The sequence below is a fragment of the Gossypium raimondii genome, chromosome 10, assembly GCF_025698545.1.
Source record: "Gossypium raimondii isolate GPD5lz chromosome 10, ASM2569854v1, whole genome shotgun sequence".
NCBI classification, from domain to species: domain Eukaryota; kingdom Viridiplantae; phylum Streptophyta; class Magnoliopsida; order Malvales; family Malvaceae; genus Gossypium; species Gossypium raimondii.
Genome location: NC_068574.1, coordinates 47,671,417 through 47,743,505, shown reverse-complemented (window position 1 = coordinate 47,743,505; position 72,089 = coordinate 47,671,417). Strand labels below are relative to the sequence as shown.

General features: G+C 32.6%; 4 protein-coding genes, 1 long non-coding RNA gene and 1 other non-coding gene across 11 annotated transcripts; all 6 read right to left on the bottom strand.

Moving 5' to 3' along the window:
• Nucleotides 1-10,511: 10,511 nt before the first annotated feature.
• LOC105777069 (ubiquitin-conjugating enzyme E2 32) lies at nucleotides 10,512-13,125 on the bottom strand. Its single transcript, XM_012600127.2, has 5 exons — nucleotides 12,861-13,125; nucleotides 12,556-12,687; nucleotides 12,388-12,472; nucleotides 11,251-11,414; nucleotides 10,512-11,179 (listed from the first exon to the last, which is right to left on the bottom strand). The coding sequence occupies exons 1-5, from the start codon at nucleotides 12,969-12,971 to the stop codon at nucleotides 10,751-10,753; spliced, it is 921 nt and encodes a 306-aa protein (XP_012455581.1). The 5' UTR covers nucleotides 12,972-13,125; the 3' UTR covers nucleotides 10,512-10,750.
• Nucleotides 13,126-15,775: 2,650 nt separating this feature from the next.
• On the bottom strand, nucleotides 15,776-16,517 carry LOC105777070 (uncharacterized). Its single transcript, XR_001128180.2, has 2 exons — nucleotides 16,370-16,517; nucleotides 15,776-16,073 (listed from the first exon to the last, which is right to left on the bottom strand). It is a non-coding gene; the product is annotated as an uncharacterized LOC105777070 (long non-coding RNA).
• A 5,938-nt stretch (nucleotides 16,518-22,455) lies between these two features.
• LOC105775541 (uncharacterized) lies at nucleotides 22,456-24,027 on the bottom strand. The gene is made up of 5 exons (XR_008190028.1): nucleotides 23,829-24,027; nucleotides 23,569-23,694; nucleotides 23,061-23,224; nucleotides 22,832-22,925; nucleotides 22,456-22,630 (listed from the first exon to the last, which is right to left on the bottom strand). It is a non-coding gene; the product is annotated as an uncharacterized LOC105775541 (transcript).
• A 5,176-nt stretch (nucleotides 24,028-29,203) lies between these two features.
• On the bottom strand, nucleotides 29,204-30,862 carry LOC105777518 (uncharacterized). The gene is made up of 2 exons (XM_012600842.2): nucleotides 30,723-30,862; nucleotides 29,204-30,404 (listed from the first exon to the last, which is right to left on the bottom strand). Exon 2 carries the CDS (start codon nucleotides 30,306-30,308, stop codon nucleotides 29,529-29,531), a length of 780 nt encoding a protein of 259 aa, XP_012456296.1. The 5' UTR covers nucleotides 30,309-30,404; nucleotides 30,723-30,862; the 3' UTR covers nucleotides 29,204-29,528.
• An 873-nt stretch (nucleotides 30,863-31,735) lies between these two features.
• On the bottom strand, nucleotides 31,736-34,038 carry LOC105776527 (outer envelope pore protein 16-2, chloroplastic). Of its 2 annotated transcripts, XM_052622679.1 has the most exons (8): nucleotides 33,891-34,038; nucleotides 33,565-33,764; nucleotides 33,424-33,481; nucleotides 33,281-33,352; nucleotides 32,803-32,834; nucleotides 32,425-32,458; nucleotides 32,223-32,290; nucleotides 31,736-32,037 (listed from the first exon to the last, which is right to left on the bottom strand). In XM_052622679.1, exons 2-8 carry the CDS (start codon nucleotides 33,685-33,687, stop codon nucleotides 31,900-31,902), a joined length of 525 nt encoding a protein of 174 aa, XP_052478639.1. In that variant the 5' UTR covers nucleotides 33,688-33,764; nucleotides 33,891-34,038; the 3' UTR covers nucleotides 31,736-31,899. The 2 variants fall into 2 exon arrangements, with proteins under 2 accessions (XP_052478639.1, XP_012454676.1); XM_012599222.2 differs by lacking the exon at nucleotides 33,891-34,038 and having other exon boundaries at nucleotides 33,430-33,481; nucleotides 33,565-33,854.
• Nucleotides 34,039-34,074: 36 nt separating this feature from the next.
• On the bottom strand, nucleotides 34,075-45,795 carry LOC105776525 (uncharacterized). 5 transcript variants are annotated; one of them, XM_052622676.1, is made up of 24 exons: nucleotides 45,415-45,795; nucleotides 43,850-43,930; nucleotides 43,638-43,761; nucleotides 43,457-43,541; nucleotides 43,244-43,293; nucleotides 42,824-42,903; nucleotides 42,287-42,346; nucleotides 41,749-41,848; nucleotides 41,560-41,637; nucleotides 39,572-39,639; nucleotides 39,369-39,437; nucleotides 39,213-39,290; nucleotides 39,036-39,131; nucleotides 38,372-38,442; nucleotides 38,136-38,213; nucleotides 37,924-38,017; nucleotides 37,573-37,773; nucleotides 36,744-36,955; nucleotides 36,538-36,652; nucleotides 35,849-35,980; nucleotides 35,658-35,765; nucleotides 35,465-35,574; nucleotides 35,286-35,381; nucleotides 34,075-35,210 (listed from the first exon to the last, which is right to left on the bottom strand). In XM_052622676.1, exons 1-24 carry the CDS (start codon nucleotides 45,457-45,459, stop codon nucleotides 34,715-34,717), a joined length of 2,727 nt encoding a protein of 908 aa, XP_052478636.1. In that variant the 5' UTR covers nucleotides 45,460-45,795; the 3' UTR covers nucleotides 34,075-34,714. The 5 variants fall into 5 exon arrangements, with proteins under 5 accessions (XP_052478636.1, XP_012454669.1, XP_052478637.1 ...); XM_012599215.2 differs by having other exon boundaries at nucleotides 37,675-37,773; nucleotides 45,415-45,794; XM_052622677.1 differs by having other exon boundaries at nucleotides 43,638-43,737; nucleotides 45,415-45,794.
• Nucleotides 45,796-72,089: the final 26,294 nt, after the last annotated feature.

Below are 72,089 nucleotides of genomic sequence, written 5' to 3'. Positions count from 1 at the left end.
TAGTGGAGCAGATCGAAGGCGGCGAATCTTATCTTCCCTAGGAGTAGGGAAGTAGATTTAAGCCACCAGTCCTATCTCCCTGGTCTGCAGTGGGATAGGTTGAAGATTACAGATATTATCTCCCTAAGCAATAGTGGAGCAGATCGAAGACAGTGAATCTTATCTTCCCCAGGAGTAGGGAAACAGATTTAAGCCACCAGTCCTATCTCCCTAGTAAGCAGTGGGATAGGTTGAAGACTACGGATCTTATCTCCCTGAGCAATAATGGAGCAGATCGAAGGTGGAGAATCTTATCTTCCCCAAGAGTAAGGAAACAGATTTAAGCCACTAGCCCTATCTCCTTAGTCAGCAGTGGGATAGGTTGAAGATTACGAATCTTATCTTCCCCAAGAGTAGGGAAGCAGATTTAAGCCACCAATCCTATCTCCCTGGTCAGCAGTGGGTAGGTTGAAGATTACGGATCTTATCTCCCTAAGCAATAGTGCAGCAGATCGAAGACAGCGAATCTTATCTTCCCCAGGAGTAGGGAAGCAAATTTAAGCCACAAGTCCTATCTCTCTGGTCAGCAGTGGGATAGGTTGAAGATAACAAATCTTATCTCCCTAAGCAATAGTGGAGCAGATCGAAGACGACGAATCTTATCTTCCCCAGGAGTAGGGAAACAGATTTAAGCCACCAGTCCTATCTCTCTGGTCAGCAGTGTGATAGGTTGAATATTACAGATCTTATCTCCCTAAGCAATAATGGAGCAGATCGAAGACGGCGAATCTTATTTTCCCCAGGAGTAAGGAAGCAGATTTAAGCCACTAGTCCTATCTCCCTAGGCAGTGGGATAGGTTGAAGATTATAGATCTTATCTCCTTAAGCAAAAGACGGCGAATCTTATCTTCCCCAAGAGTAGGGAAATAGATTTAAGCCACCAGTCCTATCTCCCTGGTCAGCAGTGGGATAGGTTGAAGATTACAGATCTTATCTCCCTAAGCAATAGTGGAGCAGATCGAAGACGGTGAATCTTATCTTCCCCAAGAGTAGGGAAGCAGATTTAAGCCACCATTCCTATCTCCGTGGTCAGCAGTGGGATAGGTTGAAGATTACAGATCTTATCTCCCTAAGCAATAGTGGAGTAGATCGAAGACGGTGAATCTTATCTTCCCGGGAGTAGGGAAGCGATTTAAGCCACCATCCTATCTCCACAGTCGTGATGGGATAGGTTGAAGATTACAGATCTTATCTCCCTAAGCGATAGTGGAGCATATCAAAGACGGCGAATCTTATCTTCCCCAGTAGTAGGGAAGCAGATTTAAGCCACTAGTCCTATCTCCCTAGTCAGCAGTGGGATAGGTTGAAGATTACAGATCTTATCTCCCTAAGTAATAGTGGAGTAGATCGAAGATGGCGAATCTTATCTTCCCCAGGAGTAGGGAAACAGATTTAAGCCACTAGTCCTATCTCCCTGGTCAGTAGTGGGATCGGTTGAAGATTACGAATCTTACCTCCCAGGCGGTGCAGTGGAACAGATTAAAGCCACAACGGTGAATCTTGCCTCCCTGACATTGCGGTTAAAAAGATTAGAGCTACAGCCGCAAATTTTACCTCCCAGACGGTGCAATAGAACAGATTAAAGCCACAATGGTGAATCTTGCTTTCCCAACATTGTAGTTAAAAGGATTAAAGTCACAACGACAAATCTTACTCTCTCAGGCAGTGCAGTGGAACAGATTAAAGCCACAACGGCGAATCTTGCTTCCACGACATTACAGTTAAAAAGATTAAAGCTACATCAGCGAATCTTACCTCCCAGGGGTGCAGTGGAATAGATTAAAGCCACAACGGTGAATCTTGCTTTCCTGGCATTGCAGTTAAAAGGATTAAAGTCACAACGACGAATCTTACTTTCTTAGGCAGTGCAGTGGAACAGATTAAAGCCACAACGGCGAATCTTGCTTCCCTGGCATTGCAGTTAAAAATATTAAAGCCACCACAGCGAATCTTGCTTCCCCGACATTGCAGTTAAAAAGATTGAAGCCACAATGGCGAATCCTACTTTTAAAAAGTTAAGAGTTACGAATCCTATCTCCCCGACGCTATGGCGGAGTGGATCAAAGCAATTCCTATACCTCTGAAGATGCAGTAGGATAAAATGAGACAACTCGAAGAACAAGAGCACCAAGGTCCAGCACGACCGGGCAAAATTGGCCATTTTTAAAGTCTTTGCTCTATTCTCGTTACACGACAATGAGCAAAGAGGGGCAGCTGTAATTGGCCCAACTTGCCCAGCCCGCTAGTGGAATAAACCAAATGAAAAATCAAAATTAAATGGTCTACTAACAGTCCAATTACAAACCTAAAATCAGTACAGCCCCACTAGCCTAAACTCGAATGGCCTAATTACAGTGGCCCGATACCCCGGCCCAATTACATTGAAACCCAAAACAAAATTTTCAGAAACCCCTAGGGTTTCCAGAATCCAGGCGCCGCAATAACATGGACCCTCCCCCCGCGCGTGCTGAGCTTCTACGCGTGTGCGCCTCTAGCTGGCCTTCGTACACCTCCAGCAAACGCAACAAACGCAAGCAGCAGCAAAGAAAAAGAATAACAGAAAAAAGGCCAGAGGATAACAACAAAAAATAGAAGGATTTCTTTTGTATTTTTCATTTTTCTGGCTATATAAAAGCCAAATATGCATTGTAAGCGGGGTTTTTTCACGAAATCAATACAAAAAAAAAGATATTGAAGGTGATTCAAAAAAACCTTCTTCTTCTTTTGATTATTTTTCGTCTCTGTTTCTTTAGTCTTTTTTTATTTATTTTTTAATTTTTTATTTAGATCGTGTATGAAGAGAAAGAAATAAACTACTCGAAAAGAACTTTACCTGCATTTTGCGTCGTCAGAGACTCCATCCTTTCTGCTTCTAATCGGAATAGGGTGGGCAACGGCTGAGTTGAAAACGGCGCTGAGAGCATAGGGTTTAGTCCACTTAAGGAAGTGAAATGGTGGCTGATATTAGGGTTAATATTGGCTTTTATAAAATGAAAGAACCGTCGCCGCATCAACAAAAGCATGCCCGACCCGATGATCCGACCGAGCCGAATCAGATCCTCGTACTCTGGGTCTGTGAGGGATATTAGCACTATTGGTCCCTCGTTCTTTTCCATTGTTTTAATTTCATTTGCTTTTTTTTATTTATTTACCCTATCCATTTTGAACCCACTCATTTTGGTCCACACCGCAGCACAGCGTTTTGGGGCTGGGATATTTTCCTCTTTAGTCCCCATGTTATTCGCACACGCCTTTTTGGTCCTCAATTATGCTCTATTTTCATTGTTCTTTTTGTTTCGGATTTGATACAATTTTGTCCCTATTTATTTAATTTAACGTAATTAATTTTTTATTCTGTTTAAATTTCATTTTTCTGTTATTTTCGAATATATTTATTTTTTAATCTGACATTATTTTATATTTAAACTTAATATATTTTTAAACTTATCAGCAATATTACTTTAATTTATAATATGTTATTATTTGGATTTATCATAAACAAATTTTAAATTTATCATGTGTGTTATTTTTAAACTTATTACGTTTTGTAATTAAAATTTGTCATGTATTTTGTTTTTATGTAAATTGTATGCTCATTTATAAAATCCACTTGTATAGGTTTGTATGTGAAAGATGTTTTTAAAAATAATATTCTTTTACAATATTAGTACATGTATATATCATTATTTATTTTATTTTAGCATATAACTTCTCGATTATAATTTCTTTTCTCCCATACTATTTCTTTTTAATTATTTTAAAACTTTTGCATTTATTTGTGTTAATTTCTTTTCTTTTAATATTCTCAAAAGTTAGTGTTAGAATTTACACAATAGGTGATATATGATTCGTATTCTTATGTATGTTGTATTGTGTATTTGTATTTTATTGATTCATTGTTGCACATTAGCTTACATTTAGCTTACGAATTTTTCTTTCGCAATATATATTGTCATCTCATTCCGTTTTATTCGTCAAAAGATTATATTCTATTTAAGTATTAAAACTAATTTATTCAAAAAAAAAACTTTCAAGACAACGCAAAATTCGCTAACCCTTCCTTGTGCGTAACCGACTCCCGAGCCTATTTTCTCAAAATTCGCAGACCTAAAATTATTTTCGAGGTGATCCGATCACACCACAATAAAAGATCGGTGGCGACTCCCATTTTATTTTCAAAGTCGATCCCCGTTTTTCAAACTTAAAAATGGTTTCGACAGTGGTTGTCAAGGATATTCTTAAGTGTTCTGCCTAGAATAATGTCTTAAATCTTTATGCATTTGGCACCACTTTATTTTGTTGAGGCACAATGTTTCAATTTTATCAATGGGATTGTTGTTGCTTTTTAAATAATATGGAGACACAAGTACTTCAAATGCACTAATTGAATAATTCGGTTCATTTGGTTTATCTTTATTTAAATTTAAAATTAAATGTGAAGGTTATGGATTTAATTTTGTATTTATTTTAATTGTATTTATCAATTTTAAAATTTTGTTTTTATCAAATAATAAATTTATTTATTAAGTTGTTATTTTCAAAATTTTATGCAGTAAAATTATTATTATATGTAAGGTCATTATTTTTACATATTATTCATTAAATTCTTGTTAATGGATTAATTTGTGTAATGAATAAAATTCTAAAATTTTATAAGTATTGAAACTTAAAATGGATTAAATTTATAATTTGTGTATAATATTAGTGAATTAATTTAAACTAAACGGTGTTCTAATGAAAGGGTATCAAGTTTTGATGAATTTGTGTATAATATTATGGTTCATCACTTATTTGATGAATTTCTTGTTTCAACTCATACTTGGCATCTACGGTTGTCTGAAAAGAAAATTGTTCACAAGTTTTAACTAGTTTTTTAGCTTAAAATTACTTCATGTCAAGTTGAGTTAATCTTATTTTTATAATTTAATTTTATTAATTAGTAAACTTATTTGTTAAAGGGTTTTTATAGATGGTAAATGATTGTTTATATAATATGATCAAACTTTCATTTAAGATGAACCTCTCATTTAAGACAAAACTTGAATGTGAGAACAAAGATGAACCTCTCATTTAAGACGTCATCTAAATAGTTGTTTGAAAAAAGTTAATAAGGACATCACTCAATACACCATAGCCACTCAACCATCCTTAGGAGGTGGTCCATCTATAAAAAAACTACAAGTTTGATGCTGATGAGTGTCGTCGAGCTGTTTCTACTTTTCTTATGTGTGGCAAGTATTCATTTAGGACAGTTGAAGAAACAAGATTTAGATGCATGATAAGAATTGCTAGTCCTAATTTTAAGAATATAAGTAGACATACAGCTATTAGGGATGTCCTAATGTATTATGCAAAAGAGAGAGATCATATTAAAGAAGAGTTGGCTAAAGCACCTGGTTTAAATTGTCTAACTTCCTATAATTGGAACTCGGAGCATACTAATGAAGAATATATTTGCATTACTGCTCATTGGGTTGACAAAGATTGGAAGCTACAAAAGAGAATCACAAGGTTTAGAGCTTTATTTCCTCCGTATGATGGTTTGAACATAGCGGATGAGCTTGTTTTATGTTTATCTCAATGAGGTATAGACAAGAAAAATTTTAGCATTATTTTGGATAATGCTTCTTATAATGATGTTATGGTTTCTTGTCTTAAAAATCGTTTTCGTTTGAACCGAGCTATTTTGTGTGATAGTGCTTTTTTTCAAGTTAGATGTTGTGCACATATATTGAATCTTATAGTTAAAGCTGGTTTGGGACTTGCCGATGATATTGTTGGTGAGATTCGAAATGGAATTAAGTACATAAAAAAGTCAAAATCCGTAGGAAAAGATTTTATGATGTGACCGACAAAAGTTTTCATTTGAATGTGACCAAAAAGTTACGTCAAGATGTGTGTGTGAGATGGAATTCTACTTATTTGATGTTTGAATTTTCTCTTTACTATAAAGATGTACTAGATTATTAGGGCCAACGGGACAAAGATTTTCAAATATTTGCACTTTCTAATGAGGAGCGGGGAAATGTTGCTATTCTTTAAAAATTTTTGAAAGTCTTTAATGATGTGACTTGTGTTTTTTCTAATTCTAATTATCCAATGGCTAATCTTTATTTTAGAGGGGTTTGGAAGGTTCACAAGGTCTTGCTTGATATTGTCATGTGCTACAATTTTAAATCCTCATTACAAGTTAAATTATATGCAGTATTGCTTTATTACAATCCATGGTATTCATGCTTCAGATTTTGTTGAAACCATTCTTAGCAATCTTAGACTCTTGTTTGATGAGTATGTTAAGAAATCCAAATCCACATCTTCCTATTTGGCTGGGAGTTCTAATGTTTCGGATAATAATCCTGTTGATTCTAATTTGCATCAACACAATGTTAATAGTGCTGATTTTGGGGAAAATCTTAATGAGAGTGTTGATTATAAATGGTATTTAAATGAATCTAGCACTAAGAGTGAAAAGTCACAGTTGGACATTTATTTGGAAAAACCGGAGCTTGAGTTGAATACTCAAATAGATGTTTTGGATTATTGGAGTAAAAGTTCAGTTCAATATGATGAGCTTTCATTATTGGCTCGTGATCTTTTGGCAATTCCAATATTGACTGTAGCTTCCGAGTTGGCTTTTAGCATGAGTAAGGAAGTTATCACACCTTTAAGGAGTTCACTTAAGCCAAAAATGGTTCAAGTCATTGTTTGCTTTGATGATTGGAAGTGAGCTAAGAGATTTTCAATGGGTAATTATTATTCTCGTTTTGTTGTTGTAATTTTATAACATTTTTATCAATTTGATTATGTAATTATTTATTCTTATTTCATGTTATAAATTGGTTGCAAGAATGATGGTGATGATGAGGATGATTAGGGGTGAGCAAAACTCGATTCGAATCGAAAAAATCGAAAAAAGTTTTGAATTTCGAGTTAAACAAAACGAGTTATTCAAGTCTACTCGAAATTTTTTTCGAATTTCAAGTTCAAATTGAGTTTGGTTTTCAAATTCGAATAACTCAAATAAACCAAATATCAAACTATAGTAATTTACATTATTACCCCAAACTCTTAAAACTTTTCACTTTCCTCCCAAAACTTTTACTCCCTCCCACTTTCCCCCCATAACTTTTTCTCCCCTCCCATCCCATCCCCCTTCTACCCCAAGCCTATTCCCCCCCCCCAATTTTTTTTTTAATATTTCCCTCCCAAAATTTTACTCCTCCCATTTTTACCTCCCCCAAAAAATTACTCCCTCAACCTCCAAAACTTTTTATTTTCCCCCTAAACTTTTACTTCTCACCTTTACCCCAAAATAAAAATTAAAATCATCCAAAAAATCCAAAACCTAAATAATAATAATTTTATTTATATCTACTATTTATATTATTGAATTGTTTTATCATATTGAATCTTTATAATTTTTGCTAAAATTGAATTATTGATGATGCCATAAATATTCGTATTAAAATTTTATGTTGGTATCAATTTCACATTTTATCTTTAAGATAATTTTACTAAAAATCAATTTTTTACATTTAATATATTTTTAATTTCAAAATATATAGTGACAATAATCAAGATAATTGAAGCAACTAAGCAAGCAAAGAAGTTAACCCGTATATAAAAGATTAATAAATAAATTATAAAGGGATGGAAGTTAATAACAAATTTGATTACGGTGGGTGACAGTGATTACAATGACCTAAAATATTTTTTTAATTTAACTCGAACAAATATATTCGATTCAATTCGAATTTCATCTCACTCGACTCGATTCTAAAAAAATTCAAATCGAATTAGGATGATAAAATATGATTCGTCAACTCAATTAACTCGAAATTTTTTCATTTGATTCGATTCGATCGAACACTCGCCCCTAAGGATGATATTTCTTCAATTGCTTTTTAGGCTACCTTTCTAATTGTTGACAATTTAATTTAGCTTACAATTTATAGTTTGCTATAAAATTAAATATGTTGATTGGTTAATGTATAGATATCTTGGTTGGTTGATTATATTTTGCAAGTTTTTGGTGTTGTTGGTGGTGCTATTTTTTGTGTTGTTTTAGTGCTGTTTTTTGTGTTGTTTGGTGTTGTTTTGATGCTACTTTTTGTGGTGTTTTATTATTGTTTCGCAGCTATTTATTATGTTGTTCAGTTGTCGTTTTTAATATTATTTGGATATTGTAGAACTTCTGTTTTATTATTAATTTTGTTATTATTTTAGTTCTAACTTGTTACTATTTTAATATAACCACTTTTTATTGTATTTTCAATTTTTGTATTATTTTAAGAATTGTTTTAGTGTCCTTTTTTATTTGTTTATTGTTTTAATGTTTGTTTTAATGTTTTTAAATGTATTTAATTTATTATATTTTAAAAATTATTTATTTAATAAAATAATCTAAAAATAATAATATGGGCCGAGCTTGGGCTTAGCAATTATATTTCGGGCCAGATTTGAACAAATTTTTAGGCCCATATTTTGGACCGGGACAAGCTCGGGCCTAGAAAATAGGCCTAAAATTTTGTTCAAGTTTGGCCCGACCCATGATCACCTTTAGCGTTGAAATGCATGAATTGGTGTTTGAGAGCTGCTTATATTAACTGATCTTAGTGTGGGTGTGCATTATCCTTTGCTTGGAAAATTGCAAGTTGAATTGAATAGAATTTGTAGAAACAATATGTGACGCAGTGACATCGCCCGAACGTTGTCACGACGAGACCTGAATGCCATGGCATGGTGCGACGTTAGATTTTGGTCGTTGCGACGAGGCTTGATAGCATGTTGTGTCATGACAAGGAACCCCCTCACCTTGCGACGTCAACCCTGTAATTTGAATTCTTTACAATTTGGTCCTATTTCTATCTCGAGTTAGCTTTAGGGCTTTTGTAAGCTCGTGTAAGACCCGAAAATGATTGTATATCTTATTGAATGCATGTTTTTGTTGAATTTAATCATCTAATAATATAAATTGATTGTAACTTAGACTCGACAATCAGGTCGGGTAATGGGGTGTTACATGAATGGTCAAAAAAGTAACTTTTCAAAGTGGAATGGAAAGAGAGGGTATTAAATCCCAAGTAAAAATTAATTACCAAATTTCACAATGTTTCCTAATATTTTTGAAGTCTTAAAAGTCATTTTAGACCCTTTCCAAAATTCCATTACGAAATAAAAACGTGTGACATCATTCGAAAACATTTCGAAGCTTAAAAGCACATCTTAAAAGTGCGGCAAAAATGTGTTGAGACATTGGGTTCTTATAACAAAATTTCAGCATTGTGATGTTTATGTCTTGAGAAATTGGATCTTTGAAGCAGAATTTGAGTATTTTGACCAATGAATCTTGAGAGGTAAGTGCTATTTCTCAAAATCCAAAGATAGAGGATAAAAAACTCAAATTTAAAACACTTCTAATACATACCAAAACACCTCTTACCAAGCAACCTTCAAAAACACTGAAAAGGGACATTCAAATCATGCAACTCTTAACCCATACATATTATAGTGTAGCTCAAAAGAAAACATGTGAGACCTCACTAGGAACACCCAAAATATGCATAGCAATCACTCATTTGCTAGCCCAAAACCAAGAAAACACGGTGCATGCTTAGTCAAAAGTCCATACAACATCAAAGTTAGTTAAAATGAGCCTTCACTTCCATAACTCCATAATCAAATTTCAAAATACTCGATAACATATGAACCTACATGGCTGAAATAGAGTCGTTTTGAAATTTAAAATTTTTATAAAATAATATTTGACATGGAATTAGAAAATTTCTAAATTAGCAGAGTTAGGATTCTTTAAAATTGTTACTTGAAATTAGAGAAATGTTCATCCGTGCTTTAGAATTTTACTTTGAAATTAGGGAAATGTTCATCCGGGAGCGTTGTTCAACAATTGAAGGTTTTTGGCATTTAATTTCTTTTGAAAAACTAAAATGAAACATTGAGAGCAAAATTACTCCAAAAGAAAAAAATGAAATTACCCAAAAGAATAATAAACATTAAAGTCATTTAGATCATTTTCATCAATACGCCAAAAAGAAAAGGCATCTATTCAACCTCCATTCCTACATGTATTCACCATTAAAAGTTGAAAATTTGAACTATGAAACTAATTTCTTTTTAAAAAATAACATAATGAGAAGAAATCAATATTAATTTAAAAAATTCAGTTTTACCTCTTGGCTCTTTCTAGCCAAATTGCTTCCGTTTGGTTCCGATATTTCATTAGTTTCCGTTTGGTTCTCCAATCATACGATTCAACTTATATATTTAATTCACCAAACCAAACTAGCCATTATCGATTCAACCAGTCTGAGTTTTTCATCCATGGTTGCATTCTCCACTGCTTATTGCTTCATGCTTTTCTACATCAATCAAAGCAAAACTTCGCAAACTCTGCTGAAACCATCGTGTTTAGATAGTTGGAACAGAACATCTAAAAAGAGTTTCACCAGGAATTGAATAATCAAAACCTACATAAGTATTTTTATCATGCTTGCATATATATATATATATATGGTAATTGATTGCTGACACATACTGTTAATTACAGTAGCTGATACTTATCAAGCTGGTATAATATATTACAGATTGATTCATTATAGATGTAAATAAATGTCTTTGAAGGGTTTCTTACTACTTGTTGAACTAATACGGCAAAGCAAGTACAGGTCAACCGAGATCCTTGAGGCGAGAACTACGAACCATCCATAAAAACAGCACCATGTCCGCTGGATTTCATGAACTTCTTGAACAAAAGAACCAAAATTGCTATAGTAAGTCCAACGGCAGCCCATGTAAACAAGCGGTCATCGGCAGATCTTTGAACCCTCATCCCTGGCCTTTGCAGTGGCTGATTACTTGGTTCCCGGGCAGGAATCTCTCTTGCAGGCCTCACTCCCATTTCAGCAGTACCTGGATTAGCATTGGCCAGAACCAGAGGCTCTTCTTCGACAGCCCTGTCACCTACTACTGGGTTCGGTAGCCCATTCCCAGCAACCATGGTAGCGGAATCCTGTTGATTAGCCTGAGCTTCTCCGTCACTGTTAGTAGGGTGCTCTTCCAAGGCCTGTGAAGGGCTGAGTTGAGGGACAGGGGGTGTCTTGCTTAACATATATTCATGTATCTGTGCCATCAAAAGTTTCATTAAAAGGAAACCAAAATTACCTTATAGGCAATAATTTATGCAGAACATACCTCATCAATAAGTTTTTGGCGTTCAGGATTCCCATATTTGGGTGGAGATTCACGAGATTTGATGGCAAGAGCACGTCGTTCTTCCTTCTTATAATCTAGAGAACCTAAAGCACCATTTGGGTTGGTGGGCATGAAAGCTATCAGTGCCACTAGAGCGGTCCGCACTATCAACACCAACAGCCAGATTAGCCAGGTTTTATCTAGATTTTGTTTGAGCTAGAAGAGAATTTACACATATTCCTTCAATATTCAAAGTTGTAACTAGTTTCTTATCATTCAATGAGCATCTTGTATTTCATAAAAATTGGGGGATCGAACTTTCAGGCATTAAGATGCGTTTCAGTCATCTCATAAGAGATTCCCAACATGTCATTTCTCAAGTTTCACTAATTAAACCTTTTAACCAACAAAGTATCAGCTGTTCACACAAAATCTTTTGGTTCCAATCCAAAATACAGATAAAGAGGAAACTCAGATTAATGACATGCCAGAATGAAGGGACACGAAATAGTACTAAAGTAACTATATTGTTTAAAGATTTGGAAGGGTCAGAGAAATGGTTGCTTCTCAGCTAGGTCAGCCTATCACCTCATTCAACAAAGTACGAAGGAACTACAAAGAAAAGACCACAGATAGATTTGGTGAATTAAAAGTCCAAATGTATGTGTTTGTGTTTGGCTTTTATTTAGTGATAAGTAAATACAAATGAGATTCGGATCCAGAAGAAATTATATTGGAGGGCTCTTGTGGCATTGCCTAATGGAGTTGGAGATACCTTTGCCTGCAATTAGGGACTGTTCTTTTGTTCATGAAGTTTAGTATTGCTGATCAATGAATGGAACCATTAGAGCTGATCGTTTTGGTGGCAAAGAAAATTACTAAGAAGGCCATGGAGGTTATTAAAGGAAGATAAGGTGTTGTTATCCGGATTTTATGAACCAAAAAAAGAAAACCATATCAATTCACTAGTTGCAACTTGAACTTTTGTGAATGCTTTCAAAGAGCTTCATCAAATAGCAGTGGAATCAACATTACAACACAAAATACTACTTCATTATACACAATATCTGGATTTCATATGCAATTTATATCAAAATTCGCTATGCCTTTTCATTCAAGGTAAATGATAATACTCACCACTCCAAGATGGCTGCCAATGCTCCGGGTGGTGATTCGATATACTTAAGCAAATTTTCGTCTGGGTTTCAAAACGCCCATTTGGCTGAAACATGCGGACAGGCAAATTAGGACATCAAATTAGATAATTACCAACACAAAAAATATATGTATAAAGTGAGCGCTTACAGTCAGCAACATAAATGAAGGGGGCTTGAATGGATACTCAGCAGGCAATTGGATCCTTCCATGATAAATCCCTCCCTCAAATTCAGAATCCCTGGGACCCCTAATTGCAAATTGCCATTCAAATATATTCTCCTGAAAACCAAGAAAAGAAAACCCATTTTTTTTCATGAAAAACCACAATAATCTCATAAACCAACAAACAATTTGCCTATTAATGTACTACCCACGTTCCATCCAGAACCTTACTCATCAAATTGGAACTCAAAAAAGCCCTAAAATTTTAAGATTTGAGGGGAAAAACAGACCTCAAGAGGAAGGCTCGTGAAATCATCAGAAGGATTGGATTGCATCTCCTTGACCTCTTGTAATATCCTCTTCACCGCCGGATTCTTGAGGTTATACTTGTCCTCAGCCATTTGGATCACGATCAGATCAAATATCAAACCGCCGCCGCCGCTACCACCTCCGTTCCGATCTGCTGACTAACCCGTCCGTACGTATTTAAATACGTATTTTCGAGTGTTTGAAGAGAGAGAGAGAGAGAGAGAGAGAGAGAGAGTAGATTTTTTATTTATTTAATGGAGAGAGAGAAAAAAGAGTTCGAAGTTGAGTTGTTGACTGGACACGTCATGTGATGCATGTTAGAAGACGTGGCAGTATGTTATTGGAGTATAGGTATTAGTCTTTTTGTTTCTATTGGTTTCTGTAACTTCCTTCTTTAAAATTACAGTCAACTAGGTCACCCAACTGTTGCCCTTTTTCTTTTTTGTCACCAGACTATTTATTTTTTTAATTTAGTCATCTAAATATTTTTTATCACTCAACTATCAATTTTTTTTTTAAATTTAGTCACGCAACTAATCAAGATTATTTTTTTACTCTATTTCTGTTAGGTGTTATTAAATATATGAGAGAGTGACATGACAATTAAAAAGTAGGTATAATTAAATTTAGTTCTTAACTTTTATATATTATATTAATTTAATCATAATTTTAAAAAATTAACCTTCAAAATTTATAAATAATCTTAATTCGATCATCAGAATTTTCCTTCCTCTCCCACTTTTCTTCCCACCACTACCATCATTGTCTACACCTTCTCCTAAATATTTTGATTTATTTATATACTATCATATAGCATACCTTTTGTGTCGTGTGATCAAAACTATATGCCAAGTCTGCCAAGCAGTGAGGAAGATCGGAATCTCATAGTAAAACTGCTCTCCATTGCATGGCGTTGGTGAAAGAGTTAAAGCAACGGAGAGCCTCGGGTTCTTAAGTTTTCAATGGCATTGACAGAGTTAGGTTGGGTATAATGTCACTCCCTCTCCAATATTTACTGTTCAAATTTAGGGTATTCAAACAATCGGTTTGATTATTAACTAAATTAGATTAATATTAATTGAATTAATCAAATTATAAAATCTTTTAACCATTAATCGAATCGAAATTTTTTTAAAAAATTAATTGAATCAAAATATTTCGGTTAACCGAATTAACCAAAATTTATATGTTTTTATCTTTTGGTTAAAACAACCATAAAACATATCAAAAATACATTGAAATTAACTGAAATATATGTTTTTGTCTTGAAAGTTACTGGAATTAACCAAAATTTTATGTCTTGAAACATTACATAAGTCTTGAAATTAACACATAATTAACACATAATATTAATTATTAAGTTTGGTTAATTCGGTTAATTACCCGATTTTGAACTAAATTAATCGATAACCGAAATTTCAAAAAACCATTAATCAACCTCCGACCGAACTAAGTTTGACCACTGACCAATTAACCGAATTAGATCAATTCAGTCAGTTAATTCAGTTTTAACTGAAGTTTGAACACCCTGCTTAGACCATACATTTCTTACTCTTTTAAACTCTCTAGAGTTTTTTTTTTTTTGTTTTTATTTTAATAATTTTCTCATGTTCTTTTTATTATATCAACCGAATTTTTATTCAGTATCTCTGCTATTGTCACTTGATAGGAGGAGGTGGAGGCATCGATGGTTGGGGGTAGGGGAAGCGGAAGAGGAAGAAGAAGGTAAATTTTGATGATTAAATTGAGATCACTTATAAATTTTGAGGGTTAATTTTTTTAAAAATATGACTAAATTGATATAATATGTAAAAGTTGAGGGCTAAATTTTTTATTATACTAATTTTTAACTGCCACGTCACCTCTCATAAGAGATTTAACGACACCTAGCAAAAATGGACAACAAAAAACAATTTTGATTAGATGGGTGACCAAATTAAAAAAAAATTGATAGTTGGGTGACAAAAAAAGATCGAAGAGGCAATATTTGGTACATTAAAACAAATTGATAGTTGGATGATCAAAAAAGAAAATGCACAATAGTTAAGTGACCTAGGGTATAATTTACCCTTAAAATTCTAACATTTGCACGTAATTTTATGCATTTAATATTTAATTATATTTTTAAATATTGTGTATTTAATTATAGTAATTAAGGTAAAATAATATTTTATCTAAATTATTAAATATAATTAAAATTTATTAACTTATCAACTCAAAATGTTATGATAGACATTTCTCAAATAATAATTAACATTTTTAACATTTTAGCATAATTTTGTTTTACCTAATTAACACAACTCTAATATTAATTAAACCATAATTAATATGTTTAGAATTCTATTCTAATAATAATTCTATTTTATATCATAAAATTAACTCAACTTTTTTATATATTTTATGCTTAGAATTTTCTAATTACTTTTAAATATATGTCTTCTACTAAATTATAATTATTTATAAATTTATAATTATCATAACTTTTATTTTATTTTTAAATATAAAATTCATAATATAATAAAAATTAAAGATATTGCTTGAGTTCAAATTTTTTCTAGACTCATACTTTTTATATTATATTATAATATATATTATACATTTTTGAAATTTAATTTTATCCTTGAAACAGACAAACATGGCCGACTAAAATCATGAGTTGGGCTAACCTAGGGAAAGAACCTTGTCCGAAAAATAGATTGTATAAAAAATCAAAATAATACAAATTATTTACTAATAGTTAAAAGGGATAAATATTAAAATTATATATAAACTTTGATTTAATGTGCAATATCATATATACATTTTAATACATTTTAATTTTGTGTGATTTTATACATGAAATTTTTATTTGATTCAATTTACATAGATCACTAATAATATTTTTGAATTAGCACTATTTTATGTTGATATATTGCATATGCAAAAAAATTATATTAATCTTGTGATACCCAATTGTTGCCCGGGCCCAAAATCATTTGCATAGCCCAATAAACTAAATATATTCGGCCCAATATAGCCCAATTTCATTAATTCAAGCCCAAATTTAGCCTAACCCAATTAACCTAATCCTAAACTAATTCTAGGAACCCTAATTCTCCCTGCGCCGCACATGTTCTCTATTGCAGCAACTTCACCACGAGCGACGCAGTAACCGCCCCACGTCTTCGCTTGCACGTCCACCCACACACACGTACCTGCAACAAATCGACCACGAACAGATAATAGTAGAGAATACAAAGAGAAAATGGAAAAGGGGGGCGTTTGTTTATTATTTTTGGTTATATAAAGCCAAATACAATCTGTAAAAAGGAGAAAAATTCTGTATTGAAAAACATCAAAGAAAATACAAAAGAGAAAGAAACAGAAAAGCAAAAAAAATATTTTTGAAGGTATCTCGTTTTTTTTAGAATCTGTGGGATTGTTGTTCTTTTTCTTTTTTTATTTTCTGTTATAAAAATAACAAAGAAGAGAGGAAAGAAGAGAAACTTACCGTTGGGGGTGTCGTTGGAGTGCCATCACATCGCCGTCGAAGTCGGAGGGGCCTCAGATCTGCCGTGGAGGAGGCGGCGGCTTGGGGATGGCCTGGGTTAAGGAAAACCCTGGCAGAGCCCCTCTTCTTTTGTTTTAAAATGAAAAATGAAATTTTTTTTTAAAGAAAATTTTGTTTTATTGCATTTCAGAAACGGCGCCGTATTGATGGACCCAAATGCCCGCGCGTCGACCCGATCCGACCCAGGGAGGTTCCGCGCATTTCTTTAAAATGGGATATTTCCGAAATCGGTCCCTTTGCTTTTGAAGTTGATTTAGTCTCACATTGCGCAATGATTTTTGGGAAATTTATTTCTCCGACCCTTCCCTTGCTGCGCGTGTTTTAAATTACTTCTCTTGTTTTTTATTTTATTTTCAAATTCAGTTTTCAAATTCTGTTTTATTTTAAATTTAATCTTTAATTTATTATTTTAGGTTTTCTTTTAATTAAATTATTAATACTGTTTGTTTACATCATTGTTAGTTTATTATGATATTATATAGTATTATATAGTATTATTATTGTATTTATTTATATATGCGTATGCATATTAATATTCATTTTTTTAAAGAAACGTTTTGAATATATACTATATACATATATATATACATATATGTTATATTATTTATTATATCGTATATTATTATTATTCTTATATATACGTGCATATATATATGTTAATATATAAAGGTATATTTTAAACGTTTTAAATTCATAGACATAGTATGTATATATGTTATATTTTCTTTTCTTTTCATAGTTTTTTATATACATTTATATTTTTATAATGTTTATATTTTCATATTTTATAATCTATATATGTTTATACATTCTTTATAATATATATATATATATATGTACTTTCTAGAATTATTATAGGTTTTGCTTGACTGGTTGTTGCTTTGTTTGGTGTATTTTATTTTCTTATATATGTATTATATATACCTGTTCTAATATATGAATACACATGTTTTAGAATCTATTTATGTATCATACTTATATTTTGAGGATGCATATATACGTATAATTTAAATTAAAATATTTTCTTCAGTATTGTGTTAACATTTTTAACATATTTTCAAAATATATTTTGATTTTGTCAAAATATTAAAATTATTTTTTATGATTCAAAGGTTTTCAAAATAAAAGTGATATTCGATATTCGGGATTTTCGAGGAAATCAAGCCCTAACGTATTGGGTTCCTAAATAATCGAGAATTTTCTTTTTCAAAACGCATAAATAAAAATTATTTTCGGGAATTCAACATGTTATGTCCTAACGCATTGGGTATGACGTATTTTTTCTCGAGATGAAGATTTTCCCTAAAGTAAAAGTGATATTCAAAATTCGGGAATTTTGAGAAATTGTATCCTAACGTATTGGGTCTCAATTTCTTCGTATGACTTGAACAATTGATTATTCTTTTCAGATTTCATCATTTAGAGTTTTTTTTTAAATCTTTTTAAATTTTCGACACCAAGACATTAACTAATCAAATTGGTACTGATTTTGGGCGTTACGTGGGTGCTATCCCTTCCTCGTGCGTAACTGACTCCCGAACCCGTTTTCAAATTTCGTAGACCAAAATCGTTTTAAGGTGAGCCGATCACACCTAAATCACGGATCGGTGGCGACTCCAATTTTTTATTTTAAAGTCGACAACTAAATTTTTGTTTTCAAAAAAATGGTTTCGACAAATCTGATATGAAAATAAATATATATTCATTTTTTTAAATGTATACAATTAAATCAAAATCAAAGTTTCATATGTACACATAAACTCCAATTCAAGTCTCATGTGTATAATTGCACCAAATTAAAATTTATGTATAAAATTACTTGGTCAAACTTTGATGTTTTGGGTGATTTCAAGAATCAAGAAAATCAAGGTTTCAAATCTTAAATTTTTTTGTCCAAGAAACTGAATTATGAAGTTGTTACCCGATGGATTACACTTATGAGTTTAAACAAGCTGATTTCGGGAGCAAACAGATCACATGTCCAAAATCTTGGAAATCTACTCTTTGGGATGTCAACATGCCCAATATGAAGTTTGGAGAAGGACTTATTTGAATATTTTGGTGAAATTGTCAAAGTAGCCTAATTTGTAATTCTTTTTAAATCTCAAGTTTTATTAAATAAGTGGATCAATATGTAAGTTTTGGCCGAAGGAACTCATTTAGACCCTGGACCGAATTTCCCCTAAAATTTTTCACATGTTAATTAGTTAGTTAGTTGATGAGTTGGTTGCCATGTTGGCATACTTATCAAAACTCTAAGGAGATTAGTTAGCACATGAGTTTTCTTTCTTCAAGAATATTTTCTTAAAGTCGGTTTGAAGGGAGTTAGTGATTTTCTTTAATTTCAAGGCTCCTTAGGATACTATCACGCCGTCTTCTTTTTTTTCCATCTTTTCTTCTTTTAATTAGTTTTTTGTTCGGTTCTTGTTTATTTATTTCTAATCTTTTATTTGATTTGACATTCACCCATCTTGGGGTTTTTTACACAAATGGTATAGAAAAAAATACTAAAATAGAATGTCAGAAAAAAAATTTACCAAAATAGGTTACTTTTTCATTGGAGCCTATTAGGTAGGCGCTAATGAATAAAAAAATAATAATTTTTTTGAATAAAATATTTTTTTATATTTTTTTAATAAATTTTCTAAAAAAATACGAGTCAAAATACGGTCAACGGGTCGAGTGGCGCCTATCAGGTAGGCGCCAATGAAGGTGCCTCACAGAGAGGCGCCAATGAAGGTGCCTCATAGAGAGGCGCCAATGAATATTGTAATTTTGTATTAATATTGTAATTATTTTATAATTAAATTTGTATTTATAGTTTTGAATTAGTATTTTGTATGAATATTGTAATTTTTTATATGAATATTGTAATTTTGTATGAATATTGTAATATTGTAATTTTGTATGAATATTGTAATGTCGGGATATATTGTAATATTGTAATTTTTGTATGAATATTGTAATTATTTTATAAATAATTTGTTAGTAATTTAGGATTATGTTATAAATTTTGTGTTTGTAATTATTTAAAATTTAATTTATTAGTAATTTAGGATTAAGCTATAAGTTGTTGTGTTTAGATTAATATTTGGTGAGTTTACATATAAAGTTTATAAAAAATTAAAAATCATCTTATTAAAAGTTTAATTATAAAAAATTAAAAATCATTTTATTAAAAGTTTAATTATAACTGACTTTTTAATCATATAGTTGTTGTTAACTAATTTAATTTTTGTATAATGTAACTTTTATATAATTAAATTTTATTTGATTTTGTATTTATTTAACAAGATTTATTGATTTTTGAAACAAATTAATGAATTCATTTTTTGATTACAAAATTACAAACACAAAATTACAATATTCATATAAAAAATTACAATATTCATACAAAATACTAATCCAAAACTATAAATACAAATTTAATTATAAAATAATTACAATATTAATACAAAATTACAATATTCATTGGCGCCTCTCTATGAGGCACCTTCATTGGCGCCTCTCTGTGAGGCACCTTCATTGGCGCCTACCTGATAGGCGCCACCCGACCCGACCCGACCCGTTGACCGTATTTTGATTCGTATTTTTTTTAAAAAAATTATTTAAAAAATATAAAAAATATTTTATTCAAAAAAAAATTCATTGGCGCCTACCTAATAGGCTCCAATGAAAAAGTAACCTATTTTGGTAAATTTTTTTTCTGACATCCTATTTCAGTATTTTTTTTTTCTATACCATTTGTGTAAAAAACCCCATCTTGATATATCAAGAATCTTCTTTTTTTTCTTGTGTCGAATGCTTTTGTTACAAAATAGTTTTATTTTAGCTGGTTGGAAGTCTTCTTTTGGTTCAGCCTATTCGTTCTTGGACTCCCTGGTTGCCTCTCTCTTTCCTTATTATTTGGTTTTTTTTATTCAATTCAATCAGATACTAATATGTTTATTAATTTAATATATGCATACATATATGCACATGTATAACTATTGAAAAGTTTAACTCATGAATACGGCTTCTCAATAACATAAATCCATTAACTTCACAAAGGGAATTAAAAAGAAAGACATAAAGAAGGATCAATCTGGGACATGCACAGTAAACATAATGGGAGAACAAATACTTCAGTATTGGTGTCTCACAGTTTCAGGAATAACAATTGACTTTTTAGCAAATATCCATCAACCGATAACAAGCATTAAATTAGCCAAAAACTACTAATAGCCATGTTAATGTTGCCATAAATATTTCCCTTCCAGACAAGTTTTGAGTTATTTATCAAAATTAACATTCTCCTGTAAGCTTCAACTCAAGAGCTAAATGAAATATGTTTGAAAGACATTGTACCAGATCAAATCATTAATATAGGTAACAAGGCCTACCTTGAAGATGAGGCCAGAAAGAAGTCCTAATTGATCTAGGGTAGCATATTAGGTCCACAAAAACCAATAAAACATAAAGACATCAGGAGAAACACAAACATAACTGCAAAACGAACATTCAAAACAATAGAGAGAGAAAAGGAGAACAGAAATGAAACAAGATCTCTGCAAAACCAGCAGAGAAATGAAGAAAATTCATTCTCAAGGAATCTGTTGGATATATGATGAAGGAAGGACTGAAACTAAAGCAAAAACAAAATAAAAATGGAGAAATCAAATTGTGAACAATTGTTTCATTACCAGAATTAGAGGATTTTTGTTTTATGGTCCTGTTTGTCTGTAAAAAAGAGTAGAACTCCAGCTTTCAATTTTTTTCGTTCTTACCTTCGAGTGAGGAAGATGACCGCCAGTGCAGATTTTGACAACGAAAGGCGAAGATGGGGAAAAGCTTTGATGAACGTCAGTGTCTAGTGTTGAGAATCGGTATTGGCTGACGCAAGCAGAAGATCAGGTGTCAATGATGGGGGAAGGGGAAGGGGAAGGGAAAGGGAAAATCGGTGTTGGCTTCTAATTTTCCTGAAAATGTCTTACCGAATTAGAAAGGGTAAGACATTTTCAAAAATTAACAGCACGTTTGGTTCGCTGTATTGGATTAGAGGCGTAATGGAATAGAAGCGTAATGGAATAGAGGTGTAATAGCAAATCAATTGTTTGGTTGAATGTAATGGAATAGAGGCGTAATAATAATCTTGTGTTTGGTTGAATGGAATAGAGGTGTAATAGCATAATGGAAAAAACTAAAATGACTAGAATACCCTTAGCATAAATTTGTTTTCGTAAATGATTATTGTTATTGCTATTTAAATTTTAATAAGATTATTATTATCAATAATAAATAATTTAATCATATTTAAACATAATAATTATTAAATATATTATAATTAAAATATATAATTTAATAAAATTCTTAATAATTAATATTCTTATATGAATTTACTCAAATCATAATATATGATACTATAAAGATAATTTAACATAATTATTATTAAACATATATTAATTAAAATATATAATTTAATAAAATTCTTGATAATTAATATTCTTATATGAATTTACTCAAATCATAATATATGATACTATATTATATAATTTAATAAAATTTGAAATAATTAATATTAAATATATTTTAATTAAAATATATGATTTAATAAAATTTAAAATAATTATAACTAATAAATTTTCTTATATGAATTTGTATAATTTAAAATAATTATTATTACATATAATAATGTCTTGCTCCTTGTTTGTTCTTTGGTAATACATGAATTGAGGCCATCAGCAATGGCTGCGTTTATTATGTTCTGTTCTTCTTGATATCATTGTGTATTTCAGAATGGAGTTCAGTTTTTCAAGTACAACGATAGACAACTAGGGAAATAAAAGGGGCTTCAAATGATTAAGATTCAAACTTTAGATTTGCTGAATACTTACATGAACAATTTGAGTTCTATTTTGGATTTAATAGTGTGTACTTTTCAATACAATGTTAAAACCTTTGTATACAAGTTCCCACAATCTTGATTCGAGCTTTGATGAAATTAATCGCTTTTCGCATGATTGCGAAGTTCAATTTGTGTTTCGTCTTCACGAATCGCCTTTACAAAATCGAGCACAAGCTGTAGCTAACTCATCCCGGTGTGCGATACTCATGATCAACTCCTTCAATTATGTGCGACTTGTGATTTCGTATAAACTGGCAAATTCCAGAGCATCTTTGGCTGGTACAATTTTATCCATGGATCCATGAATGGTTAATACCCTGAATATAATGGCAAACAAGTAAGAAATCTATGCCACTAATCACATATTTAGTGAAAATGCATATTAATAATTCCAAATGCAAACTGTTGAATCTGATATAGAGGATGGGGATCAAATTTAAGTATATCCAGGACATGGCAATCGATCTGGTTGTATCATGAACATTAGAAAAGAAATCAATGCTAGCAATTTTCCTAACCTGCAATTTTGATCAATCGAAAGACATGCTGCACGAGTGTCGGTGGTTAATCGGTCCATCAAACTTTCTTGAGTTACACGATATTCAAACTGTCCTGTAAATGAATGAATGAATGCTTGGTTTCGGGTAAAACGATAACTAGTTTATCACAAAAATTGTCCATTGGAGGGTGACAAAAGAACCTCACATAAAAATATTGGGGAAAAATCAAGCATAATACAGTAGCTACCTTTTCTATTCTTAAAATCAATAAACCCATTCTGCTTAATTCTTTGTAAAAAATCTTTACCCAATCGACCTTCCATGCCTTTCTCCAAATGGAACCGACCAGAAATATTGATGATGGTGGGTACATCATTGTACTTTGAAGCATAGAGAAGCACCACATTCCCCCTGCAGGAACCCTATTCAACATTAAAGAAACTTAAAAAAGAAATGATAAATGAATCAAAATATCAGATTCTCTCAAAGAACAAGAGAGAAAATATGAGAAAGCATGAAACTCTATCATCGTGATTGCATTTACTTTTTCAGAATAACAAAGTAACCCTTCTCTTATGGTTGAGGGGCGAACTTTTGATTTCCTAGAATCAAAGTCCTTCATAGCACTGAGTTCAAAAACTTGACTGAAAATTTTCATGCACACAAAAAAGAATGGAACTCAACAATTCTCTCCCTTGCTCATTTCATATAAAGTTTGATTACACTGATTCATGTCACAATTATATATATGAAACAAACCTTTACTGTGGCCAAGAATTGCAGTTATTAGACGTTGGTTCTTGCAGAAATGTCGGATGACAGCTCGTAAATCTTCGGCTTCTCTGCGGTAGTTACCATACATAAAGGAACCTTCACTTTCCCTGGAAGCCAACAGCACAAATAACCTTAATAACCATTGTTTGTATCAACAACTTGCAACTTCGGAAATTTCAAAACATTCTATTTTACACCAAGATTTGTTTCCCAATTAACACTGTTCTAGTTATCTTCTTACCCGTTCCCAGCAAAGTCAAAGCGGAAAGCACTGATTCCCTCTCTTCCCAAAGTAGTGGCAAGAGTCACCATGGGTATTCGTTCCTGAAAATGAATAAAAACCCAGAATTATTCTGCAGAAAAGAAAAGAAAATAAACTGGGAGCAAATCTGCAGAAAAAAAAAAAGAAAATAAACTGGGAGCAAATCGGCAGAAAAGAAAAGAAAAGAAACAAGGGAGCAAATCGGCTGAAGCTAGAAGGAACATAAGAGAAACAAAGGGGATCGGGGGAGGGTAAACTGAAGCGGCAGCTAATCTGGGCAAAAGAGAGGGATTAGAAATCGGTGGTTTTCACCGATTAGGAAAGTAATGTATTACACGCGTATTAGCAATACATTGAACCAAACGACGGAATAAAGAGGGATTAGGTGGGGCCCACCGATTAGGGGTGTAAGGGCTTCTTTTCTCGTGTTTTGTAATTGGTTTTACCTTAGGAAAATATTTTCACCCAAACAAACACCAGATCCGGAAAATGTTTTGTAATTGGTAATTGGAATTTAAACTTTAAAATTGTAATTTAATTTGATATCTTTTTTAAATAATTGTTAAAATAAACTGACGTGACGTTAACATAACATTGACAATCAATAGCATAATATATGACAATAATATTTTGACATGTGAAAAAAAATTAAATATTTTTGTCACATGCTGAAATGTGAGGTTGTTATATATTATCATACTATAAGTCTTTAGTGCCACATCATCATATTTTAATAATTTTATTCAAATACCTAAAATATGTACTAAATTAACTTACTATTTTCAAATTTATATATTAATTAGATCGAAAAATAATATACATCAAGTAGGTATAAATTTGTCAAGGTTGACTCTCTATATATTACCCTTTTTATATTTTTTGTTCAAAATTCTTGAAAGTCCTTGCTCTTTTGGAAATTGAGAGAAAAGTACGGATACTTTTTGGCTTAATATAATATTTAGTATATAATTTTTTTAGTTTGGCACTTAAAGTTTATTTTTATCTAATTTGATACTTAAATTTGACACTTTTTCTTAATTTGGTATTTAGATTTTCCTTTATTTAATTCAATATATAAACTTGTCGGATATTATACAAATTGCCTTAAAACACTATGGGTGTTAGTTTTACGAGGAGACAAAATAACTAATACATGATTGACATGTGGTAGATGACATGGAACTTAATGGCAAGAATGATTACATTTATTTGGAGTTTACTCTATTTTACTAAATAATATGCTCAACTTTGACTTTTCATTGAGATTGAGATTTTTTAATTTTTAATGACATGAATGATTTAAGAGAAATCACATGCTTAAAGTATGACTCGGTCTTCATTAAGCCTTTAATTCCACAAAAATGTCGCTACTATAAAAGGAAACGTATGTTCAAAAATTGTTTTTGGGTTATGCTTAACGGATGGATATTGAATAAAAATATGAGTTTTAAAACCTAAAATAAAAGAAAATAATTATGTAAAATTAAAAATTTAAAATAAAAGTAATTGAACATTTAAAATATAAAAAAAATCATGTCATTTGTCACATGTCAGCAATACATTAATTATTTTTGCTCTCTCATTAAAAAATGAAACTACAAGTATATTAGAGTAATTTGCATAATGTTTAATTTTAGGCACCAAATTTTTTAAAAAAAAAGATGGAGGAAAAAACTGATTAATGATTCGGTAAAGAGACGAATTGGTGATGTTAAAGAAATAGCTTTATCATGCTAATTATCACGCCCCAGACGGAGGCATATCACACGCTGCATATTCGTGGGATCTAGCACTAAGTATCAAACTTGATTAAACTTAACATAAAAATTATAGTCATAATTTCATAAAACAATTATAAATTTTTGTTTTGAAAATAAGCTTCAAGTAGTAAATTAAGAAACTTCCAAAATAAACTCTTGCTTAGTAGTATGTAAAATGTATAGAAAATTTTAAAATATTAAAAGAAGGGTAAATTTAACTACTTAGTAAGTAATTGACATTTCCTTAATTAGGTAAGCAGGCATGAAAACATTTAGGTTAAATATTTTTATTGAAAATGCGTAATTGCAATACTTATAATAAATAATTCAAACCATATTCCACATCAAAACTATAATAAGGATAAATTAATAATTTCTAAAATATTGATAGCTAAAAATAGTTCTTTTTTATAGCAACGATCAAATTTAATCTCGATGGAAATGGTTAAAATCCACAATTAACCCTAGTAGTAACGGGTTGGAACAAAAACAACAATTAACCCAAATAGCAGTGGGTCAGAATAAAAACCACAATTCACTATAGTGACAATGAGTCAAAAACCACTATTTTAAACCAATAACAGTTGAAATCGATTTCTAAACACAAAATACATATCGAGATGACCAATATCTAATCCCTGTTAACTGGATTAGAACATCGCATCAAAATCATGAAAATTTGATTACCCAAACATTGTAACTCTATACAAAATATATTCTTCATACAAAACAGAAATTGATTACATCAAAATACACTCTATATACCAAAATAAAGCATAATCTAATAATACATTTATAAAAAATTAACCACGTAATCTAATTTAAGTATGGAAAAGTTTAGCACTTACATATTTCAAAATGTATTTTCCTTATAAATTTAAAACCATACAAGTATGATTAATCCAATTTTCATAAAATATGAACAAAATATCATATTTTCCATAAATAACATGCAACATTTGAAGTTGATTTTTAGGAATTAACACCAAAGGAAATCTAAGTTATTTACCGGCTTATTGAATCGACACTTGAGTAATGATTTTCTTAAATTTCCTAGTAATCTAAAATTTAAGAAAGAAATTTGAAAATTAAAATTGGATCAATAATTTAGAAGTTTAAAAAATATGTATTTCCATGATAATTCTAAGACATTTCAATTGTGTGGCAATTCCTTAACAGATTAAGACATATTTGTACAATTTAATAAAACTATCTTTCACCTCGAAAGTAAGTAAATCAAATTTAATAAAATACATACATATTATAAGAAAATTCAATAGATTAATAAAATAATTTTACTATGGTTTCCAACCAAATAATAAATATTCAGACCGAAATAATTAAAATAAAAATTCTGAAATTCCAATTTTCTTGACTGTTTGGCTGATTTGAACAGTTCAAACTCAAAATTTACTTGGTATTTCAACAGTATAGAAACATGAATTTAAAATAAATGTAATACTAAAACCTAGAAACTTGTTTCATCAAAATCAATTACCAAAACTTAAGTTTCAACCATAAAATAAGAAATCATCGCAATCTGTTTAGATTTTATGGATTAAGAATTTCAACTATGAAAAACATTTATTCTTTAAATGAAAAATAGCTTCGAAAACCGAACTTTGGGACCTCATATCTTTTAACACAATTCATATGACTAAATATTTTTATTAAATGAAAGTACAAACTTCATACTATAACAAACATCTGAAACTCGAAACAAATGAACACCTAAATATGTATTTCTAGTGCATTAAAATCGACTACTCGAAACTGCTAAAACCCACACATTAGAAACTTCAAAAATTATTTTCTTCTAAGGCTCTGTTTGTTTCACTGGAAATGCTTCTGGAAAATTAATTCTGGAAAATGACTTACTTTTTTGGAAAAGTTAATATTTTCTGGTGTTTAGATGAATCTGTGTAAAATATTTTTTGTTGTTTGACAAATTTCTTAAAAATATTTTATAAAAACTGTTTTCAATCAAACAAACATACGTATGAGATTTTTTTTTTATCTTTTCATTATTTAATTGAGCTTATTTTATATCTATAAATTTATATTTTACATTGTTTTTACATGTATTAAAAATATTTTGTTAAATTTAGGTTCATTACAACGCCATTTTTAGTTACATGACTACCAAATGAGTATTTTTTATTTAAAATATGACATCAACAAAATTGACAAAAAAATTCACAATGTCATAATTGGACTTGATTTTCAAATCAAAAGTAGAGGACTAAATTATTGAAAATAAAAGTACAGAGGCTAAATTGCAAATTCATGAAGAGTACATAAACTTATGACATATTTTAACTTTTATACTACAAAACATTTATTATTAATATATTTATAATCGTAATAAATATTTATTATTAAAATATAAATATTGAATATTTTCAATAATATGTGAAGAATATTATTTAAAATTATTATTTTAAACTTTATTATTAAAATAAAATTAAAATATTAAATGATTTATTAAATTAATAAATTATATTAATTATATGACTAAATATAAATAATTAAATATGTATGTTTAATAATATTAAAAGTATAATATTTTATATTAATATTTTAATAAATTTAAATATTTTTAAAAATTAAAATAAAATTTATTATTAATATAATAATATTAAACTTTATTTAAGTTAATTTTACATAAAAATAAAATTACCTATAGAAGAGTTCTTTTCGGAAAATGTCTTATGTTTTTCAAGAAGGAAAGTTATTTTACAAGAAAAGAGTTTATTTTATGTTGACCTGTAAGTCATCAAACTATTTTTATAAAACAAACATAGGAAAATATAGAAAACATTTACGGATAAACAAACAAATCTAAATTATTTGATTTAAATGGATACCACGCATTCTAGAAACTTCAAAAATTAGTTCTTCTAAGTTACATGATTGAAATGGATGCCATCTTGAAGAGAATTTCCATTTTGAACCAGCAATGTCATCAAAATTAACAAACTATTAAACTAACTCATGAGCTTTATGAAAGAATAATTTAAAAAACAAACACATATTTCAACAGATTTAAATCAAAATTCACCTTAATTACTAGAACTAAGATCGATTTGCACATCTTTTGCTGTTTTCCCCCTCCTCTCTAGTGTTTACTTCTCCGAAATTGCCAAAAGCATGGTTTAAGAAAACTATCGCAAGTGATTTTCCTTCTTTTATTTAAAAAAGAAAAAACTATAACATACCCATAAAGTTGGGCTTGATAAAAAAAAAAAAAAGGATAATGAATCACATAATTAAATGGACGTTTAAAATGCATATTTCTCAAGATTACATATAAAGCATTACATGCTTCAACTCAACTCTTCATTTTTCTCAAGAACATGATCCTATATGAAAAACCTTGAAAATTTGAATATATCCATATCTGAATCCCAATATCATAGTTCAACCATGTTCTAAAGAAGCTGGAAAATTCTCACACACACTAGAGCAGATGATTTTGACTGAACATAGTGCCCAACCACAAAACATATCTACGAACTTGCTTGTGGCAAACTATTTAACTGGGCCTGAAAGTATGCATCTAAAGAGCAAAACCTAATTATGGGATGCAAAATATTGATAAACACCCAGTAGCATTTAGGAAAACAGAATCTGGTGCCACATAGATAGAACCCTACACCTTACAATAGGATTTTTCAACCTACAATCATTCCATAACATCCATAAACAAGTGTGATAATGCAAACTACAGGCAAGTATTGTCAATAATGTCATAACAAAACTATGAAAGAGAAAAGAGAAGGGATGTAAACATCTAGCAAACTTATTTTTCTAGGGCTTGATCTTCAGCATGTATATAAGACCATAAGCTTCAGTGTTTTTGTAACATGATAGAATTATCTGGACTTAAAAAAAAGGGAATGTGTACTGCCTCTGTCATTCAGTGCCTTCTGCTATGCCTCGAGCTCTTCCTTCGATTGCTCCGATCATCAGAATCGGAATCTGAAGCCGATTCTGAATCAGAAGACTCGGAAGATGAGCTGTACCTTCTACGCCTCCCCTTCTTTTGCTTCTGCTTCTTCTTCCTCCTCCGACTCTTCCTCTCTTCCTCTGACTCAGATGATGAGCTGTAATCAGTACTACTCCCTTCTGAAGAATAATCCGATCCTGTTACAGATGAGGCACCACTGTCAGTCTCAAAAACTGAAGCCTCGCTATCACTACCAGAACCAGAATCTGAACGATACTTCCTTTTGCTTTTCTTAGACCTATTTTCATCCTTCTTATCCTTGACATCCGGGATGTCCAAATCATAAGAGATTGAAAGTTTCATCCTGAGCTTGGGGTTCTTAAGCTGCTGAGTTCTCGAGGGTCGTGACATGTAAACCCGTTCGTTCTTGCACTCGTATGTCCAATGCCCTGCTTGAAAACACTTTTGGCACTGTGAAGCACCCATTGTAGACATTGATGCCTTGTCTTTCCTTTCTCCTAACCTCACCGCCTTCTCTGTGCTCATCAAATACATCTGCCTCTTGGCTTCCCTCTTCTCCTGCCATCTGCTAGGTCCTTCTTCCTTTTGCCCATAAGCATTAACATTTCGAGCTGCGGCAGCAGCTGCCCTTTCAGCCTGAGCTCGACTGAGGCCTTTTGCAGCAGTCAATGCAGCAGCCTTGATTCTGTCGGCAGCTGCTTGAGATTTTTCTTCTTTCTTACTTGACATCTTTTAGATGTCAACAAATAAACCAGACTATGCCGATATGCAGATTACCCAATCTCCAAGAGAATAAAATAAATCCAACCCCAATCCTTCAACACCCTATATTCAAATACCCAGTTATGTCATTCAATTGTCTAATCGAATAGAACAGAAGTAGCAAATAATCTAATCAATGGACTAAAGACAAGGAATTTAAACATGCGAAAGAAAATAAAATTCTGCAAAAAATTTTTAAATAAGGGACTTTAAAAACAGTCACAAAACCCTAAATTCAGAACAAAAAAGGTTGAATCTTGTTTCTTTCCTATTAACCCTCAACTGAGAATTCTTTTGGGGGGAAATTAACAAACATAAATCTAAATATTAAGTGCATAAAACATTAGAAAAGATAAAGAGGAGAAGAAAATTAACGTGTACCTGAACTTCGTGGCCTAAGGATCCAAATCGAAGACAAAGAGGAAAGTTTATGACTTCATTATTAATAAGAGAAATGGGACTGGGATTTTCGTCTTTTCCCCTTTATTTAAGCTAATTGCGACGAAACCATGATTTAAAGGCTCCTTTTAGGTTATGTCAAATCCTTTTATTAGTCCCTGAATTTAATCCTCACATTTTGATTTGGTCCTTTTTAATCTTTATATTTTTTTTAATTTTGAAATTTTAGTCCAGACCCAAATAGTTATAGTCAAATTCTTTAAATTAAATTATCTTATTTTTAAAATCTTATAAAAATTATAATATCATATATATATTGTCATGTTAGTTTGTTACTTTCACATAATACTAAAAAAATATCATGTCATTTTAGTTAAGAAATATACTTGTTACTATTTGATCTAGTTAAGAAATATACTTGTCACTATTTGATCTAATATTGAAGTTTCAAAATTTGAAAAGTATAAAACCTATGATGAATCCATTTTTTTTACTTTTAACGGATAAAATTGAATTATAAATTTTATGAATATTGATTTTACCATGTATTCATTTTCAAAGGACTAAATAAAATATTTTTCATTTTAGAGGGGCCAAAGAATAATTTTTCCCTGACCCCCTTGTATCCACCCTTAATGTCAACGTTCAATAAAAGCTTCTCTAAAAGCTACTCTTTGAGGCATATATGGTGGAGTTACAGGGCGCTTATTATCGTGAGAGCCAAGATATAAATTAATGCTTTTGTATTCTCCACCATCTTTGTAGAAAGATAATATTTTTGGGTTAAAATGCCTTCCCATTTTGAGAATAGGTCAATGAGAATGCAATAATATAATTTTTTATCGAGAGAGAAAATGGAGAGGGTGCCCATAAATCGTCAAAAATGATTTGGAGTGGCTTAGTGCTAAACAAAGTGAATGGTTTAACAGGTAGCCTACGAGCTCCATTGGAGTAGTAGAAATTACAGAAATGAAAATGCCAAACCAGCTATTGGATTGTCGAGTAAAAAAACAGCTATGTACTTGTTATTTAGAAATAACGTTCTTTATAGTTGAAAGCTCCAACAAAGCATGCTCTAGAAAATTAGTCTAAAGACCCTGCCCCTGCCCCTGCCCCTGCCAGCCATAAATTAAAACATTACTCCACTTCATCATCTTTCTTAAAAGTCTAGAAGGTTTGCAGCAGTGGAAAGAGCAGCTCCACTAATGGCATAATGCAGAACCTGCTCGTGGGTAGTATTATCACACGTAAGTGCTACTGCCATCCCTGTTATCGCCCCTGCCACTGCACTATTTGTCTGCACCCAACGACAATGCCGTTAAAACAAATAACGTGTGCAAATTTCAACAATGGAACCATTTAACCTGGCTGCAGTTCTTGAGGGCTAAACATTATTTTTGTTAGCTCTTGGAATCTTCACATTAGATGTCAATGGTTTGTGGATGAAACAAAAGAGAGGATAAGATGGGGATGCTTCTTTACCCAATCATGAGATCCACGAGCCTCTTTTAGCCCATATGTAAGACCTGAATATAATCCAGCAGCCAGCCCTGCATCGTATAATTCAATTCATGGAGCATGGTAAAAGCCATATATCTTTATCATTTCTGAATATGAGCGTTTCACTCATCACTGTTGCTCCAAATGAAACTAATAACCTATTAGAGACAATAACTAAACTTACCCCACTGTAGTGATTCTTTTCCAGTGTGCTTCACCTGCACAACATTGTAAAAACTAAGCCCCTTTTCTTTTTTGCATTTTAAAAAAAAAAAAAAAAGGCCTTCGTCTTTGTGCACCTAACTTGCCAACTTGAAATATGATATCCATGTCCAACAGATGATGGAGAATTTTAATACAAATTTATGAAAAAAATACCTGTATATGTATACCTCGAGTACGGCCACAAATCATATGAAAGCTCAACAAGGTTTACCAACTTATTACAAGATCTATTGAGGTTACTTATGTAGAAGAGTCATCATGACTACCTAGTTTTAATCACTATACATCATTGACTGCCTTTTCACGTGAAATTTTATGTACTTGTGAAAGGACTCACCATTGCTTCAAGAGAATTTCGACTGGTTTCCCCTGCAATCAAACATCAAATCAATTTCAACTTTAATTAGTAACTGTGGAACTAACACATGAATAATATATGAAACTGCGAAAATCATCCAACAAAGAAGAGAAGTTAAACTTAATTTGCACTTCCGAATTCAGTAAATAATTAAGCCAAAGAAGTTTTTAGTATTTTAAGGTTCAATCAATCATCTCAAAAAATCTGTAAGAAGAAAACCAAAAAGACAAAGCAATTAATTCCTTCAGAGTAAACGACAAAATGAAATTAGCTAAAGGTGAGCCTGGTGGAATCGATCTTCAAGTATCAGCCATCACCCACAAGTATGTATAATATTGCACGATATGTATAATGTTGCACGAGACACCAAAGACTGTTCCTGCTTACCTCACCTTTCTAATGCTAAGCTTGTGTTAAAAAGAAAAAGGATTCATGAATGGCATGCATTGATGCATACCTCTGAGGCCAGGGAAGCCTTGCTTCTTATTCTTGACACCAGTGATATCAGTCGATTTAATGGGTCCAGTTCCTGCACCAAAAACACAACCCCACATCACAAAACCCATCACCAAAACAAAATGAAAAAGCATAAGCAACTACGTTTGCCTTCAAAAGCTATATGACAAGCCTCCCTGGCGATAGCTTGAAGTGCTCCAATCTGCACACCCACACCCATCACAAAAATTAGTTTTGGGAAATAGAGGGACCGAAATATTAAAGATGAGAAATAATATTACATACACCAGCAGTTTTGACAAAGCTCTGAGCAGTCCAGTTGAGAAGAGGGTGTCCCAGGTCGAAGATATCTCCCTTATCGAAGCGCAATTCATCAAGCAAAGACTTCGCCTCCGAGTTACTACTCATGGTTTCTTCTTGGGTTTTCTGACGTAACGCTTCTTGATCTATCGCGTTAAAACTTCTTCAGGGAGAGATACTAAAGGCTGTCGAAGATGGTGTACCCGAATATCAATCGGAAGATTGAACAAGTGAAAATGCTATGATATTTGTACTACAGATTGTAGGAGAGAAGTTGAGAAGATATAGGACACGTGTTTAAGAAACCTTACGTATCTCCTGCATGGGTAACCAGATATGGCGGATTTCGTGGCGATTCTCGGGACCCTCTGTTTCATATTCTTCGCCACGTATCTTTCAGTCGGTATACCTCGCCAAGCCCAATGTTGTGTGTTCTTCCATTTGCAGTGCCATGCATGGTATACTTTTAAGTAACAACTTGAGATTTTAGAACGATTAAGTGCAAAATTAAAAGCCCAATCCATTAAAATTCTTCAAATAAGTATAACAAGTAAATTGGGGGGTTTAGCGGATTTAATGCGGAAACCCCCCCCCCCAATTACAAGGTGAAGTTTGCGTAATAACAATTTACAAGTGGGTTTATATCAGCTACAGTTCGGGAAAATTTTGCCTCCTCACTCGTTGTCATCCTAGATCCTCTCATCTCCTCTATCTATACGTATATAACAGGCACACTCACCACAAAAATGAACAAAAGGAAGCCAGTACTAATACTATGCAGGGGAAATATTACTGCCCCATTCTATTAGTTAGTTCACAAATCTAAATGGAACAATAAAAGTACTTTTTTTTTTCTTTTGGAAAAAAGGGGAAAAAGTTAAAACAGAGAGAATGTTTTAGTTGATGGAGCGGCTCAAAGCATCAGGCTGGCCTGGTAGATCCATACATGTTCTCCTCCGACGAACATTTCAGAATTCCAAGCTTTCTTCGCATCCGTCTCTTTCTTGTGAGTTCACTTTTCCTTTGGTAGCCCAAGATTGTTTAGTCAACCAAGCACATCCTATAGTTAAAATAAAACCAACACCAACAAGGAAACAAGTTATCCTGCGTATAACGAATGATTCTGGGATTCAACTCATGATCCATTTACAGCCATTTCAGGTGATGATTTTGATGGTAGCAACGAACGGGGGTCCTCTCCACTTAATTGTGAGGGGCTATGCAGGTACTCTGAACAGTTTCTAGGAGATTCCTTCTCTCTAAGGTTGCCCTCGTTTGGACTATTGTTATCACAACTTCTGGGACTGCCAGATTCCTTTTCAATATGATTCTCCTCACCTGATTGAGTAGATAAATGCATGGCATTTGCGGTTTTCTTACTAGGCAGCACTGCCTGGCTTAGGGTTGAACACAAAGCCGCAAATACACTATCTCTTGGTTTAGAGCTTTTACCCAAACGCTGCTTCTTAGCTAGCCCAGGTTCCTTTTCCTTAGGAGTCAACTTACGCTTCAAGCCAAGGGACTCCATGCTTCCTTCATCATCCTCCGAGGTTTCAGTCTGTTTCCTTGGAGGTGGTCTGTAGTCTTCATCGTCCTCATCATCATAGTCAACAAGCCCCCCAGATCTAGGGCTATAAAATTAAAATAAATATAAGCACACTAAAAAATTCAGTAATGAACCATCAAGGATGAGGTCACTGAAATACCGTGATGATGGGCAGCTGACAGAAACTCCATTGGATAAAACAGGCTGAGATTGCACTTTCTGAGGATGAGATGCAGATGTTGTATCCTCTTCATCACTGATTAACATCCAAATATATTCTATCAATATACAAGAAATGGCTAAGAAAAATTGACAACTCATTATCTGATGAAGGCATACCTCTCCTCATTAAAATAGTCTTCCTCTTCTTTCTCCAAAGCACGCTCATCAATCCGTTTTCTAGGGTCCGGTGCATTAACATTTGTTTCAGGTCCACAATTTTCCAAGAACTGCAAACAGACAAGTCATATCAAAGTTGCAGATCTAAGCGTCATAGTTGTAAAATGGGAAAACTGGTGAGGAACTGGAATACCTGCTTGTATTTGACTTTGAAAGACTGAAGAGAAGGCAAGTGCTCAAACTGTACCAACTGATTCCAAAATGAATCAACTATATGTTTAACCAATAATTTCAGGTTTTCCTGCATGAAAAAAAGCTATTATTAGCAGAGAGAATCTTTTGGGTATGTTTAATATCCCAATACATGGTTGAAATAACATGCACCTTGCGGATATATTCAAAAAGTTCCAAGACTGCAGAATTCAGCACATTGTAACGATTACCATTAGCAACAAAAGCATCTACAATTGATTTGAGAAGGCTGTACTTGACAAAGTGACTTATCAAATGTTCATCCTGCAAGATGACAGCTCAATTTTAACCACTTAAATCATGTAAAGTTTTTATACTGTCAAACATATTTACCAGCCAAAAATTTCCTAATTTTCAATTAGTAGAGAGAATAATGAGCACAACATTGTAAATTTTCTGGCAGTAGAAACACCAGTGGCAGGAGATCCGCCAATAATCAGAATATATTATATGTTAATTCCTGGTATGCACACATTACATTTGGAGTGTCAAAGCCCCAAGCTGATGTCCACTTTGATGTACCAAAATAAGCGTCCAGCATAGACACTTGAGAGAGAAAAATAGAGTACAACATCTATGTACACTCCATATCTCAGAGGCAAAACATATACGTACCCTCCATATCTAATTCAGTAATTCCCCATGTCTCAATATGCAATTAACAGCAGTCAAAAGCAATGTCAGATATCATTCACTTAGTAAACAGCTTAAATGTCATTTATATTTTTTATGGCACCTCTTATTCTAGAGATATCATCATGTGTAACTATTCAACTGATTGCATATAAACCTATTCTAAAGCATAAACTGGATTCACTTACATGACGAGAGAGAATAGTGCGAACAAAGCGAACTGCAGCAGCTACAAGGTATTTTTCCCTTCTCTGCGTAAGTAACAAAACTTTGTCTATGGCATTGTTAAGGAGAAAATTACACCTGCAAATAATTAAGAAAAGCCATTTAACTAATATCTTGGATTAATATAAAGAAAATTTCTAGAAGAATACACAAGACTCAAAAATATTACTTTATTCTATATGGATGGTGGACAACACAAAAGCACAACAATTCACATATGTTTAACAGAATTTCAGGCTTTGTGCTATTTTGGCTTTCAACTCTCCCTGCAGTGCCTGCCAATTTACCGGTTGACACCTCATCATGAGGACATGATAATATTATGACATCAATTAGCTGGCCCAAATGTTTCTCATAAAAAGTTTCAACAATTGTATCTCTCTGCAGCAAAATCAATGCAAGGTCAAGTACTTGCATAAAAAGAATTGAAACCAGAAAACATACCAGCATGGTGAAAAGATTAAATCTTACATGAAAGTTTTAAGTGACAATTTTCCAACAATCAGCAGATACATATGGTAAATCACAAATCAACATCAAAACTTCTAAATGAACTCAAAAATGTTGTGGACTCCAAAATTACAGGCAACACAAATAAGGTACAAAAATCACATGATAATCATTCTTCTGCAATGATCTATGAGTACATTATACAGTAACATCTCAGTGATCTACAGCACACAGGATCAAACATAAGCCGGCAGAGGTTTGATTGAGCCACTTAGCAAGCATGGAAGAATAGACAGAAACCAATTTTTATCAAATTTCATCTTTATTTAACTACAACCCTTCATGAGAAGTCAAACTGAGCTTGTTTGCAAGATTCTCATCTTGCCTATACCGAAATCTAATTTGATACTGGTTCATGGTTCTTGAAGAATGGCACCAAATTCTCATACAGAAAATCAACTTAAGTAGAGGATTGAGAAACGAGGTTAACCTAACAGAATGATCTTGTGACATTAAACTATGAAGAATACAAGAAGATTGGAACCTACCCTGACCATATGGTAATTAGTAGCATGACTGTATGAGTCCACAATTTCCCACCTACCAAAATTTAACATTTGCAAACAGAAATAAAATATCAAGATTGGAACCTGAGCTCCAGTAAATGTGACCGAATCTAGCAAACTACGAAGAATTTCAAGAAATTGGCAGTGCATATCCTCTCCAAAATCTGTTATCATCCCTTTAACCTGCAAGTAAGCAACAATGTTAGTTCTTCCAATTCTCCCGCCATATATACAGAAATATATGCACCAAAGTGAAGATCTGTTAAGATCATCTAATTCTTGTGTTTCCACACAATGATTATACCATATTACAAACTCAGATGAAACACATACCAGAAGTCCTAAAAGTAGATTTTCTTCCTGACGAACAACATAAGACCGCAGAAGGTTTGGATCCTGATTCAAGAATAGTATGAGGATGTCTGTCCTGCATCCATTATAGAGACTTATTGTTAGGACTCGATAGTTAGGAAATGAAAACTTTACATGGGAAGCAGAAGGAAGAAATATATTAAAGAGAGATTTAAAAGATATGCGCCCAATACCCCATTAGTACAATCTTTTTATCTTCACTCTGCAAAGCATCAGTTATAATGTCAACGATACCTTCATTCATAAGATCCCTGAAATAATTGAAAAGAAAATGGGCACTTTAGCCATAAGATATAAAAATCCAGTTATTTAAAAGAGAATCCAGGAAAATTGGTGCTTCCCTAGGAGAAAAAAGAAGGGGAAGAAAGAAAAAATTAATGCCAGATGTCTAACTTGTAGAAAGGCATACCTAAATATTGGAAGCTGCTGTCCCATTTGCAGACTCTTGCTTAAACTACAAAATTCATGCAGGAAATATACCTATTGAAGAAACAGGATTAATGTAGGTACAAATCAAAAGGAACAAAACGATAGAGTTTGTACCCAAGAAAGGCCACCGATGAAAAAACCTCCACAAAAGCATGTAAAATTATGTTGGGGCTCAGAATGAATAAGAACCTGGGAAAGGACTAAATATATTTTCTAGAGCCAAGACATTCAGATATTTGATCTCACCTGATCCAAGATCTTTCATGACCTAATAAAAATCTGTGTTATCTAATATCTAAGGCAGATAGAAAAAAGTACGAAAATCATTCATTGTAGTCAATTACAAGCAAAGGAGGGCTAATAGAACTGAAAGTATAGGCATATACATTCATATATTCGATCTAGTCTAAATAAGACCTTTCATGACCCAATAAAAATTTAATATTTAAATGGATAGAAGAAAATACAAAAACCAATCATGTTAGACATGTTACAAGCAAAGGAGGGCTTAACAAACAGAAAGTCAACTAAGTTTGATCTTTGGAGACCTGCCATTCATAACAGTTAGCTTCACTGTGAGGAAGCAGCAATCATAACCAAATGAAAACAGGACCATAGAATTCCATTTCAATGCTAATAGTTACCAGATTTTTCTTTGATTCAGCAGATGTGGTTGGCGACCTCAGCCTTGCAAACAATTCTTGAATAAAGGTGCTATCGTCCTTCAATAAAGAAATAACCTACAACACAGTGATACAGTAAATGCAAACTGCAAAAGAAACAGAAAGCTTAAAAAAATTAACAACAAACTACAATCTTACAATAGCATTATTCGAATGAATTATAGAATTCAAACTGGCAACTGTGGCCTCATCAAATACCCTTGCCAAAACAACATCCTGAAAGAAGCAATCAAAAGCAAGAATTAAACAGAAGACATGAGGAAGACAAAAAAATCTAGCACTTAAGACAAATACCTTCAGATAACCAACTCGGTATGTCTGGTGTATCTTTGACAAGACTACTGGATTTTTAAATGGAATGACCTGTAAAAAAAATAAGAATGAACTCTTTTTTACAGGTAAAGGTCCTTGATTTTCTTCCTCCTGATCTTAACTCCCTCTAGTCCCAAGTCTATACATCCATCATACACCCTAGTACCCATTTAAGAAAACATTACCTCCTTAAAAACAGCTTGTTCTTTCAGAAATTTACGATATTGTTGCACCTGGGGAACAAAAGGATCATCTGCAAACCAAAGAAGAAACTGTCTTATCAAAGGATGATACAAACTATTATGGTAAATAGGGGTGAGCATTCGATCGAATCGAATCGAATTGAAAATTTTCGAGTTAATCGAGTTTTTGAATCTCATTTTATCATCCTAACTTTATTTGAAGTTTTCTCGAATCGAGTCGAGTGAAATGGAATTCGAATCGGATCGAATCGAATATATTTGTTCGAGTTAAATTTTAAAAAATAGTTTTGGGTCCTTGTAACCGTTGTCACCTATCGTAATAAAATTTGTCCACCTTAATCAAATTTTTTATTAACTTTCATCACCTCATAATTTATTTATTAATTTTTTATATACTGGTTAGCTTATTTGTTTGCTTAGTTGTTTCAATTATCTTGATTCTTGTCACTATGTATTTTGGAATTAAAAATATATTAAATATAAAAATATAATTTTTAATAGAAGTTATTTTAAAAATAAAATGTGAAATTGATACCAATATAAAATTTTAACACGAATATTTTATGGCATAATTAAGAATTCAATTTTAATATAAATATTCAATATGACTAAACAATTCAATAATATAAATAATATAAAATGTGAAATTTAATTTAATAATATAAATAGTATATATAAATAAAATTATTACTATTTATGTTTAGTGATTTTTTTTGGGATAATTTTGATTTTTTATTTGAGAGTAAAGGGTGAGAAGTAAAAGTTTAGGGGGAAAATAAAAAGTTTTGGGGAATAAAAGTTTGAGGGAAATTAAATAGGGGGAGTAAAATTTTAGAGGGAAAATATTAAAAAAAAAATTGGAGGGGGGAGGGTTTTGGGTAGATGGGAGGTGGGATGGGAAGAGAATAAAAGTTTTAGGGGAAAAGTGGGAGGGAGTAAAAATTCTGGGGGAAAATAAAATGTTTTGAGGGTTTTTGGGAGTAAAATTTTGAGAAAAAGTAAATGGAAGAGTAAAATTTTGGTGGGAAATGGATTTTGGGTAGATTAGGGGGTTGGGAGGGGAGAGGAGTCAAAGTTTTGGGGGAAAAATGAGGAGGAGTAAAAGTTTTGAAAGAAAAGTAAAAAAGTTTGGGAGTTTAGGGTAAAAATGTAAAATATTACAGTTTGATATTCGAATTATTCGAATTATTCAATTTATTCGAATTCGAAAACTCAACTCGATTTGAACTCGAAATTTGAAAAAAAATTCGAGTTGATTCGAATAACTCGATTAACTCGATTCGTTTAACTCGAAATTCGAATTTTTTTCGATTTTTTCGAGTCGAATCGAGTTTTGCTCACCCCTAAAGGTAAATAGTCAATTCTGGGGCATGCATTTAGGAATATAAAAGGGGGAGTAAGTAAAAATTCCAAAATTGAACACAATAAAGTGCACCAGATGCTAAATGGCAACCCAACATGCAAGAGAGAGAGAGAGAGAGGAAGAGAGATTAAAGCAATAAACAAGTATAAAGCAAGCATCAAACAACTTCAACCCAATGAACAACAAGACATAATAGTTTCACTTAAGATTTCATGTATAGAATTGCTTCTCAAACTATAATTATAAAGCCCTCACAAAAACTGTCATGCTTTCATCAATAATGATATAAAGTTAGTCATGACTACTTGCAATGCAAGGTACAAGTATTTTGCAATTCTGTGGGACTCTTACAATATGAATTTATTGTGTCGAGGCCACACTAGTTTGGGATTACTAAGTCACAGATGAAGCTGAGTTACAGAAAAGAAACAGAAACAACCACATATGATTGACCAAAGTCCCAAGACATAACAAGGTTTGTGTATGCTTCTATAACTAGAAGCCTGCATGCAAACAGCTATATACAAGTAAATTGCGAATTAAACTTTCAATTCAATTCAACAACAGTCACAAATAATAAATCTCAGAACAAACAGATGGGACTTACATTCTAGGGAACCGATAATATCAATGATTAATTCATCCCCAAATATTTTCTCAAAAACTTGAGGACTATTGAGCATAACTGTAAGACAACCAATGACATAATTAACGATCCATCAATCATCTGTAAAATAAAAGCATGTCTTAAGTCTTAACTAAGAATAAGAGCATTCAAGTGAGAAAGAGAGCTAACTTATCCCCTTCACAATTTTAAACATCATGTGAAGACCATCAACATTTTCCAAATCTTCACATATTCTGAATAGGTCCATCAGCTTCTGGAAGAAAGCTTGCTGCATTGAGATCAAAACTCAAGTCAGCAGGCTAAAATATTTAAAAACTAACAAGGATAGGAAATCAAGACAAAGATTCTAAACTATAAAGCTGGAAAAAGAAAAAAAATGAAAGTAAATGATAAAGACAAGACACCATTAGGAAAACAATCATAAAAAGAAAAGAAATCAAGCTCATGGTTACGTGTTGGACATTTATGTTTAATCTCTCAACATATCACATTAAACAATCCCAGAGTTGAGAAACTAGAGGAAAACCAAATCATTCAGTTTATATCAGAGGCACAATTGATAACTTAATATGACAGAAATACCAACCTTAACAATAAACAAATTAGCGGCAGTTAATTACAGAATACTACACTAAACAAAACCTACATATAGGAGAAATTAGCAAAATAAAAATGTACACTTAAGCAAAGTTTAAAAGAAGCATACATCATTTAATATAAGTTCAGTCAGCTGCATCTGATCAGCAAGGCTACTCTCGGTGACAATCTGCAGGACGAAATTGATCAACTTAACAATCTTGTAAACAGGCATGCCTGAGCAGACTAAATTTGAAGCTTTCTAAGCAAAATAAGCAGGCACGCAGAAAATATAGGGACTCTAACAGATATTATTGAAAAGGAAAGCCAACAACCTCTTGGCCTAGTGGCAAGATTATTGTGTTGTGTGGCATGAGAGTTTGGGTTCAATACCTAGCAACCCCACCCCCTACCCCAATTATCAAAAAACAAGGGAAAAGAACATAGTCAAATTACTCTTTATTACAAATAATTATAAGATGAGCTTAAATACAGATGACCATGACATGTGAGAGGAATTACAAAAAGGGGAATGAGGAAGAAAAGCAGTATGAGTAAACATATCCAGTGTTTTTGAAAAGGAAAAAAGCCCATAATTGCAGCAAGCAAGCAACAAAAATGAATCTAAACAGAATGCAATAAAAAAAAAAGAATCATTCATTAGAACCTTGAGGATTATGGGGAGAGTGGAAAGCTCCACAGCAGGCAACTCCCTCAACTCATTATTCATTGTGTGAAATGTCTCATCTGCAGTAGTCATATATGAGAAATTAATTATTCAGGATGGTATTTCAGAATTGCACAATTATAAATTTGATACAAAGTCTATTATAAATTAATACACTGCACACACATATCTGAAGAAAACAATCTTCTGTGCATCAAAGGTAGAAGACGGTGGCAGCTCAAGCAATGAAGCCAATTTAATTAAGATCTTCCAACCTCTAAGGCAGAAGACATACATTATTTCTTTGGACAAGAGACAATAAGAGAGTTAAAATCATTTACCAGGATCCATAGGATTAACTTGAGGAGTAAGAAGTAACAACTACAAAAGGGATTTAAAGAAATACTAATAATAACTTACGGTTAAGAGAATTGAAATGCATATTTCCTTGCACCTTGCAGATGTGTTCCCTGCAATAGAGAAAAAGGATAAATAGAAGGGAAGTAGAAATGTTGATGATGTCATAATCTTACAACAGGGATAATAGTAAGAAAAGCGGATATAAAGTTTGAGACTGAAAACATTCATCAAGGGACAACAAAAAACAGGAAACAACTTATAAACATTGCTTACCATATGTAAGAGCATCCTGTATTTTCTTGAAAACTAAGAGCTAAGTCTGTACAATATTCTGAGTCTCTCCATGATATGATTGTATCTGATGCAATATCAATTAATCAAACTGATATTTTCACAGATGAAAAACATTCTGTTGAAAACATCATATTTTTTATTATCTATGGCAGAAAAGTACCTTCCTGCTTTCTGTAAATGTCATCAGGGCTGATACGGTGCGAAAGCAATGTCTCATTGTCTTCTTCATCGAAAACAAACAAAGCAAGCTCCTCTGATCTCTGAATTATAACATATGCAATCATCTACGTAATTTATAATCAACAACTAAAATCCAGCATATCCAGGCTAGAAACAGACAAACATAGAATCAGAATAAAGATTTGAACAAACCTCCAAATAATCAACAGTGACATGCCCAGTTCCTTGGTCATCCCATTTACCATCATCATTCAAACGATAGACCTTTACTCGCTGATATCTCGTGATTGGTTTGACCAAGAAAAGGAGAGAATAGTTAAATACCATACTTGAAATTCATGCCAAATTCACAGAAATAAACGACGACGACTGAAAATGGTGTTAGTCTGCTGTACTAAACGACAATATCATAAAAACAAGATATAATAACATGAAGACCTTGAACGGCTATTTGTTCCATCATACTGATAACAAGAAAAAAACTTGACCAAAAAAGGGAATCAGATAAAATCCCAAAACTCATGCAGAATTCAGAGAAAAAAAAAACACAAACCAAAAATGGTGCGACTCCAGTGAACCAAATGACAATATCATAAAAATAATGCATAGTCCACTAAAATGAAGTTAAACCTCAAGCAGCTATTTGCACCATCCTATTGACAATCGAAAAAGTAACTTTTATGATCTCCTGCTCACAATAATTGAATAATGTGCAGGTAAGATAAACAAGTAATACAAACTTACTCAAATTTCCCAAAAAATTAAAGATTTCAAAAAAGAGACGTTGCGTTCTAGCATCTTATAATCATTTTTTTCACTATACAGTATCCATAAGCTTCCTTTACTGAAGACAAGACGCTTATCCCAATGATGCTACTGCTTTTAGCATCCTAGATTTGATAAGTAATCAAAGAACAACACCATTTCCATAACTCAGAAGTTTTAGCAAAAGCTACCAATACCATAATTAGAAGGCTTATTTGGGAAAAATGTCCATGGCATACAAACAAAAACTCTTGGCAGAACAATGGCAGGCAAACTAAGAAAATGAATTGTGTATTAACAATGATGAGAACATGGCAGTAAATCAATGTTGGTTACCAAATTTATGAGCTGTGACACTCCAAAATAACAGAATATTCAAATCTGACAATAAAATTAGTCTATGCACACATGAAATATTTTCCCAACTGAATAAAAAGGAATCATCTATTCCGCAATGCACTAACATTGCAAAACAGGATAAAATACCAGTCATCTAGAACCCTAACCAAAATAAGCAGGACACCAAGTGTGATGACCAACTACCCTTTCAAACTCAACAGTTCATGCAGTCTAGTAGTATGTTTCCTTGGATATCAACTAAAGTAGACCATATTCCTTTTAAACAACTCAATAACAAAAAAATCCTATGAAAATCATAAAATTCTAACTTCAAACTCATTTCACCAACAGCCCAAGAAGAGAATGGTATTACATCCCACTTATAGCTAACTTACTTCACCATACACACCAAACCAAAACCTAATAACCAATAACACGATGCAATAAGGTTTAGCAACTTCCCTACAAAGGTAAAAATAAATTTAATTGGAAGACAGAAACTTCACTCAATCGATTCCCGTCACTTCTCATTAATAAAAATAGCAGAAAGGCAAATTAAATATCTGAACTTATACTAGAATTGAACTAACAAAAATAAGACTGATTCTAGGGCCCCAACGGGACTTCTATGAAACAGCGAGAGATGAACTGACCTGCATCGAGTTGGCGTTGCCTTGAGGCTTCTCTTGAGCGCCCATCACAGCTTCTCGCTTTCCGATTTCAAACGTTTTCAATCCAAATAACCACGAGGATTCCTCGAGACTGAAAAATCGAAGTTAACTTGAAAGATTGAGGAAACCTCTAGTTAGGGTTTTCCGGTAACGAGAAGAGAGAGAAAGCGCGGGATCTGAAATATTAGGCGGGAGACACTAAGGTTTCTTTTGGAGGGGAGATCAAAAGAAAACCCTAACCACCATTAACGAAGCAAATAAACCTTCGCCTCTCTCTCACTCTTTTCTATTTTCAGCTCAAGTGCCCGTCTCTCCCCCCGACCTTCGATAAGTGAAAGAGACGAGGGGAAAAAAAACATAACTAAAAAACAATAATACGCTACAAAAAGAATAAAAAATATAAGAAATATGATTCTTTTTTAATGGGCTGTGTTTTGTTTCTAATTACGGTTTCACCATTTCACCTTAGAGCCAAGCTTCAGTCATCATTTGTCTTCCGCCATCAGACGGTACAATCGAGGGGTAAGCCACGGTTTTCTTTGGGAGCATTGATTTTTCTAAAGAAAATATTATTTATTAAAAAGATTCATGAATAATAAAAATATAAATCATAGCACATAATATAAATGATAAATAAGACATTACAAATTGATGTATAAATGTTATTTTTGTAATAAAATTAATGTGTAATTATCATGTACGTAAAATAATCTCAAAAAAAGAGGAAGACAAGCAACACGATAAGAATTCAAAAATAAACCAGAAATGCATCACATTGATCAAACCAATAAAAATTACATTCTAACCTTAGCCATCATCAAACCTTATTGACAATGAATTTTATTAACCAAAAAACCACTGTCAAGAGCCCCAAGAGACCCACTACTTCAATAATGTACAAAAGATCAAGTTTCAGATGGTATATTTTTTTCCTAATAATCTCGAATGCCAATTTTACAAATATCGTCACTGTGTTCTATCATGATAATGTTAGTCCAACATTTTTGGCGAACTTCACTTGGCACCATGGCTGAACTGTGGACTTACTTAATCTGAACCCATGTTTAACATCCTGTCAGACTATATTGGTTGCCATAGCCGAGTTATGGTCTTACACCTGTAATCCTCATGTTTAATGTCCTGGCGGACTACCCCGTATTTATTGTCCCGGCGGACTGTATTGGTTGCCATAACTGAGGTATGGTCTTACACATTAAACCTTTTTTGAGGTGTTGCCCCGTAGGACCTTATCACCATCGCAGTGTCGCCCCATAGAGCCTGCAGACCATTGTCACGGTGTTATTCTATTATTCCATATGATATCTAACATTGATGCTTGAACACTATAGTGTCCTCTCCACAAGGCCCGGAGCTTCATACATCACGGTTTGCACCCAGCAACACTGGATTGCGAAATTTAACGGAAATTTCATTTCCCCATCCATCCACCCATTCCTCCAATTCCGCCAATTTTTCCTAACTTCCTTTACCCCGTCAAAATAAATTACCCTTATGCTCCGCATATAATATAATCATATATTACATACAATTCAACGAGCTAGTGGCTATCACTTACGATTCATCATGTATCTACTTGTCTATTTGCAACCATACTGCATTCAACAAATATGCTTGCAAACATATGCATGCACAACTTACTTAACATTTATATTCATACACAACCATGGTTTAAACACAGCTCAAAGTAGCCACGAATGTGGTTTAGGCAAACAATACAATATCAACAACCACCCAAAAGTTAGGTGTAGAGACTCACCTTACTTCCTATATCCTCGACAACTTAGCTTGTCCAAATGCCAAAGCCCCATTCGTCCTGGCAGCTAAACATGACAACTATCTATCGGTTAAACTAAAGGTGTTAAAACCTTAAAAACCTAGAATCCATAATTATATAGAAGCTTTTAAGAGTTTTTACTCTATTTCTTTCTTCAATCCACGAGTACAGAGAGGTAAGGAAGCTTACCAGTTCCTCAATTCCTCTACTACTAGACTTCAATTCACATGATGGTTGCAACATGCAGAGCCTTCCTTAACTACATCCTCTTCTTCTTTAGAGCAACTGAAGAAGACAATGTTATAGAGAGAGTAAAATTGGTAAAAATAGAATTGAGAAGGATTCTATTTCCCCACACACTTATATATATACTCTATTAGCATAGTCTCCACAGACCAATACAACCATTCCATCTTAATATTCTGTCTCCCACTATGAACTTGGTCAGTTCCAATCTAACTAAACCAGAATTGAAATCCAACCATTCCCAACCAGCCACTTAAGTTTCTAAATATCTCAATAGAGCCTGCAAATTTCTATTTTTATACAATCAGCTCCCTGATTCTTCTTTAAATTCGGGTCCTTAAGAGAATCGAGTATGACAGTCTATTTATTTAGTGTTAGTCTTAGCTCGTTGTGACGTCTTTGGGCTATGTTGAGATGTAGAGGGACCTCATGGGGACGAGACGATATTCCTCGTCCCGATGTCACAAACTATTTCAACCTCTCATTTGCGCGAAATCTCGACTCCTCATCTCGTATTCCTTGGTTTTGAGCTCAACAACCACTATAAAAATAAGTAAAAATACCCTAACTAAAATAAAAATAAGTAAAAATACCCTAACTAAACATTAAACTCAATAATTAAAATATTTACATGAAAAATAAGAATTTAAAATTAAAAGAATTTTAGACAAAAAGTCTTTTTTAAGGCTCAGGACGATCTCTATCACCCCTATACAAGAACTTCCAACTGACCCTCGAGACTTTGATCTGTCTTTTGTTCTTCCATCGAGAGATATAAACCAGCATCCTCAGTCAATTCCATTAGTGTTGCCTTATCTTTGACCGACGCGACATCCACATCACAAGCCACTTGATACCAAATCTGAGCCAACCCCAAATTATATTTCAGGGTATTATTGTCTCGAGCTTCATCCCCTCCATGTCGTGAGAGCTTTGGTTGCTCGACAACCAAACTCTTGTTGATTTCTTCAGCTGGCACCTCCTCAGTTATGGCCAGAAAGTGTATTGGCTCGTTGACACTTTCATTCAGAAACGATTGAAACTTCTCTATCTTTAATTTTACCGCTACATCTACTCTTACATCTACTTATATGTTTACATCAATGTTAATTGGATCGGAGACATCTTTAGTTATATTCAATTCGTTCTCGCCTTCAGATCCAAACTCTTGTTGATTTTCAAGATTTAATTCTGAATGGTTGTTAGTAATACATTGGTCCTTCAGACATCATGTATACCCTATTCCAATAGAGGACTTGCATGGGATTTTTTCCGAAAAAATTCCTCTAATTCATCTAACTATTGTTGAATCTTCTTTGATTTAGCTTGGAATTCTCTCTCGTGGCTTTCCTGATTAGACATATAGTCATACGAATCACAAGGAGTTTCAGTTAGATATTCGGATGTCTCCAAAGGTCACTCATTTATCTCTTCCATTGTTTCGTCTATTTGTTGAAACAAATCTATCATAAGCGATCTTTGGTTCTCCATGATCTCCCATTAATCGTATACTCCCTCATCGTATACTTTGTCTTCATTCCATAGGTTCGTCGAATCTCCAACCCTCTCAGATGTATACTTGTTTGACTTAGGTGGGAGTTCGTTCGAACACTCAGGCTACTTGTCTTTGTAATCATAACTCTATTGGCTTATCGAAGCACCATACAACCAAATTGATTTGGATTGTTCGTACATCGACCTATAGAAATCAATGTTCATGATTAAATTTGATAATCGACAAGGTAAATAAAAATATTTAATTATGTACAAAAAAATTAATACACTATCTATCTCGTTCATCTTTCTATTATTATTATTTTACAAATATCAATCTAATAAAAAATTTCACCATCGCAATCCCTGACAACGACTTTAACAACTTGACCGCCTATAAACGTGTTATCGTTTCTAATTAATATTGTGCAAATAAAAATATAAATATTTAAGTGCGGTATTTACTAACGTACAAGTCAAATTGTAATATAGAAGTGTTACAACGAAACACCAATAAGTATTCCGAGGATTGTATCCAAGGGATTGCCGACTGGAGAAACAATTATTAAATTAATTACAGAAATTAATTAATAATCTAATCGAGTCACGAATTAGTAGTGTGAATCCAAATTAATATTTTAATTAAACTAATTAAATTAACTAACCTAAACTAACCTAATGGAATTTCATATTCCTAGTGTCGACAATGCGAGTTTTTAGCCTATGATCGATTAAATCCCTAATTATTAATTAAATCATTAATTACCCTCAATTGAGTTATTTACCACCCTTAGTTACGAATACCCTTTTGGTCTAATCTGCAGTAAATATTATCACCTAAGTCACCTTTTCAATCTCTTCCTAGGCATACAAATACCCTATCGGTCTCACCTCTTGGCACAAGTTATACTCGACAGGATACCCTCTCGGGCTCACCTGTCTAGATATTCTACTAGGGGCATCACTCCCTAATATACTATGTACTCTTGAATAAACACTCAATTTTGGATAAATAAGCACTTAATTAATAAATTAGTTCCATAACCGAAACGTGCAAGATAAAAAAATACACATAATATTTTATCCTGATATTCATACAAACATTATTTGATCAAATTAACAAAAGATAAATAACGGAACAAAAAGAGAATAAAGGAAAAGAGAATGCTCATTAATAATTAATTGAAGCGCGGTTTTGGAACAATCTCCGCTTGCAATCGTCTTCACATTGGAATAGAACAATTTCGATTAACCGAACATAAGAAAAGCTAAAATAAAAACTAAAAAAATTAAAAATTTAAAAGTCTAAAATATTGTTTGGTGACTCCCTAGGGCGAATCCCTAGGTCGACTCCCCTTTTAATGAGGTTATAATGTTATTTATATAGACAAAAACTAGGTAAAAATCCAATAGACTAAAGTGCCATTCAATTATAATGTTAATTAGGGTTTTAGGTTGGAAAAAGACCCTTAATTGCCCTAAAAATCACAGTTGTTGCGTGTAGGAATTTTTGGCCATGTAGAAGTCAGTGTCACGACATTGGGTCCTAGTGTTGCAACATTGAGCCGGTGTTGCGACACCCAATTTCAATGTCACAACACCAATGCCTGTTTCATTCTAGGATTTTATTTTTTGATTTGAACTTTGGTGTCACGACATGGCTGTTCCCTTTGTGTTTTTAGGCCTAAGATGGCACCTTGCACACTCAAGTAACCCATTAGTCATTCTTGAGGCCCGAGTTGGCCTAACGGGTTGTCGAGCACTAAAAATTGTGTAAAAATGCTTATTTTGCTAATAATTATGTCTAATATACTAAAACAAAAAAATAAAACAAAATAACATAAAATGACTTGAACTTAAGCTCATTAAGTGCTGAAAATAATCTAATTTGCCACAACAAATTATGGCAGATCAGTAAGGATCCAAAATTCAGGTGAACATAATTGAAAGACAACCAGTGGTAGTCAACGAACTATATGTCCAGGTGCATGGTTAATGGTGAAGGTTAAACTTGCTAAAAGAAAAAGGGGATCTGAAAGGAGACGAAATAAGGCCAAGACCATAGGGAATCATTGTCATTAAAGGACGTATTTACGTCTAATATAGTGGATAAGTCTGCTAATGGTGAGCATCAGAAAAGGGCAAGGTGTTGACCATGCTGAAAAATCTGCGGAATGCCCAAGGACATACAAGGAGATTGAAATTTTTGTCTCTATCCTTATTTCCTGAAAAACATGAAATATTGTTGTTACATTGTTCCATAGAACCTCACTAAGTTCAATTGAACTTATGTATTTATTACTTGTTTGCAGGATAAATGTTTGGCTCAGAAATCAAGAAGAGAGACCAAGCCAAACACTGCCAGATTTAAGTGACGGGCGTGGGAGTCATTCATGTGTATAGAAGGGATCTCGTAGAGGCCATGCCTTGACGAATTATGCGGGATTTATTTGTATTATAGTCTTGATTCAGAATCGTAAATACTACTAGATTTGATATGATAGTAAATTTGTAAGAATTTATTTTTTGTATGCTATGGATCATTACAGCAGTTTAATTTTGTAATTTGACAGTGTCAAAATACTTAAATAAATCAATCTAGAAAGTTTGTTAAGTTATTCAAGTTGTTTGTGACATTTGGTACCCAAACCCAGGTGATCAGGTCGGGTATAGGGTGTTATAGTTAAAATGTAAATAGGTGAAAGTGTGTCAATTATATTGATAACTTTAAATTATATAGACATTTACAACACCTTCTAGCTAGTAATTCATGCAAATTCTGAGTGTTTTGATAGCAACTTCTGTAGTTTTATTAAATATTTGTAAAGTACGACAAAATTAAAGTTAAATTTGTATTCTTACTTATTTACATGCTAATTTTACTTATTTTTTTTCCAATTTAGTGCAGTAGAAGAAAAGCTAGATTGTGTTTAGTAGTGCTTTTTAGAAGCACTTTGGATATGAATAGCACTTTTGAAGCAAAAGGAATGTTAAACAAGCAACTTTTGAAGGAATTTTTTTAAATTTTCAAAATCACTTTTCTTCTAATGGAGAAGTTAATTTTTTTAGCTTTTCTCTCCTAAAAACACTTTTTTATAGCTTAATTAAGTTTTCACCCCTCCAACACATGGTACTTTCCCTTCTCGGTTAATTGCTTAAAAATATTTTAAATTTATTTTTCATATAATAAAATATTAACAACAAATTATAATAAATTATTTTCTATATTCTTATTAAAATATCATAATATTAACTAGTTTAAACATTATTTAAATGCTTATTTGTTACTTTATAACACCATGTCTAAAATGAACATTTTATTTCTCAAAAGCACTTTTTGACAGCAATGCTAAGTACTTAAATTTTAATCCAAACTTTTCAAAAGTAATTTTCAAAATCACATTTCCAAAGTAATTTTTAAAAGCAATTCTAAAAAATAATGCTAAACTAGCCATTAGTCTTAAAGCTCACCTATTCGATGTTAGATGTTGTAGCATTCATACAGCAGATGTCATACATACATTGGATGATAAGTAATTAGCATGGGATGCCCCAAATTTAATTGTTAGACTCTCAAATTCACCTTGACCCAGCTCTCAAATGGGTCACTGAAGTGGACAAGCCTACTACCAAGTATGAATCCCAGTAGTCCACTAAAGGAGGAAAAAACCCAATTCGGCCATGGGGGAGTCCAACCATCCATAGAGGAGCTTAATTTAGCCATCTAAGACTTGGTAAAATATCTAAAATCAGCCAAAAAAATTCTCCATGTGACCGTTCAACTCCCCTCCCTATTTCAAGGTTCTTTCCCATGAATCAAGCATGAAACTAGCTAAAAATAGCAAAACCATCCACCCTATTTCCTTAACTTAAGGGGAAAATCATGAAGAGAGAAAATTTCAAGGCACTAATTTGCTAAAAATAGCTAGCCTCTTCAAGTATAAATACCCCTAAGTATTCACTCATTCCATTTTTCCCTCACTCATCATCTCTTCTCCCATTTTCTCTCTTATTTCACTTTCCACTTGAGAGAGCGTTTGCAAGGTTTTGAGAGCATCCATATTTGGAAATATTGAGAGATTTTGAGTTTGGTAGTCATGAAAAGAGGAAAATAACGAAGGAGGAGCAAAGTGAGCAATGCCACAGAGATCCACTAGAAACGGCTTAACAATTCTCTTTCCCTTCAATATTTTATTTTTGTTCAATTCAAGAAGCATGATTGCAACTAAGTTTTCTTCTTTAATATATCATAATTGTTTAATTTTTTTGGTGTTAGAATGATTTAAATTTCATAGATTAGATTATTTAATTCTGTTAAATATGCTTTATACTTTTGATCAGTTTACTCATGCAAGTAAGATAATGAGCATGTTTCTTATGCATTATGAATGAAGGAAGCAATTGAATTAATTAATCAATCTGATCAAGATTTTAATTAATTGACACAATACTTGTATGGTGTATGTTTAATCATTTAGTGATTAAAGTAGTAATAATATTAAATATGTTATTACCTTGCATAACATATGATGTTTGCTTATGAAATTGTAAGTTTATTAAATATAGAAATATGCTAGATAGACTTAGTAATTAAATAAGTTTAACATTATAACTTAATTAAATAAGGCTAGTAAATTATCAACTTGCCACGGAATCTCTGTAACATCTGTTAACATTATTTAAATAATTCTAAGTTACGAAGGAAAATTATTCCAACACATGCATGTTATTGTGATTAACTCTTAAAACTTGCATAATTAATTCTTTTGTCTTTAATTTAATTTTGTCCATACTTAGGGTAGTTTTAGTATAATTAGAAAATCCATCACACTTTAATTTATCTCATCACCAACTAAGTTACTAAGTGTTAATTTTGCAATTCTTGATTTCCATAAACAATCCTGTGGAGACTATAACTCTTGCTTACTACTTTATTACTTGTTAATGATTTGTATACTTGCACATCAATTGAATATTTTCAAGACATACCAAATGAAAAATAAGTACATAAAAGACATATATGTTTGTTTGAATTATAGGTTGTTAGAATGTTAAAATTTAGTTAATTAAATCCATGAATTGAAACATTTACGGATGACCTAAGGCATTCTTTGGTCACCACCAGAGCAAAAAAAGCTGACCCTATGTGTAAATTCCCTATTACCCTATTTTGAGCCTAATTCCACTTTCTTGATGAACCTCGAATGAAACCGTAAGCCTATTACATAATCTCTTGCAAACTTGTGCCTATGTCAAAAAATCAATTGAAAGAAAAGTTTGTGAAAAGCTAAAAGCCAAGCGAGAAGACCTCAAATGAGAAAAAGGAAAAATGAAAAGATACTCATTTTTGCACAAAAGAATCGCTAAGATGATTGCACTCATAAATGCTATACTGTACCTTAGGAAATGGAGAGAAAAAGAAAGTGAAAGGAGTAGATATCAGGTGGTCAGTTAAGGGGTGTAATTGGGGTAGCATTGAGGTCAATATAATGTGCCAAACTATTTTCATGCTTAACCCATTTTGTATAGTTAGTTCTTCAATTCCGAACCAACCTAAGCCATAGAATGTTATAAACAGAAAAGTCCTAAGTGACCTAAGTGATACGACTCACGGATGAAAATTAAACTAAATGTTAACATTTTTGACACTTGTATTCTTTGAACATAAATGTATACTTGTGTATTTGTTTAGATGGAATAATACTTTGTAACCTACTAAACTAACGTGTTTGATATTGAAAATCCAGAGTCAATTATATATCGTGCTAGATTTACATGTTTAGTCACATTGTCTTTAATGTTTAGAACTAATCTTGTGTATAAAGCATGTTAAAGCACCATTTAGTTGTTTTATTTTTGTATTTTTTGTGCGTTTTTGTTTTGTTGCTTGAGGACAAGCAACGAGTTAAGTGTGAGGGAGTTTGATCTGCCAGAATTTGTTATGTAACACCCCTTAACCCTAAAACGTCGCCATAACAGGGTTACGAGGCATTACCAAATATCTCAGACAATTTACAATTAATTCTTAAATAAATAACGAACATATATAAAAGAATCATAAATTCCTAAAAATTTATGCTAATTGGCTTCATTTTTTTTAAATTTCGACAGTATTTCTGCTTATTTTTACATAAATCCCCTTGCAAACTTAAAACCAAAAACAATCCAATACCAATATTTCAATCAATAATTTTATACTTTAAAACGCTACTAAATCATGCTTAATAAATTGATTCACTACTTTATTTATCATTCAAAAGATTATAACCATTTACTTACAACCAATATCATTTAGCATATATATATATTTATATATATATAACTCGTGTACAATTACCTAGTTCATGCCACTTAAACAAAAGGAAGAAATACATCACCAAAATTTTCTTGATGGAGTCGGGATCTTTCTAGATGCTGAACTGGACCTTGAACTCTAATGACCTGCGTATGGAAACAACTGTACGTTGAGTATTTCTTACTCAGTGGTATTACCATAATTCAAATTATAATATTAATAAGCATGTAATGTATAAAATCATACATACAAATTTAAACTCAAATTTCATGTTTCAACAGTAACAATTCATCAATTAATATCATATATCCACAATTTGGAACTTGGACACATTTCGAACCTCAGATTCATTTCTCAATCTCATATCACATTTCAATTCACCATTCAACTTTTCATTTCATTTCAATAGCTCGATTGATCAACTCATTCAGTTTATCATTTCATTATTTATCCTATTAACAAAACTCGGACTTTGGCGGATACACGGATCCAAACAATAAAATAAATAAATTTAAAATTAGTATTTAATAATAAATAACTTGAATTATAGTAATACAAACCGTGATTTTCTCGAGTTTACTCCTCGATAATCTTCTCTTTTCCCTGCCGTGCCGATGCTTCTGGTTCTTTGCTAGCTACGAAAATAATAATAATTTACACTATTAATTACATCACTAATTATGATAAATAATTGAATTTCTATTAAATTTCTTCCTTATTCTCAATTTGATCCTAACTAAGTTCACTTACTTTCCTAATTCAATTCACACTCTATTTCTATTCAAATTTCATCCAAACTCAAATTTAACTATTAAAATTTCAGCATATTTTCCTAATTTTGAATTTATTTCAATTTAATCCTAAAACTCAAAACTTATAGCTTAGTTTACAATTCAATCTTTTATTCAATTCCAATCAAAATTTCTATCAAATAAACCCTCAATTCCATCATTTATTCAACATAAACCCTACTAAAAAATCTATTAACTTTTGAAATTTCAACTTAAATCCAAGAGTATTTCACTCTTGGATTCTAAAAACATCAAATCTATAAGAAAATGACTTGATTAAACTTACCAATTAAAGTTTCAAGCTTCAAATCCCTAGTTTTCTCTTTTATTTTTGTTTCCCTTTTTCTTTCGCTTTTTCTCCCCTGCTTCTCGTCTCAATTCTGTTTCTATTCTTTGTTTTTGTTTCTTTTTATATTTTATTTATTTTATTTTATTAACATAATATAATGATTATAATAAATATCTATTTTAATAACAATATTTATTTTACATTTGGTCACACCTATATTTCTACATTTGTACCAATAATTTTATTACAATTGTCATTATTTAATTTGTTTATCAAATAAAAATCTCATAGTTTAATTAATTCAATTAATAGTTATAAAATATCTTCATACTTAAATTATAAGTAATTTAGGTATTTAGTTTACAAATGTACAAATATAATTTTTACGCATGTATATTTTATTACCGTACAATTGTCTACTATTTACTTTATTTAATAATAATAATAATAATATAAAACCATAATAATGGGTAATAATTATAGTAATTATATATATAATACTTATGTATAACTTAAATAAAATCTTAGATTTTAATGCACATATGCCGCCTCATTTCATATAAATGGCTTAATTGCCATTTTAGCCATTTTACTTTCTTTTAATCTATAATTAGGCTTTCATTCTTTATTCAATTTGATCCTTTCTCCTAATTACTTTAAATTAGGTTAAATTCACCTAATTAAGCACTCAACTAAACTCATAATTACTTCTAATAATTATTTATGACTCAATTTACTAAGAAGGAGGCTCGATATCATACTTTTCCGATGCCTGTGAATTTTGGGTCATTACATGTTATGGAAAATTAAAGTCTTTTCGACACTTAACTATCTTATTTTCTAGTTGTTTTATGTTTATTTATTACATTTTCAGTTTTAGTAACTTAGATTCAGTTTGTTGCAAAATAAGCATTTTTACGCATTTTTTAGTGTTTTACTGACCCATGAGGCCAACTCGAGCCTTGAGAATGACTAATAGACTATTTGAGTGTGTAGGGTGTCAATTCAAGCCCAAGAATACAAGGGATGATGCCAGTGTCACGACACCAACATACAACATCACAACACCAAACATCGAAGTTGCCGGGGTTGAAATGGGGACGGCATTGTGACGTGGGCCTTCTTGACATCGTGATGACGCGAAGAAATCATTGAAAGAAGCAATTGTTCCTTGGATGGAAAATTAGGATTGTTTCCTTAATTAAATCCTTGCCGTTCAATAGTAGATTTTATTAATTAGGCTTAAAGTGTATCTCGCTAATATAAGTCACCTTAGAGTTAGTTAAGAAGGGGTTATACCAGGTGAGACCGGGAGTCGACCTAGGGATTAGACCTGGGAAGCTTTCAAACAATATTTCATACTTTTAAGTTTACAATTTTATTGAGTTTTTATTTTATTTTTCTTATGTTTGATTAATCAGAATTGTTCTATTCCGATGTGAAGACGATTGCGAGCGGAGTTTGCTTTGGAATTGTGCTTCCATTATTTATTAATGAACATTCTCTTTTCCTTTATTTTGTTATTTATATTTCGTTAACTTGATCAACTAATGTTTGTGTGAATATCAGGATAAAATATCTTGTGTATTTTATATCTTGCATGTTTTGGTTATGGAACTGATTTATTAGTTAAGTAATTATTTACCTAAAATTGGGTGTTTATTTAAAAGTGCTTATTATATTAGGGAGTGACGACCCTAGTAGAATATCTAGATAGGTGAGATTGAGAGGGTATCTTGTTGAGTATAACTTGTGCCAAGCGATAAGACTGAAAGGGTATCCATATACCTAGGAAGAGACCAAAAGGGTGAACCAAGTGATAATCCTTAGTAAAGATGAGACCAAAGGGGTATTATTAGCTAGGGTGGTAAATAACTGAGTTGAGGGTAATTAGCGACTTAATTGACAATTAGGGATTTAATTGATCATAGGCCGATACTAGGAATAGGAAATTCCATTAGGATATCTTAGGTTAATTAAATTCCATTAGGTTAATTTAGGTTAACTAATATTTTAGTTCTGCACCAACACTAGTAATTTGACTCAATTAGATTAGTAATTATTATTTTTAATTAATTTAATAATAAAATTCTCCAATCTGTAATCCCATGGTTATGATCCTCGGAATACTTCCTAGAGTGTTTTGTTGTAACACTTTACTATATTACAGTTTAACCCATATACTTGTGGACACCACTACTTAATTATATATCTTTTTGCTGTAATATTTCCAGTCTAGATGTCCGCACGTCTTGCAGCGGTTAGACTTCATTATCCCACCATGTAAATATGTACCCACATCACCAAGAGGACAATCCGAGAAAGAATAAAAAGGAGAGGAGGAAGATTGACCGCCTCTCGACATGCGAACGTTGAAAGTAAGAATATTGTTACAAAATATGTGGAATTAGGCAGTGTCCGCAAGTATACGGTCAGGTTGTAATATAAATCATTTCAATGGAACATAGAATTATTTCGAGGATCGTACCCAAATGAGGCTTGATTAGATTGAGATTAACTCCTACACTAATAAGTCTAAAAAATACTGATTCAAAACCATATTGCGATAAATCATGCAATAGAATTAAATTGAAATAAAATAAGTAAAATATACAAAATAGCAAAAATAGAGCAATCATCAGTCTTTTAATAATATGAACAAAAGACTAACTTGCTTCAGTGTTCATAGCTAACTCTTGACCTAGGGTTCTATTCAACCAGCTAGTAGTTAACCAAATTTATTACCTCTCGACCTATAATTAACCTAATTAGTTGACAAGAACTATTTATCTCTCGGCCTCATAGTTCAGACTGAGATAAGCTAAGTGATGCATGATAGACTAGTCTCTCGACCTCTTCTATCTAAATAACTTCCTAGGGTTGTCAACCTAGGGTTTCCTCTCTCTCAACCTGATCCAACTGATTCACCAATAAACCCTAAAGTAATCGTTAACTACTCCCACATCCGCTCATTAATCTCCCTTAGATCTTAGTTGTTCATGAATCTAATTGTATAAATCCCTAGATTGAATTCAAACATTGATGCAATATTAAAAGGAAAAAGATGGATGAAAGAAATTGATTCATAATATTATTGAAGAGTAAAAACTTGAAGGTCCGTAATGATGTCCCCAATTTTACAAAAGCAAGAAGGAAAGAACACGAACAACTAAAAAACGAAACTGGAAAATTAAAGAAAACTACAAAAGCAAAAACATAATTTTAGAATTAAACATAAAACATAAGGCAAGAAGTCCCCAATTAAGTTCTGAGCATTCCTATTTATAGGAGTCATGTTAGATGACTCATTTAGACCTAATACAAATAACTAAACATAACCAAAAGGAGTTGTGCGAATGAAAACACCCTTGAAGATTTAGTTGGATTCATCGCAAATGTGTCGGAACATACTCAATCCTGTATTACGAAATCGAAGACATTATACTCCTCTGTGATGCCTTCAGGTTTGTGTCCCGACATCCCCTGGTGCGTGTCACGACATGGATGGCAGTATACTTCTTAGGCATTCTGGATGGTATGTTGTGACATGGGGAATACGTATTACAACATAAGAAGCAATATGCTAATTATTTAGCTTAAGTTGGGTTCTTACACACTCAATTAGCACGTTAGTCCTCCCTTAGGCCCAAATCGGCCTAAAAGGTCATAAAACACTCAAAATTGCTGACTTTATTAACTTAGTACTTAAAATGGAAATTTAATGAAAACATTACTTATTAATGAATGTTTAGAGTGAAAATTGTGCAAATAAAATATATAGAATTAAGTGCAGTATCTGCAAGCGAATAGGTCAAATTGTAATACATGAGTGTTAAAACGGAACATCGGTAAGTATTTCAAGGATCGTACCCAAGGGCTTGTAGATTGGATAAATTTATCTTAAATTAAATACATAAAATAATTACTAATCTGATTGAGTCATGAGTTACTAGTGTTGATTCAGAATTAAAGTATTAATTAAATTAATTAAATTACTGAACCTAGATTAACCTAATGGAATTTCCTATTCCTAGTGTCAGCGATGCGAGCTTTAGCCTATGATCGCTTAATAGGCGAAATATTAACTTACTTCAATGGTTGTAATTAACTTCAGAACTCGAGTCTTATTGAGGAATTAGTGAATAACTAGGCAGTATTACCTTTCGGCATCTACTACATAACTAATCGACCAATACTCACTTATCTTTCGACCTCACTTTCTTGACTAGGAAATCATGATTAACTCGTATAACTCGTCGTCAAAGTTGTTTACCTATATTACTTTATAGGGTCGTCAATCCTAGGTTTAAGCACACATGACTTTATACCAACTAACTCCATTTGTGAAACCCTCATTATTTCATAAATCCCTTATACATTGTAACATCCTAAAATAGGGCCTAAGAGTGTAGGCCTAGCGAACTGGGGTTGCCAATAGGCCTGGCGAGCTATGATCGTTAGTTTGGCGAACTAAGGTTGCTAGTGGGCCTGGAGGGCTACGATTGTTGGTTTGGGCCTTGCGAACTATGCTCGTCAGTAAGCCTGGTGAGCTGAGGTTGCTGATTTAGGTCGAGAGGGAAAGAAAGTTCTCGACTATGAAAAAAAGAGTAGTCAAAATATAGCTATACCAAATTTAGGAAGTCAACTTATTTTCCACTTCAAAACACTACTCTTGCACATAAATTTTTCCTACATCTACTTGGGCATCCTAAGAACACCAAAACACCTAGTGTCTATAAATTAAGCATTTTTTATTTAAATTTCATATTTTTTTTAAATGATAAAACTCTTTCAAATTCTATATCGATTATTTCTTTCTCTTGTTGTCAAGTTTCAACGAAAACAAGAACCCATAACTTAACTCTTAGGACTTAGGGTAAGGCTCTATTTCTCTATTGAGTTAAGACGTTTAAACTAATTAAGAAAGTTCGTAACAAAGGAAACTAGGTTCGCCAAAAGATTAGCATGTGCGAACCTATGATCACGTTTGTGTATGTATGAGTTTTAATGTGTTGTTAGTAACTTGTGTATGTTTGTGAAATTGTAAACCTAATAGAACTGTCTACAAGCAAAGACAAAGGAAAGGCGAAGCTTATTTAAAGCTTTCATCAAACTAGTGAGTGTTCAAGGATTGCCACTTGTATGTGTGAACCATAGTGTTAATCAATAGCTTAGGGTTTTGTCCTAAGTTAAATGAGTAAACCTTCTCTAAAAACTCTATTTTATGATTACGTTTATATATGAGATTATATGAACTGTGATATGCGAGCAATGTATGAACATGATTTGCGAGCTTTGTATGTTTTGCAAGCTCTAAGTGTTTCGCGAGCTCTATGTGTTTTGTGAGCTTTATATGTTTTGCTAGCTTCTTATAAATTTGTGATCTCTATGTTTAAGTAAATGTTTTGGCACTATAATCTTTATTACCATGGGATATAATGGCATGCCATAGGATTGTAAGTACTTGCCTTTGTGTTTTGTGTTTTGGGTGTGCGGCCTTGGGGCATGTTAGGAGAAATAAAGAAATGGTGAGCTAAGCTCCATTGAATGGGATATGCTGGTGTGTTGGAGAGTGTTGGCTTAAAGCTACACTTATGAAATATGTCAAACTCAATTAGTCAAAGTGAGGAGTTATAATGAGACCTGCTTATATGACAAAAAAAGAACATGTGATTAAAGTTATGTTTTTTTTCCTTAAATATTATGCTTTACTGTTTTGAGTTAAATTGATAGGGAATATCTAAGAACCAGCCTTCGGGTAAGCAAGGCGAGGCCAATTCGTAGTACATAACCCTTGATTAAAGTTTTTGTTTAACTTATGTTTTGTACATGCTATATAGTTTTTATTGCATTTACTAGGCTCGCAAGAGCTCTCACACTCTTTATTAGACACTGTAGGCAATTGGGTTGCAAGGTGAGTAGTGATGAAACGAGTGATCCAGGCGAGGCATAAACTTTGAAAAGGTGATACAAACGAACTTTGGACTTAAAGGTAATTTGGGATTTTACTTGGGTTTAGGAATATATTTTACTTGGGATTTTACTTGGGTTTAGGATTTATCATCTCCTGCAAACAAATTATACCATATATACATATCTAAAATTTGAAGATATGATTACAACTCAAATATTTGTTTAACGCTTTCTTAATTTACAAGCCCATGCTTAAGCAATTAACTTCAAACAGAGTGATCGCCATAAGTAAAATCGTGAAATAACCAAAATCGACCAACTTATAAAGAGTCTACCAAAGTTGCTGTGAAGCGACAAGGTTGTCGAAGTATGCAAGGTGTGAACCCTAGAAATTAGCGAACCACTATATACGAAGCCTTAATAATTTATGAAATGTTTAAGGTGAGACCTTGTGATCTACTATACTTCGGTGTTGCAGATTTAACAAATTCCCACATTTTAGGAGTTTGAAAGCAAGCATTTCCATTTGATTTTAGTTATGTTTTTGTAAGTTTTCATTAAAGTTAATAAAATGTGCAAATTGAGTCTTTTATTGACTTTAGGGGTCGAATGAGGCCTAAGGGTGAGCTGATGACCTTTGCAAGTGTGCAAGAGACCATTAGGAGGTGAAATAAATCGACATTAGTAGTTATGTCGCAACAAGGAATGATCAATTTTGCAACATAGGGAGTAGAATGGAGAAAATCGTGAAACTGTCTTTGTTGTCGTGGCGTAGCTTAGGGCATCGCGACATACCCCTGAAGATATCCCAAGTGGAGTATACTGACTGTTATGTCACGACACAAGTCCTGGAGTGTCACGACATCGACTTTCGACTGGAATTAAACATGATCCAGGGGGCACTTTGGTCTACACAATCAAACTGAAAGCTCGGGAACGTTAGCTAACCTAGGGTTTAGGATGATGACCACCTGAAATCTATAAATAGTCTCCTTTGTCACATGTTAAAGACATCATTTACTTAGTTTAGATTTTTGCTTTTAAATTTTAGTTTAGTTTTTATTATTATTAGGTTTTAGGTTTATTTTCAGTTTGTTCTTGTTTTATCTCGAGAGATCTGATTTGTGGAGATAATCAAAATCCGTGGATTTGTTTTCATCTTTAATACAAATCAGGCTTTTTCTTAAACTCTACACTTCAATTAATTTGCCATGTTTTCTCTTTACATCAATTCTATTTTGTTTATGAAAGCCATGAGGAATGTAACAACTCAAAATTTCTAATTCTATCTGTCAGCTTTAGTGGTTATGTGTTTTGGGAGTGTTTGGGACATCTCAAGTTCAAGCCTTCGCTGAGGAAAATTTTGGTATTTTGAATGAATTAGGCCTTACTCTTATTCAGTAGGCTTTTATTTGATTGTTGGGCTTATTACATCAGAATGGGCCTATTGGTCTGGTGGTTAAATGGTGTGTTATTATGGTAGAGGTCTTGTGTTTGAATCCTTATGCAGGTAAGGGTATTATTTTTTTGCTCAGATTTCGGGATAGAGTTGTGTAATAGGGGGATTCTGAGTAGTGGATTTGTAGTGGGAATTAGGGGAGAAGATTAAGGGATTTTGGGATTTTATTTTATTTTTTTCCCATAACCGAATTTTGACTCTCTTTTCCAAAAAAATTCTACTCTCTATTCTTCTCCCTCTCCTCTTGCCGAAATTCTTTGAGTTTTTCCATCTTTCTCTTCTTTTTCTTCTTCTTGATTTTTCCCTAATCCATTTATTTTCCTTCGTTTCTGTCATGAATCTCTTAACAACAGAAGTGGTAATGTTTTTTCTCTGCGATTTGGGCGTAGGGGGAGGCTCGGACTGGTGAATTCGGTGTTTTCGTCTTAACAACAGTTAAACTGAGGGTTATCGTTGGTGGTAAGTTTTTGTTTCTGTTCGTTCTTGGTTGTCAATTTTCTTGTAAATCCATTAAACTGATGTTGAGTGTCTTAATTATAGGCTTTGAAGTGCTCGGGGACTATTTTAGCATCAAACAAAACCAGGTGTGTACCCGAAACGCGAAAAAAAAGGGATTCAACGAAAAGCCGAAATTGCTTGTTGTTTGGACAGCAACAGTAGGCTCATTTTGAAAAATCACCATAAATTGTGGAAGTCGAATTAGAGGATGAATAAAATATGGAATTAAATATTATTGAGTCTAGTTTCTTATAAAGGAAACGGTGTAATTAATGAAATTGTAAATCGTGAGGTATAATTAACTTTGTGAGACAAGGTTAGAATGAATTCGGGTTCCCCTGTTCTGACTTTGGAAAATCATAAAAAATTGGAGAAAAATAATTAGGGGTTGAAATTTACATTTTTAAATTATTAATGAGTCTATTTTCAATATAAACAAATGGAAAGATCATCCAAATTTTGTATTAAGAGATAATTAAATTTTTGCAAAGAAGGGACGAAGTTGTCGGATAGCAGAACAAGGGTAATTTTGAAGATTTTACTGTACTTATTGGCTAAACCAAATATTTTTAAAATTTTATGGTAGAAAAGTATTTGAGTCTAGTTTCAAAAACATCAAGTAGATCTTAATTCAGAATTTTGTAGCTTAAGATATAAATAATTTAGTAACAGTGACTCAAGTAGACAACTTTGAAGCAACATATAAGTAAATAGTGAAAATATATATGAATAATTAACTAGCACGGTTACATTAAAAATAGATCACGTGACCAAGGCCAAATTGGGCCGAGTTGGCCACATAGGCGTGTGAGCCCATTTTTTTGAAAAGTTCTGTAAGGTTGCACGGGTTGCCCAAGTCGACTGTGGACCTATTGTAGGGTCAGTAAGTTTACTTAGACCGCTATATGTGTGATCTGTCTGTCTGATTTCTATACCGAGCATGACTTATGATATCTGAATGTATGTACTATTAATTGCATAATGATATGACATATTTTGTATGTTGCATTGCATCTAGGTGGGTTGATGATATTTGGAGGAAGTGTCTGAAAGGCTATTAAGCCTATTATCTAGCAGCTCAGCTGCAACCTTCTAATTATGTGTCGCATTTCGGTACAGCTTGGTGTATAGGGATGGGTGGGTTAATTTAATCCCCACATGGTGTGTCGGGGTTGGACGAAGATGGTGTGTAGAGGCTGGTGGGTAGAGGCTGGTGGGTAGGATTCTGATTTACTATATCTGCATTCTGTATCTAATATGGGCTAAGGCCCTAATGTATTTCTGAGACTGTATCTGAATGGGCTAAGGCCCAAACTGATTCTGTGATGGGCATAGGCCTCTGACTATATTTAACTGATTTCTGTTGATTATCTGTATGCATGTTTTCTGTGGAAATTACACACTGAGTTTGCAAAAACTCACCATTTTTCTATTTAATCTGTACAGGTAATCCCTAGACTTGACGGGTCGGTGCAGCGGAGGCTCGATGGTGGCCACACGTAAATTTTAGACTATTTTCCATTAATGCCTAGAATTTATTACTTATTTGGGGTTTTTGATGTATCTTCTAGACTATGGACTGGTTGGCTTTAAATTTGGGACTTTATACTGTTTTTTATGGATTTTTTTTAAAAACTGCAACTCCACAAAACACAGTTTTTTTTCTAAAAACTATGGTTTTTCGTAAATAGGAATGATTTTCCCTAAATTAATTGGTTACAAAATCTTCCACTAAGAGACAAGTTTTAAAGCAAATCAACTCGTTTTTTTTGAATTAAATAAAAGCTAACTTACTGTAACGGTTTTTAAACTCGACAATCTTTTCTTCAAATCCTTTTCCATGTAACATCGCCAGATTCGACCATAACATCTAGGCTGGGTTTGGGATGTTACAGGGAACTAACCCCTCTTCTAGGGGATTAGCGGGTGAAGGTATGATCTATTGGGATGGTGACTAGTTGATTGACGAGGGACCCGAAGTGATAGTTAATGGGGATTACCGAAGTGATCTAATCACCCATAATGAGATTTGATTTATTCTATTTTTTGATCTCTTGAATTTTTATTTCCTTATGTTATCTTATTTTATTGTCATAAAAATCTTAAAAATTCTCATTTTTTTATTATTGTATTATAACCAAATCAAAGTACTAATTAGATCTTTCAATGTTTAGGTTAAAACTAACCTAGTATTAGCCTCATTGGTTACGATCCTCGGAGTACTCACCCACTCCGTTGTAACTATATTACAAATGGACTTGTATAATTGTGGATACTACCTCATTGACATATCTTTCATTGAAGTATTCACACTCTAGACGTTAGTACCTTGCAAAAAGTGTTCACCAAATTTGAACACGTAGGGGGTGGTTTGCAAGATGTACCATGTTTAAGGAGACTTACTCTGCGAAGACTTAGAATGCGCGAGCTATGGAAGATGCGAACCCTGATGTCAGATAGTTGAATTACTGTGCTTCATGGGGTGTATTATTTTTTAGAACTTAGGTTTCAAAAGTTCTTAACTCTTTTTACAAGTTTTATGTATTCAGGGAATGAGAAATTAAATTTTTGCTAGAGATGAGGGTTTGCAAGTTACTACTGTTGTGTACCATAAAGCTAACGATGTGAGTTCACGAGCTTATATTTTCTTAAATCTGATCATGCCTTATTCTTAACTTGTGGTCTGTTGGAGTTTAAGTTGGGTTTAAATGGAGCGTCACTTAGGTGGCTAATGTGGCATTCCATAGGTCGAGCCCGACGATCAGATCGAGAATAAGGTGTTACATTTATTGGTATCAGAGTCAGGTTGGTTAATAGATTTAACAAGATCACTGAGGTTTTAAATTATTTGAGGAGTCACATTTGGTTGTTGTTTGATTGGGATAAAATTGGGGAAAACATATTGCCTTTGTTAAATTGTTTCTTTTGTAGGATTATGCCTTGGGTCACTTACTGTTAGTCACATTCTTAGTTGTTGTAATGCTCGTAGATGTGTTTTGGCAAATTAAGTTTGCAATTACGTTGGTTAAGCTTTGGATGCATAATTATGCTTAATTTTTGCTTAAATTTGTGTCTTATGTACATTTAGAGTTAGTAAATGCCCCCTAGAAGAGTAAACACGAATGCAAACCGTGTTAATTGAGCTGTGGACCCTTCAGAGGGTGACAAGGGTTGATGTCACTTGTACGACCTCGTAGGGTAAAAGGTCTGGATGAGAGTGTCGAACTGTTGGTACAAGCCATACAGAAGAAATAGGTGTGCATGAGGACATGGATCCATCATTATATGAAACGGTGTATTAGTGGTCAGAAAGTTGAGGTTTTCTTCCCCCACTTAGTGATAGCTTTGTGTAAAAAGGTCTAAGTTCCAATAACAACCACTGAGCAATTCATGAACCCATCCAAGAGTCTGATAGGAGATTCATCAGACACGCAATATACGAAGCTTCAACGAAATAAAATAAGGGATTGAAACAAACACCAAAAGGAAATGATGAACCTCCCAGCTTCACTTAAACGAAAAGCAAAGTCGACATGTCGAAAAGAAATAGGTGAGAGAAGCATTCAAGAGATGGAGTGGATGATATGATTTTCGAAAAACGCAGCAGAAAATAAATTTAGGGAAAACCAGAGTTTTAATTTTTTTTCCAAAGCAAGGACTTGGTTGTGATATCTAAAGTAATAAACACGTAATCAAAATTGTATCTTTTCGATTCATCTAGGATGAACACTTTGACTGAGTAGTTTTCTTCGCTATCCTCAAGCTCACGTCTGCTGAGTGTGGGCTCGCTTCGGATCAGAAAAGTTTTCACAAAATTTGCCAGCGAAGTAGTTTTACAATTTCTTTCAACTTTTGGGTCAAGTTGCAAAGAAGAAAAACATCTCTAGAAATTTTTTGAAATAATTTCTTCAGAGAATTTTCTCTCTACAACTTTCTCTTGATTTTAAGTGTATGTCAAATAATGGCCCAAGACCCTCTTTATATGGGGAGAGTTTAGAGGTTTCAGCTATGATTAAACTTAATCACTTTAATATTAAATTAATACAATATTTATCAAGATAAATATTAGATTAAAAATAAAATTAAATATTATTAAATTAATAGAATATTTATCTACAAGATAAACATTAAATTAAATTTAATATTAAGATAATCACTTTCATATTAAATTAATATAAAATACTATTAAGATAAGTATTAAATTAAATTAAATTTTAAATATATTAAAATAATATTATTTTTGAACAGTTATTCTGAAATCGAATTCTCTGGTAAAGTCCTAGTAAGAGTGTAATTCTTCTACTACTCAATCACCGAAGACCCACCGTCGTTGACCATTTTCTGGCCACCGGAATGCTGCCATTGTAGCCGCTGACACCCCGAGTTGATCCGATTTTTGCTGGTTCGATTTGGGATAGTGACTTCCTAATTGGTTTGGTCCAGTCATCAGTTGGACCGTCGACCCGGTTTCACATACTAGACCCGGTTCAACCAGTTTTTGGGTATTGGTCTTGGTTTTGGGCTCCTGAGCCAAGTTTATGATCTGAGGTCCAATTTTCAAGTTTAATTACCCATTGGGCCAATTGTCTGACTTAAAAATTAAGTTCCAAAAATATCATATTAATTTTATTTAATTTGATTAATTTAATTTTACTTGATCAAAATTAATTTTCCCAAAAATCACTTAGATTTTCCAAATTATTTTTTCAAGAAAATTCTTGAATCAAATTCTCTAGTTGAACAATTCTTACCACTGCCCAATTTAATTCCACATCGAATAAATCGACTCAATTAAATTATTTCCAAAGTGGTAGAATTTTCTTCTAATTCAAAAGCAGTCCGATCGAGCTTCTGTTGAGCTAGCGGAGGGACCAATTGAACATATTCAATTAGGCTCTAGTAAATGCGATTATGTCCAAAAGTATTGTTCTGATAATTTGCAATTACTTAATAATAGAGTCAGCCCACAAGATGTACCATGATTGAAAACTCCTTATTGTTTACTATTTACGAAAGCAATTCATCCAACTACTTTATCCAATTACCTCGTCATGTGTGTGTTACCCTCATATGATATCCTTGATTACTTTGAGTTAAATTCGTTCACTCAATACAATCTTATTTTATCTCATTATCACCACTATGTCTTCTTAATGATTAATATAATCACTGCCAACAATTGAATGTGATAACTTGCTCGTTTGAGAACAAGCAACCCGTTATCACATTCAAGATTTATCAATCCACACAATGCCAATGACAAGATATAGTTAAATCTTTAATTGAGTTCTGAATTCTACTATTGCTAGTAAAGGCATGTACCCAACATATTGGTTATTGGCTCGATCATCTTTAGAACATAAACCTCCACTTATATCAAACCACATGAGTTACATACGCATGGTTAGTGGCTAACCTAAAATTTACGTAAATCACACCATAAATGTCACAAGTGAATTTATTCACAAACAGATTCATAATTAATTCATCTTGGGTCCAGTCTAATGTATCATTTTGCCAATGAGTACATCTATGTCTCTACTTGTGGAGTCAACTGCTCCGATAGCCAAGACTAGCCATCTCCTCAATTGGAATTGTAGATGACTTAATAATCCTTCTCAGTATTTAAATCAAGTCCTCACTTTGATTCTTTTACGGGATTTCAGATTCGTTTAGATTATCTACTGAGGTAAGTTGTCTTTCTCGCAATGTAAATGTTCTTACAATGTCACTTGTCATCAGTCTGAACTTAGACAACCAATGAGCTAATAATTGTTTATCACAATTTTTCTATGCATGCAAAATATAAAAGACATAATAGTGAAATGCGAAATTTATTTATTCATCGTTCAAATACATAGAAAACAATTACATGTTTACTACAATATGGGCATATTTCCCAACAACGATGAATGAAAGAGATGGGGCCAACACTCTAAGAATTTGTGTGGCAGAATAATATGAGAGTATGAAACTACCCATCAGATAAATTTTATCTAATGCAAACCTATCATGAAGAAGAAGAACAAGGAAGCGAGGTAGGGGAAGATAGTGAGGAAAAAGAAGTTGAAGAGGAGGGGGATGAGATTGGTTATAAGGAAGAGCATGAGGATTGAATGAACTTGAACTTTTAATTTTTGGATTGTAAATAATTGGGATGATTTTTATTTTGTTAATTTAGGAGTAGGAGTAACAATAACAATATATATATTTTCTATTTTCAAGTTTCCTATGGAGGAACCTCACATGAAAGAAAGCACAACATTTTTTAGCTTTCAACGAAAGAGGGAGGAACCACCCATCATAAGACCACGACAATGTCATGATCAATCGAGTAACTTCTTTCCTTATCTATAGGGTTGCACATTAGGGGCAATGTGCTATCTAAAATGTGGGGGGTAACATTGGACATTTTTGCTTATTTTGTTTTTGTTTTTATCCTTTTTACTTTATTTTTCTTGTTAAAGTGTCTTTAAGCTTGTAGAAATACAAGTGATTGATTAGGAGCATGTATATAGGTTGATTGTATTTACGGTAAATTTGGCATGATAATAAATTATTTTAAGTTTTCAAGTTTTAGACCAATAAGTTCTATATATTACATCGTAAATATGTATTAAGTAATTGAATGTACCAAATGACATAGAAAATATAGGGAAATGAGCATGCTAGTATGTATGATAAACGATTAAAGTTGTGGTTATTTCATTGATTCAATTTGTGTATATTGAAATACCTAGGGATGACCTAAGGCATTGTTTGGTATAACCTAGAGTAAAAAACCTAACCTTATTCATTGATCCTTAGTACCTATTTTTGACCAAAAAAACTTCTTGATGAACCTTCATACAAAACCCAAGACAAAATATAACTTTGTACTTGCAATTTTCTTTGGTCCCAAATTACACGAATTTAGATGTCTGGCCATACGTATTGAGGGATAAGTAGATACATCATGGTGTATTTTGTAAAAATTAGGGTGAAATAGTAAGAAACAGTGTGATATAGTGATTATAAGTTTAGCAAAAAATATGCAAAATAAAGAGAAAAATCCAGAAAAAGTCAAAATGAGTAGAAAAAGTTCTTGAGCAATGAGAAATAAAAACAATGTAAGTGAGATGTGTTGAGAAAGTCAAATGTGACAAAATCAGAAAGTTAGAAAACTCAGTCATTAGTGCACAAAAACTTGTGAGCTAGCCATAGTTACTTTATCATGTTGTGACTTCTTATGTAGAGAAATAAGGAAGGTGGGAGAAGGAGAAATAAGGTATTTAGTGGGCAATGGTTACTAAGGGGGAGAATAGGGAACAATATGATGTGCCAAACTACTTTCGTGCTTGAAACTGTTTTGATGCTTCCTGTTCTTGAATTTCATACTTGTCTCAAGGCTCAGTACGTTACAAGCCGAAAAATCCTTTGTGACCTAGGTAAATCTATTCATGAATTGACATTATATTGAGTAATTACAATAACGACTATTTGTAATATGTTAGGGTAATTAAATTACCTGTATGATTTATTGATGGATTTATGTATTGAGGACCTTGTTGTCTACATGCTTTGTAATATATTGAACTTATGTGTTTGAAGATTGAAAATAGTAAGTCGTTTACATATCATGCTAGAATTATCTGTAGATATGATTACTCCTAATTATGTGTTCCAAAACCAGTCTTTGTATCATACTTGTTCAAGATTCATCTTTTATTTTTCATTTTTATTCTTAATTGCTTGAGGACAAACAATAACTTAAGTGTGGGGGAGTTTGATCTGCCACAATTCGTTGTAGCAGATTAAGCTAGTTTTCTTATTTAAGGATCTTGAATATGAGTAATTCTTGTATGTTTTGTTTAGTTTTTATATTTTCGTTTCAATTC

Excerpts from the sequence above, each read along its gene's own strand:
- LOC105776527 (XM_052622679.1), bottom strand. The coding sequence starts at position 33,687 with ATGAGTAGTAACTCGGAGGCGAAGTCTTTGCTTGATGAATTGCGCTTC. Across the intron at positions 33,353-33,423 it reads TATAGCTTTTGAAGGCAAAC|GAACTGGACCCATTAAATCG; the intron begins GTAGTTGCTTAT and ends TTTTTGGTGCAG. Across the intron at positions 32,038-32,222 it reads CTCGTGGATCTCATGATTGG|ACAAATAGTGCAGTGGCAGG; the intron begins GTAAAGAAGCAT and ends CGTTGGGTGCAG.
- LOC105776525 (XM_052622676.1), bottom strand. The coding sequence starts at position 45,459 with ATGGGCGCTCAAGAGAAGCCTCAAGGCAACGCCAACTCGATGCAG. Across the intron at positions 38,214-38,371 it reads CAGCAGCTTCCAATATTTAG|GGATCTTATGAATGAAGGTA; the intron begins GTATGCCTTTCT and ends CAATTATTTCAG. Across the intron at positions 36,956-37,572 it reads CTAATTACCATATGGTCAGG|AGAGATACAATTGTTGAAAC; the intron begins GTAGGTTCCAAT and ends ATTTTGCTGCAG.
- LOC105777518 (XM_012600842.2), bottom strand. The coding sequence starts at position 30,308 with ATGTCAAGTAAGAAAGAAGAAAAATCTCAAGCAGCTGCCGACAGAATC.
- LOC105777069 (XM_012600127.2), bottom strand. The coding sequence starts at position 12,971 with ATGGCTGAGGACAAGTATAACCTCAAGAATCCGGCGGTGAAGAGGATA. Across the intron at positions 12,688-12,860 it reads TCACGAGCCTTCCTCTTGAG|GAGAATATATTTGAATGGCA; the intron begins GTCTGTTTTTCC and ends CTTGGTTTTCAG. Across the intron at positions 11,180-11,250 it reads GCCAAAAACTTATTGATGAG|ATACATGAATATATGTTAAG; the intron begins GTATGTTCTGCA and ends TTGATGGCACAG.